Source organism: Peromyscus californicus, unplaced genomic scaffold (genome assembly GCF_007827085.1).
Source record: "Peromyscus californicus insignis strain IS unplaced genomic scaffold, ASM782708v3 Scaffold_11__1_contigs__length_118956290, whole genome shotgun sequence".
Classification (NCBI taxonomy): domain Eukaryota; kingdom Metazoa; phylum Chordata; class Mammalia; order Rodentia; family Cricetidae; genus Peromyscus; species Peromyscus californicus.
The window spans coordinates 72,895,496-72,967,584 of NW_026294402.1; the positions used below are offsets into that span (position 1 = coordinate 72,895,496).

Below are 72,089 nucleotides of genomic sequence, written 5' to 3' on the forward strand. Positions count from 1 at the left end.
TCACAGGAAGTAGGGCTTTGAGGTCTTACTAAAGAGCCACGTGTATTCACTTTATGTGGCCAGGCAGCCTGTGGTACTACCAAAGCACCAGCAAATCACGTCCATTCCCGAGAAGGCAGCCCACTTTCTCAGCTGACAGTTTAATTTCTGATCCTAATTAAACAAACAGTTAAGACTACTGTCGACTGGAGAAGTGTTGGTTACTACAGAAACAAGCGGGTTTCCAATCAGGTTGGTTAGAAAGTGAAGTCTGGAAAATCTTAAAAGAACTGACATCTTCAATAAGTGTAGAAAATTGATTAGATCTCTATTAGATTTGGGGCCAGGAAGAGAGAAGAGGCTCAGAGTTGGAAATGCAAGACAGATCTAAGAATGTAAGTTCAACTGGGCTGGTGGTCACAAAGCTGTATTCTGTTGTCATTTCATATATAGTGATAGTTACTTTCTGGTCATTGGTTTATTGTTATTATCGGTTCTGGCCTCCATTTAGGCCATTCAAAATGAAACTGGGGCTTAGGAGATAATTTAGTCAGAAAGGTGCCTGCTGCGTGTATGCACCTGATCCTGAGCACAGAGCCCCAGAACCCATGTAAAAGCCTGCAGAGTAGCACATGTCTGAATAAGAAGGTGGGATTGGGGCTGGTGGCTACCTGATATTCAGTGGTCAGCCACACCAGCCTAATTGATGCGCTGCAGGGTCAGTGAGAGGTATTGTTTCCTAGATAGATAGATAGATAGATAGATAGATAGATAGATAGATAGACAGATAGATAGATAGATAGATAGATAGATGAGAGAGAGAGAGAGAGAGAGAGAGAGAGAGAGAGAGAGAGAGAGAGAGAGAGAGAGAGAGAGAGAGAGAGAGAGAGAGAGAGAAGGAAGGGCCAGGGAAATGGCTAAACAGTAAAACCTAGTCACCATGCCTGAGTTCCATTTCCAGAACCCTCATAAAACGCCAGATGAAGAGGCATGATCTGTAATCTGAGCACTCCTATGGCAAGATGGGAGGTGGGCACAAGAGAATGTCAAGGATGCTGGGATGATCCTGTGAGCCATATAGCCTGGAGTGCACAGCAGCAGAAACACACACACACACACACACACACACACACACACACACACACACACACACGGAGAGGGAGGTTATAATTGTACTAAAATAATTTTTAACTAAAAAATGACACAAAAAGTAGACATCAAACCGCACAAAAGCCCAGTGGCTCACACCTGTAATCCCAGCACTTGGGAGACTGAGAAGGGAAAACCAGGAGTTCAAAGCCATTCTCAGTTACAGAGTAAGTCTGAAGCCAGTCTGAGCTATGTGGGACCTGTCTCAAAAAAACATGCACAAGGCCTGGAATGACAGCTCAGCTGTTAAAAGCACTTGCTGTTCTCGCGGAGGATCCAGGTTTGACTCCCAGCACCTACATGATGGCCCACAACCATCTGTAACTAGTTCCAAGAGAGCCAATAGGCACCCATGTGGTGCTCATACATGCTTGCAGGCAAACTATTCGTACTCCTAAAGAAAATAAATCTTAAAAGAAAAACAGACATGATTTACATGACTACCCCACTTAGAGCAATGTCCATATTTTCTCTCATTCACTCATGCTCTGCCCACTCATGAACGAACATCCCAAGGAGAGCTTCTATTGAGCACCCTTAGATTGGGTCAAAAGCACATGTTCTCACTTCAGGAGTCACAGATCTATCTTAGATCGGTGTTCAACACCTTAACATGAGCCGAGCACAAAACTGCCTTCTCTCCAGGGCCTGAGCTCCAGGCTTCGTGATGCAAACAGGTGTCTCCGTCTGTGAGGCCTATTTTCCAAGCCTAAAAGTTCTCACCAAGTGGCTATGGTGCTTCTTTGAGAAACAGCTTCCTTGTTCACCACAGGCTAGCATCTGTCACGGACTGGCTCTGGGAAAATGACTGGAGTATCAGTTGGCTTTGAAAGTCCAGGACCAGGCATAGAGACTCCCAGGAAGATGAGTGTGTCTGGTGATATTTTTCTGTACGCATATTTTGCTTCCCTGGTGAAGTTTCTTCCTCCATACTTAACTTTTGATAGCTCAGCAGTTAGTGGCCTGACTAGAATGACTTTCATGAGGTCTCTTTCAGCCAGTTCATGGGTGGCACAGAGCGCTGGTGATTTTCTTCTGTTCATTTTGCAGCCTGCTCCTTTGCTGAGTCTGTTTGCCTGTTCTGTTTTCATGGAGTCTTTGGGTTCACTATACAGAGGATCATATCATCTGAAACAGGATTTGGCACCCCCTTTCCTTATTTGCATGCTTAATTGATCATTGCTGTAGCCCAAGCTTCTAATGATAAATTTTAAAAGTGCAATGAGAGTGGATATTCTTGTTTTATTCCTGATGGCAAAGGAAATATCTTCAGTTTTTCTGACTGGCCATGGATTCACCATAGCCTTTGCTACATTAAAGTATGACTCTATATCCCTAATTTGTTGACATCTTTCATCAAAAAGGGATGCTGAACTATATTAAATACTTTTTGTGCATCTCTTGTGATGGGCATGATTTTACCCTTTGCCATATTAAATGTGATGTATTATATCCACCGATTTGCCTATGCTGATCCATCCTTACATACCTGAGATGAAATCATTATGACTGTCATGTTCTTTCTGATATGTGGTTGAATTTAGTTTGCTAGTATTTTGGTGAGAGTTTTTGTATTGATGTTCATCATCTGTATACATTTCATTTTTGTAGTATCCTGTCTGATTTTAATAATGGTGACGCTGATCCCATAGGGTGGGATTGCATGGACTACTTCCCTATACATATAGCTAAGGAGAATTGATGCTAGTTCTTTAAAAGTCTGCTAACATTCCTCTGGGAAATCATCAAGACTGACTTCAAATTCTTTGGAGACATTAGTATTATTATTGATTCAATCTCATTACTATTGTCTATTTTTATCCATCTGACTCTTTTCTTATTTGTATTATTCCATTATCCATAGTTATTTATGTATTCATGGCTTAACTCGGGTAGGTGTTATGTGTCTATAAATGTTTCAGTTTCTTCCAGATTTTCCCACTTGTTAGCAAATAAAGGTATTTTTCTTTGTTATTTGTTTTGTTTTTATGAGACAAGGTTTCACTATATAGCCTCACATATAGAGACTTCCACACAGATTCACTTGTTTCAGTCTGCTGAGTGCTGGGATTAAAGGTATACACCACCATGCTGAGCCCAGGCAATAGTTTTTTTCATAAGTGATTTTGACTTTTTGATAATTGCTGTGGGATGGTCTGTATGTCAAATGTGTTGCTGATTGGTCAATGAATAAATCACTGATTGGTCAGTGGCCAGGCAGGAAGTATAGGCGGGACTAACAGAGAGGAGAATTGAGAGAACAGGAAGCTGGGTGAGGAAGACACTGCCAGCCGCCATCAGGACAAGGAAGATGTAAAGTACTGGTAAGCCACAAGCCACGTGGCAAGGTATAGATTAATAGAAATGGATTAATTTAAGCTGTAAGAACAGTTAGCAAGAAGCCTGCCACGGCCATACAGTTTGTAACCAATATAAGTCTCTGTGTTTACTTGGTCGGGTCTGAGTGGCTGTGGGACTGGCAGGTGAGAGAGTTTGTCCTGACTGTGGGCCAGGCAGGAAAACATTAGCAACAAATGGCGTCCAACGTGGTGGCAAGAGTTTCCACCTAAAACCTGAGAAAAAAGATTCTAAAACAGAGCTAAAAACAGTTCCTAATTGTCTCTTTCAAGTTAGCGGCAGCCTGCCGGTTTGAGCTACTGGCGGGTTCCTGGCGTGCATGCTCGACCTGCAGTATGGTGGGAATGAGGCCTCTGCAAGTGGCACATTAAGCTGTGTGGTGGATTTAGCCTTTGCTAGTACAAAAAAAAAAAAAAGAGGTTTCTGGGCTACACGCTGCTTTGATAGAAACATAGACCCACTATTTCTGAGAGTTGATGGCTCCCAGAGCTGGCGGAAAACGTATCACCGCCATGTTGGGAAGCTGAAGTGGGTGAAGCCAGCAGCGCCAGCACCGTTTCAGGCTTAAAAGGCTATAGTTCAAAGCAATAGGCTCAAGCTAATATAAAAAAATAAGCCACGTAAAGATGGCTACCACACAGAGAATCTGGATTATGTTCTCTTTGATATTCGTAACTAAAGAAAAACATTTGATTACAAAAGCTGTTGAGTTATGCCAAAATGTATATTTTAAAGGTACCTTGACTTCAAAATTTGCATGTAAGGATATGTTGCTTTGGAAAGGAGGCTCTGCTTTTGTTTCCACAGAAAGCCAGAGGCTATGGATTTGTTCCAGATTAAGACACATCAGGTTTGACCAGCCAAGACCACCTGAAAGTTCTCCGATGACACCATGGCCCAGATGATCCAACATCCAGAACCATTTCAAGGCAACTGGCTCAGACGATACACCCTCATGGACTACTCCATAACCCTAAAATATTCTTTGTGTCCCCATAAGATACAGCGCCCCCCTCCAGCAGGAAGTAGTAAGAGAAACTACGCCCAAATTCCCAAATAAACCAAGCTGACTTTGGAGATGTGTAAAGGTTAAAACCTTCCTTTTTAAGAAAAGAAAAGGGGAAGTGCTGTGGGATGGTCTGTATGTCAAATGTGTTGCTGATTGGTCAATGAATAAATCACTGATTGGTCAGTGGCCAGGCAGGAAGTATAGGCGGGACTAACAGAGAGGAGAATTGAGAGAACAGGAAGCTGGGTGAGGGAGACACTGCCAGCCACCATCAGGACAAGGAAGATGTAAAGTACCGGTAAGCCACAAGCCACGTGGCAAGGTATAGATTAATAGAAATGGATTAATTTAAGCTGTAAGAACAGTTAGCAAGAAGCCTGCCACGGCCATACAGTTTGTCTCTGTGTTTACTTGGTCGGGTCTGAGTGGCTGTGGGACTGGCAGGTGAGAGAGTTTGTCCTGACTGTGGGCCAGGCCGGAAAACATTAGCAACAGATAATTGTCCTTTGTACTTCATTCTCTTGTGTTTCACAACTATTTTCATTTACTTAGGTCTCTTTTTTCCTTGCATAGTCTAGATAAAGACTTACAAAATCTGTCTAGGTTTTCAAAGAACCAACTCTGTTTCATTGGTTGGTTTGGTTTGTATTTTAGTTTATAAATAATTTATTTATGATTTTGTTTTTGTTGTTTTGTTCCTTACATCCATTTTTGGTTTGACTTATACTTGCTTTCCTAGTCTTTACTAGATCTCACTCATTATTTGATATCTTACCTTCTTTTTTTCCTTCTTTTTGAGATAGGGTATCACATAACCTGGTCTAACCGGAAACTTGCTATGTAATCAGGGATGAACGTGAACTTCTCATCCCATCCACCTGCCTCCACCTTCTGAGTTCTGGGATACACATATGCACCATTGTTTGCATTTTTATGTGGTGATTTCATCTTGAATCCGGGGTTCATACACAGCAAGTAAGCACACCACCTTCCTGAGCAACACCCCAGCCTTTATGCTTCCTTTGGACAGTTGCCAATCAAATCCAGATGTGGGTAGCTCCACCCTCCAGCTTCTTTTTCTGATTTTGGGTCCTTTCTGCTGTTTATATCCTTCTCAGTACCTCTTTTATAACACCCTCAGGACTGGTACATACACTTACATTTGTATGCCTACACTTTTATTCATTTAAAAAAGAACATTTTAACTTCCCTCACAACTTCTTCAGGGAGTGCTGCTGTTCACTCTCAACACACTTGTGAAATTTCTTTCCTTGTTGACTTCTAGTTCTAGCCCACTGTGACTCACAGAGATGCAGGAGGCAGTGTAAACGTTTGAAGCTTGCCGAGACTTGTTTTGTGGGCTGTGTGGGTTGTTCTAGAGAATATTTTGTTCGTTGATGAGAAGAGTGTAGAACATCCACCTGGTGGGTGGAAAGCACTCTAAACATTTGCTAAACCCACTTCATCTATGGTGTAGATCAGCTCTCATGTTTCTCTGCTGACTCAGTCTGTAAGAGTCATCCATTGATAAAAATTGGGTGTTGAAACTTCCCTTTTTTATTGGAGCCCCCCCCCCACCTCATAGAGCTAACAGTTTGCTTTATTAGGTTGGATACTCCAGCATGAAGTGCATGTAGATTTAGAATCCCACTTTCATCTTCCTGAAGTGATTCATTGGCCATCGTATGTTGACCTTCTGTATCTTCTGGTCATTTTACCTGTTTCAGTTTCTGTGGAATGTTTTCCTAGAGAATGATATTCTTTTGGAGGTGGGGTGGTTCTTGATTCTTTTTCATCTCTTATGCTCCTGTGCTGAGATTTGTGCATCTCGTGTCTGAGACCTCTGCCACTTTTGTGGAGGGGTCTTCTTACTGAGTGATGAGGATGAGACTTGGCTGTTAATTTGTTGTACAGTGCTGGTTTTGATTCTAACTGGACACCATGGCTTTTCTAGCTGTGACAAGTGACTTCGAGTATAGTGGAAGAGTTGAAAAGACCACTATCTCTCCATTCTTGAGTGTGGGGACACTCAGGATTCAGTTATAGGCAGCTGTGGGTGTGGGATGCTCACTGTTCATGTTCTGTTGCAGTGTGGATGGTGGGCCCTGTTAGACTGTGGGTTTCTTCAAGCAGTAGTGAGAAGCCTGATGTGTGTGCTAGTCAGTGGTGCTGAGCCGGGTGCCATTTGAGAAAGGGAATCAGGACTGTAGCATCCTCTCTGCAGCACTCACCTCTTGATAACACTACATACATAGTCAGCGTGTTGCCAGGGGTTCTTAGTCAGTGTTCTATTGCTATGAAGAGACACGATGGCCAGAGCAGCTCTTATAGAGGAAAGCTATAACTGGGGCTGGCTTACACTTCAGAGATTTAGTCCATTATCAGCGTGGTGGGGAGCATGGCAGCACACCAAGGCAGGCATGGTGCTGCTGGAGCTGAGAGTTCTACATCCAGATCCACAGGCAGCAGGAAGGGAGACTCTGAAACCTCAAAGCCCACCCCCGGTCACACACTTCCTCCAACAAGGCCACACCTCCCAATCCCTCTAAGTGGTACCACTCCCTGATGACTAAGCGTTCAAATATATGAGCCTATGGGGGCCGTTCTGATGCAAACCACCACACAGTGTTTCAGTGGCAGGGATTGTACAGGTGAGGCTGCCCTGGGAAACATGGTGTTCCTCTCTCGTTTTGGTGACCAGCATCCACCAGGAGTGACCACAGGCAGAGATAGGCCCATTTCCTCCTCTCTGGGCCCCCTTCTGTTTTGTATGCCCGAAGATGAAGAGATTGTAAAATCTCTGCCCCCTCTCCAATCTCTGGGGGCAGTGCAGTCACAAGAACTCCAGCATTATCTCCTGACCCTGTCAGCAATGGCTGCTTCAGTGTAGCACCAAAAGAAAGAGTTGTAGAGGCCACGTGGATGTCGGCCCTCGGTCCTGCTGCAGGTCTGCATATGGCTGGCCATGCCCTTGGTCTCAGAGGGCAAGTGCTGTGATCTCCTGGTTGGTGAGAGCAATGCCCCTGTGGTTTTCCTCCATGTTGTGATACCTGTCTCCTGTGTCTGGGCTTACATCACAGTTACTCTGCTGAGCCAAGTTGGGTCATGAGAACACTACTTGTGTTCCCCAAGCCAATGCAGTAAAGATGTCTGTGGAATCCCAGTAAGGGGAATATACAAGGGTTCCTGAACCCTAGCACACCCAGAATTCAGACTACAGTTCCCTTCTCAAGATAGCTACTGCCTGCAGTACCCTGAGGATTCCTTGGAAGATGACATAATTTTCTTTCCCTAAAGTAAGGTACTATGCAGATTTTTTAATCTTATCTCAGTGAACTAGAAGCCTGCTAGCATTGTGAAACTTTCAGCCAGGATTACTCACATCTACATTGATCGCATTTTCTCAGACCTTCTCTTTCATTACTACCTGCTGCAAAGAGGAAGGGACCTGGGTGGCAGTCCCTAGGGCATTCTGTTTCTCTTACTATGCTGATCTCAAGTCTCTCAATTTTAACTCTTCTATTTTCTTTCATGTTGATTCCCAGTGTTCTCTCATGGTCCCATATGCAGCTGTACGCCTGGTACTTTTGCTGGGTTCTGTGGAGAAGGAGGCGAGTATTGGACAACCACCTTGAATCCCTCCTACTTTAAAAACTCCAATGGTAGCTTATAAGCAACAACTCACCAAAACCTTCCCAGTCTACAGGTGACAGTCCACAGTGCAAGAAATGCTGTGGAATAATCCTTTTGTACACTGTGAAGATTTGTCCCTGTGATTGGTTTAATAAAGAAGCTGACTGGCCAAGAGCTGAGCAGGATAAAGTTAGGCAGGAGAGCCAGACTAGGAGAATGCTGGGAGGAAAAAGGGTGGAGTCATGCGTCACCAGCCAGATGGAGAGGGAGCAGGAGATGAACATGCCATGCTAAAAAGGTATTGCCATGTGGCAGAGTGCAAATAAGGAATATGGGTTCATTTAAAACATAAGAACTAGTTAGTAATAATCCTGAACTATTGGCCGAGTATTTATAATTAATATAAGCCTCAGTGTATTTATGTGAGAGTGGGTGCAGGACAGGAAAACTTCGCCTACAAAGAAATCTTTCCCAAACCATGGAAGACAAAAAAGTGGCACAGAGAGATTTTAGAGGGTCTAAGGGCTTGAGTGACATCAGTGATAGAGATGTGTCATTAAGGTCAAGGGTCAAACTTAATATGTTTCAGGAAATGTGAGTCAAGTTTTGCCTGATTCTTGGAAATCAGTGAGAGGCTTTCCATGAACCATACCTATATAGTAGGACAGGCCCATAGAACCGAGGAAACTGGCTCAAACCAGTTGCCAGGGCATGCACATTATGTACTTCCTTATGAGCCAACCTGGAGTCTGCCTGAGGGCCTAGCAACAGGTGCTGTCAGAGCTCCTGATCGTGCCCAGCCAATGAGGGATGACCACATAATGTCACCAGATCGAGACACAGCCTAGGTGCTGGGAGGAGGTATATAAGGCCTTCCCTGTTACTGAATAAATGAGTCTGTTGTTTCCCTTCACCTGACTCCCAAGATCTGTGTTGTTGACTCCATGCTTTCTCACTCCCTCCCCAGAGAGAGCCGTTAGTACCAAGAAACACATACCTATCTCCACCTACAAGGATTGAGACTATGCCTTGGTTAGCTTTAGCCTCTTTTGTTCAGGATAACCTAGTGCTTCCCAACAAAGTGGAGATGTAGTGATTACATCCTTCAGGAGACATCTAGCAATGTGTAGAGAAATTTTGGGTATCATAAATAAGAAAAGGAGCTTGGCACTGACATCTCATCAGCTCAGGAGAGCAATGCTATAAGAGATCCTTTGGCCGGGCGGTGGTGGTGCACGCCTTTAATCCCAGCACTCAGGAGGCAGAGCCAGGCGGATCTCTGTGAGTTCGAGGCCAGCCTGGGCTACCAAGTGAGTTCCAGGAGAGGCGCAAAGCTACACAGAGAAACCCTGTCTCGAAAAACCAAAAAAAAAAAAAAAAAAAAAAAAGAGATCCTTTGATGTTGTTTGTTTTTGCTCTTTTGAGGGGCCTGCCACCCAGCTCCCAAATAAATCACATGGAGACTTATTCTTACTTATAAAGTAAGAATAGTCCAGCCTTGGCTTCGCTTGTTTCTTGTCAGCTTTTCTTAACTTTAAATTAACCCATCTGTCTTTTGCTTCTGGGCTTTTACCTTTCTCTACTTCTGTATCCCTTTCTCTCATACTCTATTGCTGGTTGTGTAGCTGGGTGCCTGGCCCCAATGTCCTCCTCCTTCTCAGGCTACTCCTTCTTCTTTCTTCCTCCCAGATTTCTCCTTCTATTTATTCTCTCTCTACCTGCCAGCCCCGCCTATCCTTTCTCCTGCCTCACTATTGGCTGTTCAGTTCTTTATTAGACCATCAGGTGTTTTAGACAAGCACAGTAACACAGCTTCACAGAGTTAAACAAATGCAACATAAACAAAAGTAACACATCTTAAGATAATATTCCCCAACAATCCTTGGTGGATAACAGTACACCACAACAGAGTATCCAGCCCAAGTGTCAGCAGTGCTAAGGTTAGTGAACCCAAGATAGAATGAGTTCAAATCCTTGTGGCTAGTGAGTGAGGTAGCTCCCTTCAATCTCCCTTCAGTTATCCAAGTTCTAGAAGTCTCAGGCCAATGCTAACTCAGGTATCATGGGAGTTACTTTCAACTCTGAGGAGTCACTAACTGCAAAGGAATATTCTTTCTGTAAAATACATCTTATTCACTTTGTACAGTGTCTACTGTTTTTCCTGAAATGCCTGTACCTTTTGAGAAATGATTCCCTTGATCATATCTTTCCAGGACCAAACAAAGATTTCTAGGGACTTTTTCAGTTATCAGAAACAATGACAGATGTGGTAGTACATACCTTCAATCTCTTCACTCCAGAGACAGAGGCTGGAGGATCCTGAGTCCCTTCAGATCTGCCTGGGCTTCCTATAGTGAAACCCTGCCTCAAAGAGAAACAGAGAGAAGAGATACAGAGCTAACCTTAGGAAAGCATTTAGCTTTTCCTTCATATTCTCTTACGACTTCCATCTGTCAAAATAAATCAGTGGTCACTTACTGCTAGAGATACTTGGTTTAGTAATGGGGGAGAAGGAAGAGCACAAAGCTAAGGTTTAAAGGCAATTAGCAAACAGTAGGCTTTGAAATTAATTGCCATTGAAGCTGACAGGAATAAAAAACCCAATCTGGCATAAAAGAGGTCTTCCACCGATAATCTTCCTCAAAAATCCCACAGTGGTCCTCGTCAGCAGCATATCTGTCCTCTGCAATGACACTCCCCAAAAGACCAAACTTTACCAAATGATTCTCCAGTCCGCCCATTAGTGTGGCTGCATCTGTAGTCACTAAGTGTCAATTACACCTCCCCCTGCTCACTTTCCATATCCTGCTTCTCATTACCATGGAGATCACCATCTTTGTCCTCCTTCCTATCCCAAACCCTTCAGTACTGCTTGTTCCTGGTTTAAAAAGGAGAAAGAAAGAAAGAAAGAAAGAAAGAAAGAAAGAAAGAAAGAAAGAAAGAAAGAAAGAAAGAAAGAAAGAAAGAAAGAAAGAAAGAAGGAAGGAAGGAAGGAAGGAAGGAAGGAAGGAAGGAAGGAAGGAAAGAAGGAAGAAGAGAGAGAGAGAGAGAGAGAGAGAGAGAGAGACTGGCAAGGAGATAGATGCTAAGAGTATCTTCCTTAGAACGTGCTGGTGCCCTATACCATACATGGACAAGAACCAGACAATAAAAGAAATCAGGCTGGCAAATGTGTACAGTGGTTATCTTTGAGGTTTTTTGTTTTTAATAATTCCTCATTTCTTCTTAATGCCTTTCAATATTTTCTAAAAAGACTATATTAATTCTGCATCAAAAAGATGTTTTGAAATACATATTCCCCAAGGAAACAATACAGGAAAGAAACAAATGCAGAGACTGCATGTTTTCATATAAGTAGCTCATGCTAACCAATTGTGCCTCTGGATACATTGTACTTCCCTACGTATTTTCAAACTGAGACAAGCTCTGAAAACTTTACCTATTGCTAAGAGGTTCCAGGGTTCTACAGCCTGTGAGGCTTGTGAAGCTTTAGGACAGGATTGCCAACAACCAGCATTGATGAGATTTTCCTGGACTCTGTCTTCATTATCCACACCGAGGGGAGGAACTTGGGTGGCAGTCTCTGGGGTTGTGTTTCTTTTGCTTATGCTGACTCAGAAAAGTCTGTGAACGTCACAGATGCTTCCCAGACAGATGTGCCACTGTGAAATGGGGGTAGGGTGGGGTGGCCAAGGAATATTGGTTGTCTTAAGAAGAGTAGGAAGAGAGCTGTAGCATACCCGTCCAGGACAGCGTGCCCTCAAGTGTGCTAGCAACTGCCACACAGCATGGTAGTCCCATGGACAAGTGTCCTCATAGGCAGAGAGACACCCAAGAGAAGCTCCTGGCAGAGCCTTGCTCTTTCTTGAAGCAAAATCTCTTTTTTTTTTTCCAGTATAACAAGAGAACCTTTATTCACCATTCCCTCCCTCCCGGTTCCCATAGTTTGTACCCATCACTTCCTAGAAGCCCCAAGCCACTATGCTTATTTTTATTACATTTACGTATTTACTTCTCCATGTGCATGTATGTGGGGGGATGGCTGGGTGGGTATGCCCCACACGTTCACATTAAGGTCAGAAGACAGCTTGCGGAAGCTGGCTTTCTCCTTCCAGCCTGTAGAAGGAGACTCAAACTCAAGTCATCAGCCTTGGTGGCAAGTGCGTTACCTGCTGAACCATCTCACCCCCAAGTGCCCCCGACTTCCATTTAGATTCTTTTTATTACCCCTGTTACCTTCTCTTATCCTCTCATGCATCCCACTGAACATTTTCTTGCCAACCATTCCCCTCCAACTTTCCTGTCTTTCCTGGCAGCAGGGGCTAGGGGGGTGGCCCGCGGTGAGGAGTAGTGGGGAGGTAGAGGATGGTGGTGTGGGTGGGGGGTAGAGATGTGTGAGGGGAGTGGGAGGTGGCCCACAGCATTTCATTAGGGCTGTTTTCCAGGCAGAGGTGGAGAGTGTATGCTTGGACAAGGAAGCCTCCTAATCTTTACATTTTTTTCCTAACTCTTCTGGTTCTTCAGGACTAGTTTTTGTCACTTAGAAGGCTTGTTTTGAAACTGCCATCTGTGCTTCAACTGCTGATGTCTCTGTGTTAAATTGTGGCAGAGGTTAGGCAGGGCTAAGCAGGGGCGGGCTCTTTCTAGTCCTGAGCTCTGTCATTAAAGAAGAACACAGCTACACTGTTTCATACTCAAGTATTGTCAAGGGTAGAGTGCTCATAGATGTATAGAGCAGCTACAGCAAGGCTGTAATTTGGGAAGGGCTGTTACCTTCTAGTGACACTCAAGGCCTTTGCTCTGGACTTTTGGCTATTTGCAAGCTGCTGCTTTTTTCCTGCGGATGGAAATTTAATTTTCACTTTTATCTCCTGCTTTTTACGATCTTTTGTTATTGTATTGTATACTTTTTAAACAAGCCCTGGAGAGTTTTATTAAAAGCTTCCCTGGTTTACTTTCACTGGTCTATTCTGGCATGATTCTAGTAACATCAGAATCACCTGGGTCAGTGGTATGCAGATTTCTTCACACGCTGTGCCCAATTCAACATCATTGTCACTGGGGTGACGGACTCCGGTTTCGGCCAACATGGAATAGTGTTCTCTTTCCTATCTCCTCAAAGCTGGGCAGTTGTAGGTGAGAACAACCAAGTTGCTTTGCCCCGTCTGCTCATCTTCAGATCGGCTCTCATCCCACCAGCAAGGAGTAAATTTTCTGCTTGCCTCACACTCTTCACCAGCAGTCCTTTCCTTGAGGACAGCCGTTCTGACTGGAGTGAGAGAGTCCATCTCACGCAAAGAAGTTGTCATTGGCGTTTCCCTCCCTAATGGCTACAGATTTGGAATGCTTTTTTCAAGTATTTGTTGACTATTTTTACTTCTACTTTTGAGACTAGTCTGTTCAGTTCATTGACCCATTTGCTTTACTTTGTAATAAATATTTTATTTTTAAGATTTGTTTTTATTTACGCATCTGTGTAATGTATATGCTATATGTGTGAGGATACCCACGGAGGCTGGAAGACCGCAGAAGAACTCCTTGAAGGTGAAGTGACAGGTGACTGAGAGCTGCCTGATGTGGGTGCTGGGAACCCTGATTCAGGTCCTCTGCGAGAGCAGCAAGCCCTCCTAACCAGTGAGCCATCTCTCCAGCCCCTGGACCATTTATTTATTAGATGATTTGAGGTTTTAATATTTGATTTGTTTTGCATTCTTCCTATGTCCCAGATATTGGTCTTAAAGCACTCCATTGAAAAGGAGTAGAGAAAGTGGACACCCTCAGATTATTTCTGACTTTAGTGAAAATGCTTTGAGTTTTTCTCTATTTAGCATAATGTTGACTGTAGTTTGTCATATACGTTAAGACATGTTCTTTCTCTTCCTAGACTCCAGGATTTTTATCATAAAAAGATGTCTTTCCTGCATCTGTTGATAATGATCACGTGACTTATATCCTTGAGTCTATATATGTGTTTTATTACATTTCTCAATTTATATATGTTGAACCGTCCTTACATCTCCAGAATGAAGCTGACTTGATCATGATAAACAATTTTGTTTTTGTTTTTGTGTTCTTGAATTTGATTTGCAAGTATTTTGTTGAGGAGTTTTGTGTCTGTGCTCACCAGGTGTGTTGGCCTGTAACTTTCTTCTTTTGCCACCTGGTTGTTTTTTTGTTTTGTTTTTGTTTTTGTTTTTCGAGACAAGGTTTCTCGGTGTAGCTTTGCGCCTTTCCTGGAACTCACTCTGTAGCTTGTTTTGATGGTAATGCCTGCTTTGTAAAATAAGTTTGGAAGTATTCTGTCCTTTTCTGTCTTATGCACAAATATGAGAAAGGTCAGTGTTAACTCTTCTTTGAAGGCCTGGTAGAATTAAACTGAATCCACATGGACTCAAACTCATTTTGTTTCAATAGATCTGTTTAAATTCTTTATCTCATCCTGGCTTAACTTTAGTAGAACATGTGCACCTAGAAATTCATCTATTTCTTTCAGAAATCCCGACTTAGTGGGATATGCTTTAAGCTATATCCTTATGATTTTATGAATTTCGTTTTTATCTGCTTTGATATCTCTCTTTTAATGTCTAATTTTATTAATTTGGGTCTTCTCTCTTTCTTTGGTTAGTTTGGCTGAGGATTTATCAATTTTACTTATCTTTCCATGAACCAATTTGATTTCATTGGTTCTTTGTGGTTTTTTTTATTATTGTCTATTTATTTCTTATCATTTATAATTTATTGTTACTGTTTCTATTTCTTTTATTTCTGCCCCATCTTAATTATTTTTACGTCTGATGCTTCTGAGTTTGGCTTGTTTATGTTTTTCCAAGGCCCTAAAGTGCATCCATTTTATAATCTAGAAGGGCGTGTGATGACTCAACATATATAAAGACTTTCCATTGAGCTTTTTATTCGACTTACTGAAATTGTCGCTTCCAGCAACATTTCAGTTTGATTTTTCTCCATTATTTCTTTATTTTAAAACTCATTTGTTTATGCACAGTTACATGTGTGTAGGCATGCTTATGCCATCAAATGCATGGGGGAGGTCAGAGGGCAGCTTGCAGGAGCCAGTTTTCTCCTCCCACCATGTGGGTTCTGAGATCAAAGCAGGCCATCAGGCCTAGTGGCCAGGGTCTTTACCTGCTGAGTCATATCACCCGTCCTTCTTCGGCGCTCTATCTCGTCACTGAATTCCATTTTCATATTCTGTGGTAACTTCCCTGTTTCATTCAGATGTTTGTTTTCTCTTGGAATTCACTCAGGCATTTATCCATTTCTTTGAACATACTTATCATCATTCCTTTGAACTTTCTGTCCAGGATTCCATCTAAGTCACTCTCATTGGGTCATATACTCTGGGACTGGGAACTCTTCAAGGAGACATATTGTCATGGTTTTCGTGTCTTTTATGGTTTTGCTCTGGGGTTTGTACATCAAGAGTCAGATAGGTGTTGGATTTTTTTCTTAATTATTTAGGTCATCTTTCTTCTTTCATTCAGAAGCATCTGTAACCTTTGGGTGGGACTAAATTGTAATTGCATTGATGTGTCATTTTCCCCTGTATGACTTCTGTACGGGGCACCAGACTCTTTCCCAGCCATCCCCTGCAATAGCAGTGGCTATCTAAGGGTAGACCTGCTGTGAAAACGAAGTCATAGTCAACCATACAATAATCACTCCTTAGGTGCTAGTCATTTCAGGAGTAAAGGGACATGACAGCACTGTGTGTGGTAACAGCTATTAGGTAATATTAATTAGGTAATATTGTGGGTACAAGTTAGGCTTGGGGGAGAAGAGTGAAAGAAGAAAAAAGCCAGTAATTCTAGTAAGAAGTAGTATGGGATAGGGGAATGTAGAGGAAGGGAACATCAATAGGAGGGGGGCTGCAGGGAGAAAGACTCGGGAAGATGAGGGTGTTGGGGTAAAGATGTGCTATCGGGTCACATGGAGCAGTGCATCTCTCAGGAGGCTCAAGTCCAGGTACCCTACAAACCAAGGAAAGACTAGGAAAAGAGAAAGTGAAATGTTAAAAAGCAGGAGAAAGAAAAGGATGCAAGAAAGGTGGCAAGGTGGTCTGCTAAAACGAAATCGGGTAGTAAACTCGGGTGGTATAGATAGAGAGGAAGATAAAACCGGGTGGGGATCGAGATGTGAAAACTCTCCAGCTTGGTGGTTGGCTGTCCTCTGTACTCCCTTGTGTTCCTTCCTTGATGCTAGGAGGTCCTCTGAGATGGGTCTGGTCTCAGTTCTGAGTCCGCCTTTGGAGGATCAGTGTGCTATTGCAGCGCTTCATGGCTGGAGGCTGATGTGGTAACAGCTCTGGGAATACCTTCTGGGCTCGGGTTGCCAATGCAGCCCTGCCTCGGTGGCCATCACCAGTCCTACATGGTGCTTGGAGTCTGTGAAAGTTCTGGTGTAACTTTAGTTACATTATATTCTCAACCTCCTAAATGTGTTCAGATGTGCTTAGAAATTTCTTTCCTGCAGTCTTGGGGGGTTCTGCTTGTCAGGTTACAATGTCTGGTCCCATGCCACTCCATCTGTGTGGTTTACCCCAGATCTTGAGCTGCAGGGCTGCAGTGGTAGGTTTTGGAGCATGTGTTTGTTTGGGTGGTTATTGTTCTGCTTGTTTTAGTGTTGTTTTAAATGGTGTCTTGTTTCTGTGCTGTTGGTTGCCAGCGCTGAGCAGCCATTGTTCAGGTGAAAGGCTTTCCTGACTTTTCCTTTAAATGCAGCTACTGCCCTAGGGTGGACTCTCCTGGAGCCATTGAGTGATGATTGCTTTTCATAAGATAACTGTATTCCAGCCTTCTCTGGATGATTCCCTGGAGACTCTGGCCAATGCCTGGAAGGTTGTTCATCTTCTCTCCCATTACAACTGTGTGTGTGTGTGTGTGTGTGTGTGTGTGTGTGTGTGTGTGTATCATTGCAGTTTTGACATCTTCACTACCATATGTTGTATGGTGTCTCCTCTCTGGTCACACCAATAGAGGATCCTAACTGTCTCTTATGTTTGAATATCTAGTTCGTTCTCTAGATTTGGGGATTTTTCTGCTATAGCTTTATTGAGCAGGCTCTCTATGCATTAGCACTTATTCTTGCACTCTGTGCAGTCTTAGGTTTGGTACCTGATAAGCCCAGGGTTCTTGGGTGCTGCGGCCATGTTTCTTTCTTCCCCGATGATGTTTGTATGTAACACATCATTGACCTTGTCCTCCATATTCTTTCTACTGCTCGGCTGAGTCTGTTGCTGACGTTTGCCTCTGATTTATCAACAGTTTCCATCACTGACATCATTTTTTTTAAGTCTGTATTTCCTTGCTGAAATTTTCCCCACATGGCTGATGTTTTCATCTGTATCACAGGCTTCTTCATCTATTTTCCTGACTTTTCTCTCTGCGCTGCTCCCTGTCCCCTGTGGGTCCTGAATCTGAAACCTCTTTCAGGTCAGTGATCAGTTTCTACTAGAAAACTTGTGATGTCTTCTTGGAGTTTACCTATCCTCAGCCACATACTGAGTTTGAGGCCTACCTGGGCAGCAACTCTGTCTTAGAAAAATAAATTAAAGAAAGAAGGAAAATATAAAAATCATAAGACAAGGGGAAAACTTTTCTCGGCAGTGTCCACATGGATGGGATTTGGCCCAAGCCTGGGAGAAACTATCATTTCTAGTTTTTTTTTTTTTTTTTTTTTTTGGTTTTTTTTTTTGGTTTTTCGAGACAGGGTTTCTCTGTGTAGCTTTGCGCCTTTCCTGGAACTCACTTGGTAGTCCAGGCTGGCCTCGAACTCACAGAGATCCGCCTGGCTCTGCCTCCCGAGTGCTGGGATTAAAGGCGTGCGCCACCACCGCCCGGCTAGTTTTTTTTTTTATAAAACATGTCATCTCAGAAACAGGGGCACCAAAGAAGCTATAAAAAGATTTGTCTTCCCATGTCTGAAGCCTGGATTGGTCCACACCAGTCATCAAGGAATCAGACTGACATCAGAAACAGTATGAGAAAAGCAGAAATTGGCATGGGGACTTGGGTGAAAATGGAGCTAGCCAATCCTGACGGCTCAGTTATGCATGTTCCCAAGGCCCCTGGAGTCACAGCAGTGAGAAAGATACCGAGGCTCCTACAAGGCGCCTTCACAGGAACACCGAGGAAGTGAGCGGGGCTTCATGGCACTGACTGTACTCTCGTATGCTAGAAAAAGAATAATAGTGGGAACAAAGAAAAAGAAGCCTCCATTCCAAGGCTACATCTGATGAAGGGTTGACTGTAGTGCATTTTCTTAATTAGTGATTGATGGGGAAGGGCCCAGTCCTTGCAGAAGGAGTCCCTGGACTGGTGGTCCTGGGTGCCATAAGAAAGCAGTTTGAGCAATGAGGAGCAAGCCAGTGAACAGCACTCCTCCATGGCCTCTGCATCATCAGCTCCTGCCTCCAGGTTCCTACCCTGATTTCCCTCAGTGATGGAGTGTGACCTGAGAGTTGGAAGGTAAAATAATCCTCCCCAAGAAGCTTTAGTCGTGTTTTTTGTTTTTGTTTTTAAATCACAGCAATGGAGACTCTAAGTCAGAAGCTTTGATGCTGATGAAATTTCCTCAGGACTGTTCTTTAGTCTGACAAACACATGCTCTGGTCAACACCACGAAGTGATATTAAAAACCTGGGATAAGAGTGACACCTAGTGGCAAAAACACACTTTACTATATTTGTTAGCAAAAAGCCCAGGAGACTTTTATGATTTCTTAGTGGTTATTTTCACAAGACACTGGAATCAAGGTTTTAAAGGAACTGGCTAGGTGTACACGCCTTTAATCCCACCAGAGGCAGGAGGATCTCTGTGAGTTCCAGGCCAGCCAGACTACATAGTGAGACCCTGTGACAGCATTCCTGTTGAGCTGCAATTGGCCCAGGCCCGATGGATACATCCACACACTTCCCCACCCAAGGCTCAGGGAACACTGGGGAAGAGGGGGCAGAAGAATTGCAGGAGTCAGAGGAACAGGGAGTTTGCTATGAGACTGTCTCCTAATAATGTCAGAAGCTGCACTCATGAAGTCTCACCAACACAACTGCCTAAATGTCCGCTGGACAACGATGACAACCATAGACATGCTCACATGGATGACAGGAAGCCCAGGAAACGTCAAGTCCACACAAAGAACTACAGGTGACTAAGAAATGCTGAGCCCAGGAGAAAAGTCTTCCCCAGGGAAGAGCACTCCAATTGATTATTCAACACCAAGCAGTCAGCCCTAAAAACACGCACAGGAGTAACATTAGACAGTCAGAGCAGGCAGGCTGTGCTTATGGATGAGAGGGAGAGGGTGGGAGAGAAAAGAAATGTATATAACAACAACTAATTTAAAAAAGAGGCCATGAATTTGAAAGAGAGCAAGAAGGGGTCTATGGGGGGCTTTGAAGGGGGAAAAGGGAAGGAAAAATGAAGTAATTATAATCTCAAAATATAAAAAAAATCTCAGCACTCGGGAGGCAGAGGCAGGTGGATCTTTGTGAGTTCGAGGCCAGCCTGGTGTACGTGAGTTCCAAGACAGCCAGAGCTACATGATGAGACAGTGTCTCAAAAATAATAATAATAAAAAAATTTAAAAATAGCATATTTCCTCACTACCTCATGAGGATGGTTAGCCAATTAACAATGTCTAAGGTTACTTTTAGCTTTGACATCTCACGTATCATCTGAAATTTAAAAATCAGTCATATGTGTCATGTCTAAAACACCTGTCTTCCCATATGTGGCTCCTGTTGCTACCGACAGCTGTATGGATGCCCAGGGACAGGTCAGCTACCTGAGTCCATGTTAGGTACTGAGGGCCATGATGCGGCCAGGACCATGCAGATCTAAGTGGCCTGCACTGCTACCCAATGCCATAGTGATATCCAGGCCAGAGCTGCAGCTGAGGGCCATGTCTGGGACCATGGCCCTTCTGCAGCCAGGATCTGTGTTGATGTCTGAGGCTCCTGTTACCATCAAAGGCCATGAAGACGCCTGAGATCTGGGGCCATGCTGGTGTCTGAGGGCCACACTGCCACTGGAGCCATGCAGATCTGAGTGGCCTGCACTGCCACGTGGGCAATGGTGACATCGAGACCCAGCTGTTGCAGAGGACCATGTCTGGGTCCATGGTCCTACTGTGACTGGGGTCTCTGCTGAAGTCCAAGTCCCATATTACCACCAAAGGTTGCACAGAACCCGGGGTTAGGGCCGCAACCTGAGGTCTTGGTGTTGTTTGGAGGCCATGCTGCTACCAGAACCATCCCAATCTGAGTGACCAGCACTTCCACCCAGAGCCAGGATGTCATCTGGGCCCAAGCTGCTGCCAAGGGTCATGTCTGGGTCCATGGTCCAGCTGCAGTCTGTGTTGATGTCTATGGCCTGTATTACCTCAGGGGGCCATAGGAACCATGGGTGATGAAACTAGAGGTCCATCCTGAGCCAGGCCCACCCTTCGCTGACCCAGAGAAAGCTGGCCCTGCCTCTCGTTGGACACTGCAGCAAGAGAGCTGACCCCTGCTCTTGGGAGGTGGCAGAACTGACCCTGATGACATGGGTGTAGGAGAACTGGCTCTGCCACCTCACCTCGGGGTGACCCCGGTGGCCTAGACTGACCAGCTCAGCTACCACCCAGGCCCTTGTGTTGTCCCACCCTAACATCTACTCCATCTAGGACCTGCTGGAGCTCTTGAAGGGACTGGTGCTTTGGGACAAACCAGCAGGACCTCCATGACTCTGGGTGGCTGTGGGACATCCCAGAGGAGTTCCGATGAGGATCCAGTGATGATGGTGTACCAGAAACCAGAGGTGTTGAACCAGACCAGTGACTCATTGCAATGGACATTTGCCAGTAAAGCTTATGACACACCACAGCTCCCAATGCCACCAGGACGAATGAAGAGGTGTGGGAAAGATGGAGAAGCGAAGAGGGTTTATTTTGTTCTGTTCTTGTTTTTGTTTGCTTGCTTGCTTTTTTTTAAATTTTGTTTTAGGGGGCATTGCAGGGGTATGGGGAGAATGTGGGGGGACAAGGAGGTGAGTGGAATTGGGGGGGGGTGCATGATGTGAAATTCCCAAAGAATCAATTATTTAACAATATCAATTATTTTTTTTAAAAAATCTTCCAAAGTTTTCTTCCCTTTTTATAACCTGCTGTTCCTGTTTCATTCATGCATCTTATTTCTCCTCTCTGACCATATTTGCCCCTTCATTTTCCCAGTACAGGATTTATGTGACGCTCAAATGTTCATTTATGAAGAAGGACCCTAGAGTCAGTTGGTTGAGCTTGTTGAGTTCCAGGCCTGAGGGAGAGTGAGTGACTGCCACTTACACATTTGTAAGTCTCGTAGTTGAGATTAGAGTCCCCAAGGTCTGGGGTTAAATGTGACTGGGCAGTGACTCTGAGGCCCTGCTGGCTATCCCAGGACTGTTCATTAAATACTCTCACATTTTTAAAGGCCATCCGCGTATATCTCCTTGAAAGACACATTTATTGATGATCTTTATTGAACAGTTTCAAACAAATCCAGAACAGGTTTCACATTTGAGTCTGATGCGAAGACACTATGTCATGCGGGAATAAATACTATCCAGTGTGCTCCCTGACATACGTGAAGATGAGGATGTTCAGGCACAAGGCAGCATACGTGACAGATCTGCTCAGAAACCTGCTTGAATACATGATTTAAACCCCACTTTTAGGTTTATTACAACATAAATGTACTTAACAACTTCTAATTTCAAAACAAATTACCCCAGGAATCAACTACCCCTTTAAATAAAAAAAATAATTTATACTCTTCTTAAAGGAATTCCAACAACTTAAAATAAGTTCCAACTCCATGTATGTACATATAACTTAGGTACTCTGGCACTCTGCTTCTGCTCATGCAGCAGCGACATGCTGGCGGGGCTCTACAGGGGCCTTTCAGAGAACGCAGTGTAGCTCCTGACTCTGGCAAAGAACAAGGGGGTGTACATCTTGTCGATCTCAAAAGCGCTGACTGCAGTCTCTCCAGTTGATCTAGAAACAAATACAAAACCGCCGAATGAGGAAATCCCAATTTATCTGAAATCCCTGCATGCTTGTACAGGGTGAGTTTAAAGTCTAAACAATGGAGGCACATTGTAAAACATTTAAAAACTTCCTCCAGAAACCATTTTTATTGGCTGCACAACATTATAACACCTGCTTGTATCACAACTTACTAAATAATTATTCTTTTGGAAAGTTAGATTGTTTCTGATATTTGGCAATAAAAGTAAAGTGTATTATGACCCTCTACATATTCCTAAGAGAACTTCCAAGTCAAAGGCTACAGACAAATCTGCAGCCCTTGTTAAACTGTTTCAAAAGAAATCCTATTATCACAACAGAATGACTTAGTATTTGATCAACGGCAAAATCCTAAGTGTGCGCATGCTGAGGGGCCACTAATTATGTTGCCACAGCCATATTATACACCCCGAAGAGAAATCAACCTAGGCAGAAAATCAAGTGATCTTTGACTATTACAAGATTGTGGTCACAAGCAGTTACAAAGCACTTCCCTCCTGAAGAGGGATTCTCACTTCCTACCGGGGCAAGTATAAACTGTGGCAACCACTTCCTGGCTTCCTTCTACTTATGGGGTTTACTTTGAAAGGTAGGAAACCATCTGCATCAGATCACAGACTGAATCGAGAGGGGAAAGATTGGAATGTGAGGGACACTCTGCCCATCTTGGTGGGCGGAGCCTCCAAATGAGCACCGAAGTCATTCACAAGGTGGCAATGGGATGGAGAACATTGACCTTGCATGGTCAAGACTGCAGAGCACATTAATGGAAGCCTATCTCAAAACTTCTCTCTCAGAATTCTGGATTCAACCTGCATGGAGAGCCCCAGAATACCAATCTTCTTTCAAGCCAGCCACCATTAACTCTGGCAGTCATATGACCTGGTATTTCACTTCTCTGCTGTCTTCTAAAGTTTTTCTTATTTAATAGTCTTAATTAGTCTTAAATAGTCTTAATTAATTACCTAATCAGACTAAACCCGATCTCACAGAATTAAGAGTTTTAAACAGGAATCATCTACCTAAGCCATTTGGCTCTGGGTTACACTGAGCACCATTTTAAAAACACACATAATTTTCTAAGTATAATTTTTAAAATCATTCACTATCTGTAGAAAATACCCTTTTGAAAAGTGCTTAGTGTGTGTCCATGAATAAGCATCTCATTCACAGCCTGCAAAGACCTGAGTTCTGCTGATGGAATGTCCCCTCCTTACTGAGTGGGCGTGAGTACTCATGCTTGGTCCTTTAGACTCTCACTTCTGAAGTGGTAATACTGACTGGATAGGAGAGACAGGGCTCCTCTTCCTCACTCATGGTCAACTTTTTACATTTGAGCCTCTTTTTGGTTTGTGTGTTTGCTTTTCTGGTTCATTACAGTTTTACACTGTGGTTTTTACTTTGTAACAAGATACTGAAGAATTCCAAACATATCAAGCTTCTCAAGCTGGATATAAAGTATACTTTATGCTAGTCTTGACATTCTTCTTTTTATTTTATTTTAAAATTTTCTCTTATGTGTATGGTTATTTTGCCTGCATATGTTGTATACCACATGTGAGTCTTGTGCCTGCGGAGGACAGAAGAAGGCATCAGATCCCCTGGGAATGAAATTACAGACAGTTGTAAACTGCCATATGGGTGCTGAGGATTGAACCTGGGTCCTCTGGAAAATCAGCAGTGGCCTTAACTGCTGAGCCATCTCTCCACCCCTAATCTCAGCATTCTGTACTGCATTCACCTACTTGTAAGTGATGTGACAAGAGTGATGGATCCAGATGAGTTTGTTGAACCTCTGGTGGCCACTGGAACACAGCTGCAACCCCACATGAAAACTGTGATCTGCTTCTTGTACAGGAACACGACGAAAATATCTGTATTTATAGTCAAGTGGTTTCTGTAACAGAAAAGACTCGTGAGCTATGATAACCGTGTATACGAATATGATGTAAGAGTCACACTACAAGTAACTTGACAGTTACACACTGCAGACTGTATGAGTATCACATGCACATCTGGAAAAAGCAGTAAGTAAAACACCAGGTTTGCTCCCCACCACCACAGTAACTCATGTGTTAAACATATGGCTGAAGAAATGAGGATCCAGGGAGATTAAACAAGTTACCCAGCAGTTTCAGAAATAAAACTTTTATCTCCAAACTAATAGTTTCTTCTATTAGGAAATATTTCCTTTAAAATACTTTTTTAAGGACTGGAGAGATGGCTTGGCAGTTAGGTGCACTGGCTCCTCTTGCAGAAGATCTGGGTTCAATTCCCAGCACCCACCCACACAGCAGCTCACAACTGTCCACAGCTCCAGTCCCAGGGGATTCAACGCCTCTTCTAGCCTCTGCAGCTACCAGGCACACACATGGTGCACGGACAGGCATGCAGTCAAAGTATCCATACACATACAATAAAATTAAAAAAATAAAACAACTTCTTTAAAAGAAGAAAGTGATAAGTTGGTGAAGGCTGCCAAAGAAAGCATGGAGAGAGGCAATGGTGGCGTACGCCTTTAATCCAGTACTGGGCAGAGACAAGCAGATCTCGGGAGTTTGAGGACTGCTTGATCTACACAGTGAGTTCCAGGCCAGTCACGGTTACATGCTCATCTGACAACAATAAAACAGTCCACAGGTAAACAGATGTGATGAATTTGATTCTAATAACACTTTTGTAAATTGTGAACACTGTGACTGGTTTCATTGTAAAAGGACACTGACATGCCACACGGGAAATCCTAAATACTTTTATTAGAAAAAAACCTAATGTTGACTCGAGGAAGTGCACAGTCACAGTCAAAGTAATTATCTCTGTTCCTCAGCCTGTTGCACCACAACATTCCAGGAACCTATCAAAGGAGGCAGGGGAGCCAGGGGTGGTGGTCACAAGATGGTGGCCTCACAGCTATACCCTGCACTGTCTCACTGTATGACAGCAGGAAGAGAGAAGGACCCCACAAGAGTGACCACTCAGATAGACGACAGACAAGTACTTGCTTCAGCTGCCTCATAAGGGAGGTGACGGGTGTGCAGTGCACTATGCCTCCTAACCAGGGGGGACAAAGGAATTTAGAGAGAGTTGTGAAAACATTAGGGCTTCAACCTGCCGAGAATTCAGATCGCTGCAGACTGTGACACATATTAATAATCACAGCTCTGCACAAAAGAATTCAGACCGCTGCAGACTGTGACACATATTAATAATCACCGCTCTGCACAAAAGCAGAAGTGGGCAGCTTTAAAAAAAAAATGCTCTCTCTAGTCTCCTGGCAAGAGTGGTCTGTGCAGGCAGCACAGGAAGCCGAACGGCCTGGTTAAGACACGAGACGGTCAGATGCAGGGATCCTGGCCCCACATTCCTATGCATAAGAATCCTAGAACAGTTTTCTGGAAAGACCAACACACTGTTCCAGAGAAAACAGCAGAAAACCCCAGTTCTTCTGGTAGATCTGTTAGAGGTCAGCACAGATCTTACACCAGAGTATCTCTGTTTTCTTTCTAGCTGAGAACATATGGACGGATGGGCTGTAGAACAGGAACACCCCCAGTTCCACGGTGCATACTCACGTCTTCTTTTTTCTTAGTTATTACAGCAAATACTTTGGTCTGATTGTCTGCATCTTGTGACAAGCGATAATGACCCAGCAGAATTGCATCCGTTCTAAGAAATAATAAATGTACCTTAAATCAACCAGTTATACTTACTGGAGTAATCTAGAAAACTGACTTACACCACCACTTACTCAGTAACCTGCAAAGGGTTACTAGGATGAGAATGAACTTTTCCTCCAAAGCCCCAAAGCTATTACACAGGCTGCCCACGGAAAGGCTTCTGGAGACCGCCTCCCCCAAGCGCTGTGCCTGCTTTTCAAGTCACGCATTATTAAGCCAGAGGAGTACTGCCTTAGGTTAAATCTGAAAATATGGACTGGCTAGAAAGCTATGTAAAAACACTACCTGGTGCTCCTAGTTCTTAAACGGGGAACAATGGACTGAGGCTCCTCAGGGGTTGTCAACATCATCACATGGCCATCAGGAAAGAATCTTATGTACCTACATAAGAGAAAAAACACCAAACACCAAACACCACACACACACAATATAAAATATGCCCTTAGTTTGCAGGACCTACACTTGGTCATAGCTGTGAAACCCAGACTGAAATACCATCAGCAAAGCACCTCTGGGACAGGAGAGCACACAGGACAAGTCAGTCTACAGGAGAACGAAGGCATTCTACGAACTTCCCTGGGGCTCTGCTGACCTTTTCGTTTTACTCACTGAACAAACATTAAACTTGGCTCTTCTCTTAAAGTCCCTTGTTTTCCTAAGGTGCTAATTAATGCCTGACAAAGTGAGACCCAATAATTAATATACAATGACCAGCACTATTCTACTTATTCTCAGCAGCAGTCACATGTGGTAAACACTAAGGCTGGGACAAGCCTTACATGTTATAATCGTAACAGACAAAAAGGGCTCTGGACTGTAACTAGGGGCTGGAGGGATTATAACATTTATATTAATCTTTTGGTTTTAGAATGCAGTTCCTGTCATAATACTGGATAAAAATACTGAGGATCATTTTGTGGATAAATCATAAGCAACAGAAAACAGACTGAATAACTACAGAGCTAATACTTGAGAGAGTTCTCCACTCACTCATTTTATATCAGCTGTACCTGTAGTATTCCACTTGGTGCCAAGCTCTATAGAAACCATCCAGAGACTGCTCTCCCTGGCGGATATATGTGGTTTTACTGATGTACACACCTAGAAAAAAGAAACAGTTGTTTTAAAAGTACATACATACATACAAAAAAAAAAAGTACATGCATACAATTTAAGTCAGAAACATATAACATAGTGTTGTTTCCTTTAATTATGCTTATGCACTTAGGTCCATTACAGAAAATAAAAACTTTTATCAAAATTAGTACTACATATCATGATTTCTCCTGAGTTCTTGAATCCAACTTACCATCAAAGCGAACACGAGGCCGTTCTAAAAACATCTCTCTCCAGGATGAGTATGGGACAAGTTTCATACAGCCTCTGCCCCACACTTTCAAGCAAGCCAGACGCCATATTTCAGGGTCTCTAGGTAAGAAAGTACATCGCCAGTAAGTGTAAAAGCTAAGTCCTTAGAAGCAGTGAATATTCTGACTACCATGTATTTCTTTTGAATTCGACAACTCTTTGTTGGGCACCTTCAAGATGCCGTCTCAAGGGGTAGGCAGAGACTGACAGATGGGGTGGAGACCTTTTGTTGACTGGTCAGAGGAACATTCAGGTCAAGTGCTCAGTGTAAAATTCAACCACAGAAGTAGTTAGATAGGAGTGACACTGTTCAAGAAACTGACCCTCTGGACAGGGTGACCACAGGGACAGGAAGACTGTCCTTGCCGGTGGTCTGTGCAAGTTTTGGGTTGAAGTGTGAATGATGGGCTCAGCAAAGAGCCAGCAGGAGCACAGGCTGCAGAGGTGAGCAAGCTGAGCAAGGCAGAGGAGGAAGCCTCTAGCAGGAGAGTGCCGATTCCCAAGAGATGCATGCCACTAGAAACTCTGAGCATGACTATGCTTTCTAAGGACAGCTCTGAGAGAAATGGAAGAAAGAAGGGTGACAGCATCTGAGACAGCACCAACAAAGCAGTCGGTGCATTCAAGACAACAGAGGATGACAAAGGGACAGAAAGCTGATTTAAAGAAATAACAGAAACTTCCCAGACCTGGAAAAAGACAAACACCCAGGAATCAAGAAGAACAAAGGACCTTAATCAAATACAACCAAAATATGACAAAGAGAAGTCCCAATGTGCCTAGCAACAGTCTTCCAACAGGAACGTCTACTAAAGGTCAGAGGCCTGGGGTGATCCATTTGAAACCCTGAAGGAAAAATGACTGCTAAGCAGAGATGAAGGACCCACGAGAGCTGAAGAGAACCCCTGTCAGGACTGCCACAGAGAATCCAACAGCAACACAGCAACGGGAGACTGCATTCCACTGCTGGCTGAGGGAGAGCTCTGCAAACAGCAAGCAAGTGGCAAGCGCTCTGAACAGAAGGGTAACGTGGAGGGTGAAAGAACTGCAGTTTCAGGGCCGGCTGCTGGGGACAGGTTCTCAGGGCCAGCTGCTGGGGACAGGTTGTCCTTGCGCTGCCAGGAAAGGGCAAGTGGCTCAGTGCTGGCAGCAGCAGCTCAAGAGCAGGCTGGCAGCTCTACCTGAGGGACAGGGAGTTTCTGACACCACAGGCATTGGGGTGAGGCTGGGAAGGGAACCCAAGGGCTTGCTGAACTATCTACAGGGGATTTCATCACACTTCCAGGAGCTGGCTGGTCTAGGAGTGCCCACTCTGCTCCATAAGGAGGCTCACATTCCCTAACGGCAGAATCCAAGCTGCTCCAACAGCAGCCAATGTTGGATATAATTCAGCCTTAGGGGCTAGCAGAACCTCTTCTGGTGCCGGCAGAAGCCTTGGGCTTGTGGCCTCATGGCCACTCAGCATATTCAGATCACCAGGTGGCATTGCCACAAGCTGGAGTCCCACCTGCATTTCCCTGGGGAATCTGGGAAGGTGTCCCCTTTGGCTCGCTCTCTTGGCACTGCAGCTGCTGATACGGGCCCAGCTTTACCCGTGTCTGTCCACCAGAAGGTGGGAAGGTCCTTGCCACTTCAAGCAGCTCTACAAATACTACCAGAGTTCCACCACCTGGTGCCATCCACACTCTGCGGGAATGGGCAAGGTTTCTTCTCCAGCCTGTTACCTTGAGACTAGCTAGCTATGAGCGCCAAAACCCAGCATCATTCACCACCACTGTCTCTCAGAACCTGGGAAGAAACCTGATACACTTCCACCCTAGGTTTCCCAAAGGCCTGTGTGTTTACAGCTCAGATTACAGGGCTAGTGGGAGGGGACAGAAGACTGTGTTAGGAGGCAGAAGCTATTGTTGTATTCCAGGGCACTACAGCATGCCCTGGAAAGGATTAACAGGAGGCTGGTTTCTTCCTATCCTTTCTTCCCAGCTACCATCAGGTCAACAGCAGCCTGTGCCAATATTCCAAACCGTTATGTTCTGCCTTGCTGCAGGCCCTGAGGCAACTGAGCCAAAAAGAGAGCAAAGGCTAAAACCTCTGACACCATCACCCGAATACAACTTTTAAGTTGTTTTCCTCACCTATTTTGTCCGTGACAGAACACCACCACAGGTCCATCTATGCCCATAGCTCTAGAAATCCAGCTCTTGGCACCTCAAATCTGTCACACGCACATGCCTCCCCAGAGAAGACTAGGAAAGGCCTCCTCCCCAGTCCACAGCCTTAGTACTGCAGCTGCTGGTGCCGGAAGCACTGCAGTACTCAGTACCCAGCCTATCTTACTCATGTCCTGCAGTCCAAGACTCTGACTACCGACGCTTGCCCCACACGACCTAGGGACATTTTATCCACACCCTGCAGACAACAGATACCAAAACCACATGTCCCTGAACCATGGACACTCAACCCACAGGCTCTAGTATAGCCACGACACCCAGGATCCCCAAGAGTGTGGACACTAGCATCACAAACCCAACTCTTACCTACACATGCCCCACAAGGCCTGTGTACATGGGACCGCAGTTGCTGGTACCAGAAGATCACCTGTACTTGTCATTTGAGACCAGGTTCCCACAGCTCCTGAAAAGCGGCTGCCAGAGGTCCCAGTCCCCGAGCCACCCACAACTGTCCATGACAGAGAAGATGCCCTTTGCATCCTCTAACTTCTGGTGTGACTGATGCCACAGACACCACCGTCAATTTGGTTTTTATCACATGGGAGCTAGGCAAGGTGACATTCTACCACATGACTCCCAAAACTGGCCACTGGCACCGAAGTCCAGGCATTTCCCCCATTTATCCGAAGAGTTGTGACAAGGTCTTTTTCAAATCCTATGGTTCAGGGACTATAGCTGTGGGCATCACAGTCCTTGGTATTACTTGTGCTTGTCATGAAGGACCTAAGGACAGTCCTCTTGACATCTCATACAATCAAGACTATGGTAGATGCTACCATAAATCCCAATGGAGCTTGAAGACACAAGAGTCTCTGGAAGTCTGTGTCCATTGTAAAGTTATATAATTCCTGTATGAATCACTGTAGTCTAGACTATTCAGGCACTCAGGGACATTACTAACATCAACTAGAGCCAAAGAAATCAATCACAGAGATGTTATACATTTAAGCTCCCTTCTAACCAGAGCCAAAGCCCATAGCTGACTCTGTATCTCATCTAAATGAGGGGAAAAATGTTTCCAAGAAGTACTGGAAATGAAAACAAAAGGAGATGAAATTACTTCAAAATAAGGTTTCTTTCTGGGTCAAGGAGAAGCCTCAGCAGGAATTAGCACTTGCTGCCAAAACTGAGGACCTGAGTTTGGTCCCCAGGACCCAGATGGTGGGGGAGAATGCTGATTCTGTGAGTTGTCTCTGGTTTGCACATGCATGGCAAATGCATGCCCACATACATGTACACACGAAACTCATAATTAAATATAATAATTTAAAAGGCTTCTTTTTGCACAGCAAAGTAAACATCTAACAACATGCAGAGATAACCAACAGAATGGGAGAATCTGCACCTGACAGAGTTGACATTTATAAGTCATTTATAAGAAACTCTAAATACTCAATAGCAAAAAAACCCCACCAATAACCTAATTAAAACATGAGCAATGAATCTAAACAGACATTTCTCAAAAAATAGGTATTTTGAGGATGAACAGGTACATGAAAAAAATGTTCTGTACCACTGATCCGCAGGGAAAGGCAAACACAACATTGGTACCACATACTCCACTAAGAATAGTTCTAAGAACAAAAATTAGTACAGCCATGCAGGTTCCTCAAAAGATGAAGACAGGGCTGCCACATGATGCAGCAATCCCAGTAATGGGTGGGCATGCAAAGGAAGTGAAATCAGTGTGCTAGAGACATCTGCTCCCCACTTCACTGCAGCACTATTCACAACAGACAACAACTAGAAAGGAGGATGGACTTTAAAAACTAGCGAATACACACACTGCATTTAGACATAAAAAGAATAAAATCCTGCAAGTTGTATCAACTTGGGTGGAACCACAGATGATAAGTTATGTGAAATGCCAGTGACAACTGCCACCTATCTCACTCGTTATGCAGGATCTATAAAAGGTGAGAGTGCAATGCCATCTATCTGCTTACATCACCGGGAAGAGGAGTGAAAGGGGGGTGGCGGGGAGGGGTTAATCAACGACACTAAGTCGCATTAGGGCAAGAAGCGCCAGTGCTGTGACACAGGAGTGGCATAAATGTTAGTATGCTGTGTAGTTTGAAAAAGTACACGAATTCTGAATTGCTACCATGAAGAAAGAAATAGGCCAGATATGGCAGCATACATCTGTAATCCTAGCACTCCAGAGGCTGAAGCACAGGGATTCTGGATTAGAAGACAACCTGAGCTATATAGTGAGTTCAAGGCCATCCTGAGCTATGAAGCAAGACCTAGTCTCAATAACAAGTGCTAAGATGTAGTTTTATAAAGAGTACTTGCTGTGGGATGTTCTGTGTGGCAAATGTGTTGCTCTGATTGGTTAGTAAATAAAACACTGATTGGCCAGTAGTCAGGCAGGAGGAAGTATAGGCGGGACAAGGAGGAGAAGAATTCTGGGAAGTGGAAGGCTGAGTCAGAGACACTGCCAGCCGCCGCGATGACAAACAGCATGTGAAGATGCCGGTAAGCCACGAGCCACGTGGCAAGGTATAGATTTATAGAAATGGATTAATTTAAGATATAAGGACAGTTAGCAAGAAGCCTGGTACGGCCATACAGTTTGTAAGCAATACAAGTCTCTGTGTTTACTTGGTTGGGTCTGAGCAGCTGTGGGACTGGCAGGTGAGAGAGATTTGTCCTGACTGTGGGCCAGACAGGAAAACTCTAGCTACAAGTACTTGCCTAGTACAAAAAACGGAAGTAAATATGCTTAATGTGATTATAATTATGCAATATACATATATCATACATTATATAGTACCATTAAAACAGAAATGTTTTACCTTTTTATGCATTAGCTAAAAAAATAAATTAAGGTGCATGCTTATAGAACCAGGACTGGGAGGCTGAGTCAGGAGGACTGCTTTGCATTTGAGGCCTCCTGGGCTACACGGTCAGTACCAGGCTAGACAGGGCTACCTTGCCTCAAAAGCCAAAACAAATCAACAAACTCTTAGAAACAAACAGAAACGCCACAGTCCTGTTCTCATTGGAACTGCCCTTCAGACACGAGGAAGATAAAGCTGTTTCCAGAGGAACCAGCTGCCCCAAGGTTATCACCATCATACCTCTGACAGGAAATACTAGAAGGAGTTTTCTAAGATGAAGGAAAACAGTACTGATAAATAACACAAATACCTCAAGTTTAAATAAAAATGTAAACTACCAACATCAAGAATTTAAATATAGGGGCTAAGAGTACTGGCTGCTTGTGCAGAGGATCTGGATTCAGTTCCCAGCACACACATGGCAGCTCACAAGCATCTGTAACTCCAGTTCTAGGGGATCCAATGCCCTCTTCTGGCCTCTTCAGGCATTAGGCACATATATGGTGCAGACATGCATGTAGGCAAAACATTCATACACATGAAATAATTCTCTCTCTCTTTTTTTAAAGAATTCAAATATAGGAGGGGTAGAATCAAAGTCTGAAGGGGTGTTTGTGTTTGTGTGTGTGTGTGTGTGTGTGTATGTGTGTGTAAATTGTTATCAGCTTCAAATAACTTATTAAGATGATTTTTGTAGCTTTCATGGTAAATGTAAATACAAACCTGTAATAGATACACTGAAAATAAAAAGCAGGAAAAAAAAAAACATGCTACTAGGCAAAATCACCTCACCACAAAAGAAGATAGGAGAGGGGGAGGGGGCCTCCAGAGTAACTAGAAAACAATGACAACAATAAATTCTCCCATATGGATAGTTACCTTGAATACAAGAGGATCAACTTTCCAACTAAAAGACAGATGCCTGGACAGAGGACTGACTCTGGCAAACTGCCCTCTGACTTCTATTCTACGGACACCCACAACATACAAACACACAAACAAATGATATGATAAAAATTATTTTAAAAACTCATGTTAAACTATCACTTGACTCTTGTTAGATTCTGAAATAAGGAAAAAATGGCAAAAGGTAGCAACTGTGGGGAGAAAGGGACTCTAACTATTGGTAAGAATGTACACTAGTACAGCCATTACCGAAAATGATACAGAGGCTCAAAATATTAAAAATATAACCGTATGATCTAGCAACCCTACTACTAGGTACCTTTAAAAAAAAAAGATTTTGCCGGGCGGTGGTGGCGCACGCCTTTAATCCCAGCACTCGGGAGGCAGAGGCCGGTGGATCTCTGTGAGTTCGAGGCCAGCCTGGGCTACCAAGTGAGTTCCAGGAAAGGCGCAAAGCTACACAGAGAAACCCTGTCTCGAAAAACCAAAAAAAAAAAAAAAAAAGATTTTAAGCCGGGCGGTGGTGGCGCACGCCTTTAATCCCAGCACTCGGGAGGCAGAGCCAGGCGGATCTCTGTGAGTTCAAGGCCAGCCTGGACTACCAAGTGAGTTCCAGGAAAGGCGCAAAACTACACAGAGAGACCCTGTCTCGAAAAACCAAAAAAAAAAAAAAAAAAAAAAGATTTTGAAGCATTTATTTGTGTATGCATGTGAGAGAGAGAGACAGAGAGAGACTGTGAGTGTGTGTGTGTGCCAGGTGTGTGTGTGCGTGCAGGTGTTGTGTACCAGGTGTGTGTTGGTGCCCTCAGAAGCCTGGAGGCTTCTGATCTCTCAGAAGGGCATCAGATCTCAGAGCTGAAGCTACAGGTGGTTGTGAACTACATCCCACATTGCAAATATATTTTAAAACATCACACTGTAAACAATAAATACACACAATTTTTTTTTCTGTCAGTTAAAAAAAATTCCCTCTGGTAGTTTACAATGAAAATATTGTATGGGTCCAGGAACAGAAGCAGGCCATGTAGAATGTCACTCAATTATTGAGACCAGGTGAAAAGTGGCTATATCTAAATGGTGGCAGAAGTAGAGAAATGGCTAATTGGAAATACATTTTAAAGACAGCACCAACAGGATCTTTTACAGTGGAAATAAGAGAGGCTAAGGAGATGATGGCTCAGTGGTTAAGTGTGTGTCATTCAATTATGAGGTCCGGGTGGACATGGCTGCATACACATACCTGACACAGTCATCCCTACAGAGGAGCCCCCAGCAATCTCTAGTCAAACTAGCCAAATCAGCAAGTTCTATGTTCTAGACTGACCCTGTCTCAATATGCAAGATTGAAAATGATGGAAGAAGACTCCTTATTCAACTTCAGGCCTGTGATTACATGGGCACATGTGTGGCTAAAAAAACATGCAAACACATATACATGTACACCATATAAATGCAACAAATTAAATAAAAGCTGTATTAAAAACAGACATTTTTATATTGATACAGCTCAAAATATTTTTAAATCCCACTAGATAAAAGGCAGCATCTTCAACAAGTGGTGCTGGTCAAACTGGATGGCTACATGTAGAAGAACGAAGCTACAGTCTTATCTCTCAACCTGCACAAAACTCAACTCCAAATGGACCAAGAACCTCAATCAGGTAAGATCTGACTGAGGAGAAAGTGCAGAACACACTTCAACTAGTAACACAGGAAGGACTTTCTGAACATGACTGGGACAGTACAAGCAGTAAGACCAACAATTGTTAATGTCTGGAGAGATGGCCCAGTGATTAAGAGCACTGGCTGCTCTTCCTGAGGATCCACGCTCAATTCTCAGCACCTGCATGGCAGCTCACAACTTTCTGTAACTCCAGTTCCAGGAGATCCAATAACCTTACACAGACATGAATGCAGGCAAAACACCAATGCACATAAAATAAAAAATAAATAAATCTTTAAAAATGTTTTTTTTTAAAAAGAGCAACAATTGATAATTGACTTAATGAAACTAAAAAGCTTCTGTACAACAAAGGGCACCATCACATGAGTAAAGAGGCTCCCATTGAATGGGAAAATCTTCACCAGCTACACACACATCTGACAAGAAGGGCACCATCATGTGAGTAAAAAGGCCTTTACAGAATGGGAAAATCTTACCAGCTACACATCTGACAAGAGGATTAGTATCTAGAACACACAAACAACTCAACTCAAAAGACTAGACATCAAGAAGACAACTAACCAATTAAAAATCTGGGTAAGAGACTAAACAGAGTTCTCAAAAGAAATACAAATAGCTGGGTCCTCTGAAGAGCCGTAGTGTTCTTAACCACTAGGCCATTTCTCCAGCCCTAGATTTTCTTCTTTTAACAATTACTCATTTTATGATGATATATTAAGTTCCATTCCAGAAATTCTGCTTTATTTACCAAACTGCCATGTGTTTCCACCTATAATTAATGGAGTAATACTGATAGGCTCACCAATTTCAAAGGGCTGGCAGCAGTCCACCAACCTTTCAGTGGTTACTTATGAAACAGACTAACACACAGAATTACTACAAACCTAGGTTTTGAATAATTCAAACAGTTTATGCAAAATATTAGATTCCAAATAGAATTAGGCTATTTTAAAATAATACATTTGAATTTTAAGGACTAAAGTTATAAAAAATTCTAGATGCTAAGGACTGGGCACACATTTTCATATAGAAATCTATGGAGGATCAGATGCAATGATTACTCTTTATGCTATAACATTTTTAAAGTATACAACTGCTTATTTAAGGGGTCAAAACAAAATTCCAGGAAAGTTCAATTTAAATCATTAACATCTAATGGGTTTAGCGTTACTATCAAACACTGTCAATCTATTTACTTCCATATCAACTGAACTGTCATGGGAACTGTGGAAGGAGTCAACGTGACTGTGTCTGTTTCACAGTATGCTATACTCTGGGAATCTAGCACATTCTAACCTTTAAATGCTGTTATTTGAGAAAAATCACATTAAGTACAGCTTTGCAAAGTTTCTGTTTAAGCTTTTACTCAGAACATCAAGCTTTTTCTTTTTCCTTTTCTTTTCTTTTTTTTTTTTTTAGACAAAACTGACAAAAGGCTATCATCTTTTTCTTCACTGTCTGAGTCATTTCTAAAAATAAGTACCTGGCACAGATATAGAATCCTCTGCACACCAGTGACAACTGCTCTAACGATCTGAGGTCCAAGTCACTTGATACCACCCATCGGAAGATGTACATCAGGACCTCCATAGGCAGGACTGCAACAGAAAATCATCCTTCAGTGATTTCCCTTATGGTCTTAGTGCATTTATGCATTCTGAGAAACCTGTACATCACAGCCTCATGCTGCTCAGACACAGGCTGAGCATACTTTAACTATCCAGCAGTGAACAATGGCTCCTACACCAATACATGGGCTTCCTTATTTTTCAGCACAGATTTGGTGCTACCTAAAGTACCATTTTCCCCTGTAAAATTATTTTATCACTGAGATATATTAAAATAGATGTAGCCGGGCGGTGGTGGCGCACGCCTTTAATCCCAGCACTCGGGAGGCAGAGCCAGGCGGATCTCTGTGAGTTCGAGGCCAGCCTGGGCTACAGAGTGAGTTCCAAGAGTGGCGCAAAGCTACACAGAGAAACCCTGTCTCGAAAAACCAAAAAAAAAAAAAAAAAAAAAAAAAAGATGTAAAAAAAGATTCATATAGTTAACTGTAGAATATTCCTTTATACTGTGTGAGTATATATCACTGTGATTGGTTTAATAAAAAAGCTAAATGGCCAGTAGCTAGGCAGGATTTTTGGGGCAGAGAGAATGCTGGGAAGAAGGATGGAGTTTGAGGAGACGCCATGAGATGCAGAGCGAGCAGGATGGAATGTACATAGATGAGGTAAACAAGCCTTGGGGCAGCACACAGATTAATAGAAATAGGTTAAGTTATAAGAGCTAGCTAAAAAACAAGCATAAGCTATTGGCCGAGCATTTATAATTAATATTAAGTTTCTGTGTGGTTATTTGAGGGCAGCTTGTGGGACAGAGCTGATTGGCGGTCCCAATGAAAAACTGCCTACAAATGGTGCCCACCATCAGGCAATGTAGATCCACATAAAACCTGAGAAAGCTTTTAAAAAAAAAGCTTCTAGGGCTGGAGAAATGGTTTATTGGTTAAGAGCACTGGCTGCTCTTCCAAAGGTCCTTCAATTCCCAGCAACAACATGGTGGCTCACAACCATCTATAATGAGATCTGGTGCCCTCTTCTGGCAAGCAGAACATTTACATAATAAATAAGTAAATCTTAAAAAAAAAAAAAAAAAAGGTTCTAAACACACAAAAACGGAGTCAAACTTGGCTTCCTGGTAACCACCTTCTCTTGGAAAGGCTCAGTGCTAGCAACAAACAGAGGCATGGCTCCTTTAAGATGCGGCTTCCTGGCTCCTTGGTAGCAGCAAACACAAGTGTGGCTCTTTTAAAGGCCCTGCTACTGATCACTTAAATGGGGCTCATGAGCAGCAGGCAGCAGGCAGCAGGCAGCACGCTACTTGGTGGCAGCGTGGACCTAAAAACTTTCCAGAGTTGGGGTGGTAAAAGTGGCTCCCCTGTACCTCCACCATGAGGCTAAGCTCTCAGGGACCTGAGGCGGGAGGAGCCAGCCACCAACATGCCATGAGCTAAGTTACACAGTGGTTTAAGTTTTGCTCAAGCAGACCAAAAAGATTACAGATACACAGTAAAGACAGATCCAGACAAAAGAAACTTCTAAACGGGTTACAGTGTGTTTAAAAATATATATAAGCTTGGGAGAGAAAGGAAAAAGGATATATACGGTCATAGAATTTAAAAAAAGTTTAAAAATAATAAAGTCCTTAAAAAAGGAGTAAAGATATATATGCCACATATAGATGGGAAATACAGAGAGAGTCTGGATCCTGTATGTTATTGTGTTGTCTTTGAATTTTTTGACTGTTGATAAAGGGGTGATAGCTGCTAAGAGACATTGGATTATAAAAGCTGCTAGATTAAACCAACCTTTATATTTTAAAAATATCTTAACTTCAAAATGGAAATCAAAAGGTGTGTTGCTTTAGGGGAGAGGTTATGCTTTTATTTCCACAGGAAATGAGAGGCTGTGGATTCATTCCAGGTTGATACGGATCAGGTTTGATTAGGGAAGACACCCTGAAAATCCTGGCTACAGACATAAAAAAATAAACCTAGAAAAACTACAAAACATGTAACATATTTTACCCGCTCAAACATAAAACAAACAAACAAAAAATCATCTTTGGCTAACTTGTGTACAACACAAAGTCTATAATTAATACAGACATGTATGTTATCTTTAAAAGTTCATGTATTTTCAGAGCAAGGAAACCAAACACCAATAAAAACGAATGACCCAGGTGATCCAGCACCTCAAAATGCCTTTGTTTCAGTTTCCTCAGAGTTCTGCATCCAAAACAGCTTCAAGGCTGCTGGCTAAGACAGTTCAGCCTCACTAACTACTTCAGCCAAAACTTAACAATTATCCTGATTTTCTCAAGGTTCCCCCAAAGACGCCAGTGCCTCAGACAACAAGGAACAGTCTACAAAAAACAACACCCACATTCCCAAAAGATGGGTTATGGATATTTGTAATTGTTTAGGGGGGTTGGTTATAAGTTGTTATTCGTTATAGTTAGGGGAAAAAAAACTAAACAAAGGAGTTAAATTCTAAGATCTCTTTCTAAATGAAAAAGGGGGATGTGATATAGAAAAGGGAAGATTATTAAATCTACTTTAATCCAAAAAACAACTATTAATCTCAAAATATTTTACATTGGTATGGATTTTGGTTTCTTGATACAAATTTAAAGTTAATTTTGTTATACTGTATGTATGTTTCTACTCTTGTTTGGGGTATTATGTTTATGCAGCTCATTTAAGAAATACAGATTAGTACTTAGTCATCTATAATAACCAAACTTGTAGTCATGTTAGGTATGTTTTCAAGGTTAAACAGATATATTTAGATAGATAGGTGATCTTCAAACACTTCAAAGACCTACAGTATATGACATTTAATATGTTTAATAACCTAAGGCTTTTCATGACAGTGAGATATATCTGCTCCTGACAGGGCCAATTTACTTCAAAAGAAGTATGGAGTTTGCTTTCTTTATGGAAAAAGCTTGCCATTTGGGCAAAAAACTGGCCTTGCCTCAACTGCTGATAGTTTACTGTCCAAACTGGACCCACAGGATGTGAAAGAAAGCGACTATCAAACTGCCAATATAAGGTAAGACAGTCCTTCAAAATTCCCTGCTTCTCAGAAAAGTATGTCAGACAGAGTAGGGCTATAAGTCAAAGATGGATGCCCCAATGCTACAAAAGAACTCTGGGTGACTGTCCTGGCAGCCAGATGTCCCTGTCATTAGGTAACATTACACTCTTCTGGGGTCTTTGATGGTGTTAAAGACTAAATAATTAGACTTAAAGTTTTCCTTAGTTATGATAAAAGGTAAGTTAGGTATGAAACTTTAGACTCACAAAGACAAGATAAATAATAGAATATTTTCTCTAAATTTGCCAAATACAAATTGAGTGGATGTTGTAACTAATTCTTACTTGATAACTGTTTTTGTTATATTATAATTTTAGTATGTTAAAATCAAAACATTTCTTTTTTATTTAGACAAAATAAAAAGAACAGTGGAATATTCCTTTAGACTGTGTGAATATACGTCACTGCGATTGGTTTAATAAAAAGCTAAACAACTAGTAGCTAGGCAGGATTTTTGGAGCAGATAAAAAGCTGGGAAGAAGGGCGGAGTCTGAGGAGACACCATGAGAGCAAACAGGATGGGAAGTTCATAGATGAGGTAAACGAGCCTCAGGGCAGCACACAGATTAATAGAAATGGGTTAATTTAAGTTGTAAAAGCTAGCTAAAAACAAGCCTAAGCTATTGGCTGAGCATTTATAATTAATATTAAGTCTCTCTGTGGTTATTTGGGAGCAGCTGGTCAGTCTGTTATCTGGGACAGAGCTGATCAGCAGAAAAACTCTGCCTACGGTTAACACTAAAGCTATTTTCATTTAAGAAAATTTTAAACAGTTATATGAAAATGTAACTTCTGAAAACTTTGCCTTATCATGACCACTGTACACTCTGCCTGATGTGCTTATTGACACCTTGTTCCTCCAGTTTCCAAAGGGCTTCAATGAAAAAAGTATGTCATCCCAAATTCCTGCATCACCAGTTCTGTTCTTTCAGATTCTGAAAAGCACAGATTTACATCTACAGCTATTTCTATTATAATTAGATCACCCATCACATCTGGAACTAGGGCACTAACTATCTGACTTTACACCAAGGTTCAAGTGTTTCTGAGTGAAAACAACCAAGAAGCCACCCACCTGATATATGAGTCTGACTGGTCTCAAGCTCAGGCTGACACAGTTTGAGCACAGACTCCTGAAATGTGAGCTGCTGCTGGAAGTATGACAAGAGATCTGCCACCTTGCTGTCATCCTCATTGTCTTCAATGCTGAAAAGAAGAGGGAGTGAGTCACTGAATGCCTCAGGCCATAAGAGCACACAGGTTAAAACCTGTTTCTTCATAGCACCTTCAAAACGGCTTTAGAAACTCACCTAAAAAACAAACTTTCTTACTACTTTTAAAAGATGTGCTAATGTGTGTCCTGCCTTGTTACAAAGCACCATACCAGTTGTTCAAACAAAAATGTTCTGGTAATTATTCAAAGAGTTAGGATTTTTAGGTTCAGGCATTGAGATTTAATTAGTTTAATTGTAGAGATATTATGAGTTAGTGAAAAAAATTAAGCAATTTGAAATTTTTGTGTAAGTTCTTTAGTGAATTTTTTTGTGTGGGGGTATTGGTCTGTACGTCTGTGCACCATGCAGAGCCCCCAGAAGTCAGAAAAGGGATCAGATCCCCTGGAACTGGTGTCAGTTGTAAGCTGCCATGTGGATGCTGGGAATTGAACCCAGGCCATCTAAAAGAACAGTCGGTGCTCTTAACCACTGAGCCACATCTCCAGCCCCTATTTAGTGATCCAATCCCTTCTGACTATATGAAAAAAAAAATGCAGATGCCATTTGAGTTGCTAAGTTTTCTAAAGAAATTGCCTTAATCTGTCACACTACCTTAAAGAGTAAAATATCAAATCTGAACAAGTCTTAGAATCCACAAATCATCTACCAATATTTACAGATGTATAGCTGCAAGGTTGTTTTAGTTTTCCATTTTGAGGAAGTTAACCTTAAAGATGATCAGAATTACACAAAGACTTGCAGGAGGATGGAGTTAGGAAAACAGGAAGGGCATTTCATAATACAGAAAGCAGATATGGTTGGCCCTAGATAAACTCAATGAGCCATCTAATAAAACTTCAACACAGACGTGTTGAAACCCTACGTCAAAAAATCAAATCAAACAAAACAAAACAAAACCAAAAAACTTCAACGGGGGTGGAATTGTTCCCAAAACAGAATCCTTAGAACTTCACAGATCTGGTAACACAAACTCGATGGATCTAGCAATACAAATTTGACTGAATCCTTACACAGCGCCCATAACATCTGGGTTTTTATAAACAAACACATTTTTTTGAGTGTTTTCGTTTGTTTGTTTGTTTGTTTTTCTTTTTTGAGACAAGAATTTCTCTGTGTAACCATCCTGGCTGTCCAGGAACTCGCTCTGTAGGCCAGGCTGGCCTCAAACTCAGAGATCCACCTGTCTTTGCCCCACAAGTGCTGGGATTAAAGGTGTGTGTACCATCACCTGGCTGCGTTTTTTTCTTAAAGCACCTAGCACATAGCTATAAAACTGACTAAGATCCATGTCTAGGTAACTCCATCCAAATTCAAAGATGATTTAGGAAAAGCCCAAATGATTCGTTTGAGTATGAACTACTTCATACTGTTAACTCTAATTTGGTGAACAGTATTATGAGCTGAAAAATTTAAACAGGCAATTAATACTGACTTCATTGGATGTTTATAATATGATTTATCCAACTCTTAAATGTTGATTTTTTTCTGTGTTAAGAAACACTGGTTCTGGAAGTAGGAAAAGGACCAGCAAGAAAGGAGAAAGAACAAAGCTGAATTATACCACACGCACACACCCCAAGATGAAGCACATCATTTTGTATGCTAACTTAATTAGAAACATTGGTGATAAGCATATATACTGAAAAATGTAATTGTATTATTTCAAGACAGAGCAAATAATAAAGTAGCAAATAATTCCTTAGCAAAACTCTATGTGATGGGCCAGGTGGTGGTGACACAAACCTTTAATCCCAGCACTCAGGAGGCAAAGGCAAGTGGATCTCTGTGAGTTCCAGGACAGCCAGGGCTACATGGTAAGACCCTGTTACAAAAAGCCAAAAAACAAAACAAAACAAAACTCTATGTATTGGTTCCCCATCCCTTAATGAGACAGGGACTCGTGGCTCTGGCTATCCCTCAGTTCACTATACATTCAAGGATGGTGCTAAACAGATTTCCTTCCTCGGCCTCCCAAGTGCTGTGATCATGGGTAGGTGCCATCACACCCATTTGACACGGTGCTGGGGGTGGGGAAGCACTACTAACTGAGCTACATTCCTAGCCCTGTAATGCCCATTTGACCCTGACATTTCCTCTGGGCACAAACACCTCTGTTTTTAATGCCATCAAGCTGGGCTTTGGAGGGACGTTAGATCAAAACAATTTTGTAACTGTCTTGAAAAAAAGCATTGCTTTGAAATATACTCTCAATCTTTTTTCCGTTTAAACCATCAATGCTTCACTGATGGAAGTGCTGCCAGGTACAATGAAACATGACTTCTCTCAATGCTTATACCTTGCACCTATGCTTTTAGGCAACGCTATTTGACAGGTTTAATAATACTCATCTATATACATTAAGAGAATGAGATCACTATAGTTCAGCATTTTCCTAATGAGATGCCTTTTTTTGAAATGTCAAAAAGATTAAAACACAGCTTATATAATGAAGTTCTATACATTTACCATCAACTTCAATCATTAATTAATATATTTATCAACTAGTCTAACCACATTTTAGTACTTTCCACTTTAAACAGATTTCTGAAGGTTGAAATATCTTCAATTCATTCTTTTCAATAATCATCTATTTAATTTTAAGAACTTTCATCACCTTATGTTTGTTACATCTACTTAAAATGTAAATCTTGCCAGGCGATGGTGGCGCATGCCTTTAATCCCAGCACTCAGGAGGCAGAGCCAGGCGGATCTCTGTGAGTTCGAGGCCAGCCTGGGCTACCAAGTGAGTTCCAGGAAGGGCGCAAAGCTACACAGAGAAACCCTGTCTCGAAAAACCAAAAAAAAAAAAAAATGTAAATCTTAAAATTTCTCTAATTAAATAAGTCTACTTATAAACATGGACACACTAAACACAACAGTAACAGAATCAGCATCACCTTCTTAGCAGGTTCAGAGTTAGAATGGCAAAAAGTGCTTAATTTATAAACTTTACGCATTACTGTCTGTCAAATTATATACGCACTAGCTGTTTCCAACGCCATCACCATCTGGAGACCGGGTATAAGTAATCTTGAACTCAATATCAGGTACAAGCTGCATAGCCCTACGGTAGAACTTGATGGCTAAAAGAAGAGATAAAGCTGAATTAGCTATGGCCACACATTTCTGTCAGTTACTCTAACTTTTTTATAACAGCGGAATACTTCAAACATACAAACAGTAGCACACTGAAGAAACATATCTCCAAACGATGCTGCTCAGGTTCCAATCCTCTCAAGGTTAACAGGTTAGGGGACTATCTTCTCATCCTTCCCATGTTTTTCCCACCCTCTTTGACTCATTAGACATGATTCTATGTGGGTGTTTCTTTATGAGACTCCATTTGTTAATGCAATTGTTATAGCTCAGAATCATTACTTCTGGATGAACTTTTCCTGTGTCACAAAGTTGAAGAAAATGAAATGCTGGATATAATCAAGAGATTTGCAATTCATCCTTCCAATCCAATTTCCTTTACCCCAGTGTGCCCTTACTCAGCTAAATAAACTTTAAATATTATTACTTTTATTTAAAATATTTTATTTCCACTTTTTAGAGCTTATACATATATTTACAACATTTCCTCCTTCCCTTTCCTTCCTCCAAACCCTCACATATACCCCTCCTTGTTCTGTTTCAAATTCATGGCCTCTTTCTTTTAATTAATTGTTAACATATATATAGATATGTGCATGTAGATACATATATATTCCTACATATAACCTGCTCAGGCTGTATGTTACCTGTGTGTATGTTTTCAGGGTTGACTCCTTGGTGTTGGTGTACTCCAATCTGGGGATAACTTTTCTTCCATTCTCAGAATACCTTAGTTTCCTGTAGTTTTTTTGTGTAGGGTTGAGGCCTCCTGGGCTTTCCCCCAATTTATTTTTTATTTCTATATATGTGTAGGTGCCCAAGAGGACAGAAGAGGGTGTCAGATCCCGTGGCACTGGAGTTACAGGAAGTTGTGAGCACTGCTGAGCATCTCTCTAGACTCATAAAACTTGTTATTTTTGTTGTTCTTTTTTTTTCCTTTGGGACAGGGTCTTGTTTCCCTGGTTGGCCCCGTATACTCAGTATATAGCTGATATTGGCCTCAAACTTGTGGCAACCCTCCTGCCTCAGCCCTCCAAGCACTGAGATTATGGTATGCACTACTAGGCCCAGCTTAAATCCTGCTCTTCACAACTCTTGTGGGTAAGCAGTTTATAGCTGTGGCACCCCTCATCTCTCCCCCTGGAATCTGGAACCCAAGAAGCTGATTAGCTCTTTTCCTTTGGGATGAAGTTCATTCAATTTGCTATATTCTGTAACGTTTCCACACTCTTGAGTCTAGTACTATATATTAAGTACAGGGTGAAGCCTCACAAACTAATGCAGACTACATAAGGAACTTGACCAGTTAGATACTCAAAATATGGATAAAAATATCAGTAGAAGAAATTTCCAAATAAATACAGTAACTTCAAATGATGTTATTTTCCATGTGTTTTCAAAGAACTTAATCTTAAACATTTTTTCATGCCCCAATTACTATCATTAACACCAAAAAAAACTTAATATGGAAAGGACCACTCTGCTTATGTATACATTACCTACCCAGGTCCTTGCTGGAGACAGAACCTAGGTCATGCATGACACACAGCTACCACTGAGCTACCTCTCCATTTTACTAATGTATTTCTGTAGGGTTTGTAGAGACAAAAGTTGTAGCACCTGCCTTCGGTAAAATGTAAAGTCAAGCTTAGAAAGACCACCTATGTGTTCTTTGATTTCATCCTTTGTATTTCATGAATCCAAAATATTTTCACACATGAAAAGAACACAGTATTTTTATTTTATTAATGAATAACTAACACAAAACTAGATATAGAAAATTTATTTTACTCATCCTACAAATATGATAATATTGCCCTGCAATGTATTTTGGAAACAAATTATATACAATTCATTTATTTTAACTAATTATTTTTATGAAAAGGGGTCTTTACTATGTAACTCTGGCTGGCCTGGAACTCTTTATGTAGACCAGGTTGGCCTCAAAACTTCAAGGATCTTCCAGCCACAGGAATGACTGCTGTACCTAGTCTAATTTTTGTTTTTAACTTAAAAAAAATAATTTCAAGTAGAAGGAGGAGAATGTTCTATACCCAATAAATTCCAGTACAAGAAAACACTGATCACTAATGAGCTACAATTCAGAAGTAGGGCTTTACCTTCATAGAGAGCTCCGTTTTGTTCTTCTTCTACTGCCTTCAGGAAGAGTTCTCGAGCCTGTGAAACAAAAAGGTTAAAAAAGAATATTTTTTTTTTGAAAATCTGTATGGTAAGTAGACAAACCTACGGTATGGTGCCACAAGACCTCAATCCCAGCACTTGAGAGGCAGAGGCAGCAGGATCATCCTTATGTGAGGTCAAACTGGGTTTCATGAAACCCTATACAAAAATAAATAAGTAAATAGAAAGTACATTTATAGTAGAAAGACAGCATTTTCAAATGATGCTGTAAAAACTATACATACATCCAAAGCAAAACAATGGATTTTGACCTAAGCCTCACAGCTTACATAAAAATAACTCAAAATGGATTATGAACTCAAAAGCAAAATACAAAACTATTGAAAAAAAAACTTCAGGGAAATGAAAAATATCTTGGGGTCATAGGTGGCTCTTCTGTGTGAACGACACAAAAACTATGAATCATAAAAGGAAAGGCTAACACACTGCCTCGTAAAGACTCCCACTCTGAGGAGCACCCTGCTAGGATGTGATGACATGAAGATGACAGCCCCCATGTAAGAGGACAGTGACAGGGTCAAGCAAGCAGCTAGCATGCAGAGCATGTCCAGTGTGTACAGCTACAAACTGTCCAGATAAGGTAATGACATAACATGACAACATGTTCAGTTTAAAATGTAACAAAACACCTAATTACAGCTCCCAAAGAGCCAGGAGCCCAGACGCCAAGTGAGATGTGTTAAGACATAGGCAGCTGAGGCAGGGAGATTACGGTAAGTTCTAGGCCACTCTGGTCTACATAGTGAGTTCCAGGCCACCTGGACTACAGAATAAGAACCTGTCTTAAGACAAACACAAAAAACCAACCAAACAAAGATCCTTTGAAAAGACAAGAGTATTTGGAAATTTCCACCTCTGCCTTTCTGGGTTTCTGCTGTAAATTCCAGACATCCATTTTTTAAGAGACTAGGTAAATCTTAAGAGGCAATAAATTAACAAAAACATTACATGAAAATGGTAAGTGACAGAAAAAAGGCTGTACTAGTTACTGTGATAAAATGCCATGACCAAGGCAACTTACAAAAGAAAAGCTTTATTTGGGCTCATGGTTCTGGAGGTTTGGGGTCCACGGGGTAGGGAGTAGGGGGTGGGGATGGGGGATGGAGTGAAGGCATGCTGCAAGAACAGGAAGCTGAGGGCTCACATCTAACAGCAAGCATGAAGCAGAGTGCAAACTTGAAATGGCTGAGTCTTTAAACTCTCAAAGCTCCCTCCAGTGACATGCTTTCTCCAACATCTCCCCAAACAGTGTCACTAGGAACCAAGCACTCAAACGCCCAAGGCTATGAGGGACATTTCTCATGACATCACAACAAAGCCTATAGTAATAACACCACCCCAGACAGTTAGAAGTTGTAAAGAATAGGTAAGTAGGAATACTGGTTAAAATTTTTTCCATATCAGAAAAACATTATTTTCCTTTACAAACACATCTCTATCAACAGAGTTGACTAATGATGAATCATGCCAGTGAAAAATCTCTATGTGCTGCAAAAAAGAGTGAATTTGTTAGAGCATTTCAGCACTTAACTTTTCTTCCTTTGCCAGCTCCTGCCTTCCTTTGGTGTCTGCAGCTGCTTTCAGTATGGAGCCTCTTCCTGCCCTGCAAGGCCGAGTGTCTAGATTACTGGAACCCACACCTGGGGCAAGTTCAAACATCCACTGAGCTCTGAACATCTGGAGCTGTGCCTGTAACAAAAGGGTATTTGAGGACCCATCAAGATCAGGCAGTGAAATTCTGGAGTGACTTAGCACTATGTCCAGAACCGACTTCAATGTACATTCTTGTCATTCTAAGGCCAGAAAACAGTCACTCTCTCTCTTTTTAACCAAATACCTGACAAATGTACTTTAAAAATTCATTTTCTGCTTAAAACTTTAAAGAGTAAATATCAGTTGAAAGTAAGTCTGTCTATACAATAAAAAGCCTAAAAATACTGGAGAATTAAATTTTAATTAGAATTGAAAATATAAGCCCTGAATTAGGGGCTGAATTTATATGGTGCTGAACAACTGTGAATAATGCACAGCTAGTAGATATTACAAAGCTACTAAAAACGTCTATGTCAGCCCAAAGTCCTCCTCTTTCAGTAAACATTCTATACTCCAAAAAGGAAATCCTTCTAAACACAGATCATTTAAATATAAAACACAGAAAAAGTCAAGCCTTTATGTGGTAGACTGCCTTTAAGGAAGAAATTGTTACTCCAACTTCTAAAAACAGCCAAGTTATCATCCCATCTGGGTACTGCCTCAGCAGGGTCATACTGCCTTTGGGTTCCCCCCGTAATAACCTGGCTCCTGGTGAGGGCAATCTATCCTCAGAACCCCACAGGACCAGCTCAGGCAGTCCACTAAGACTGCACTACAGCCAGGCTTCTTCCTCTTCTGTCTCCCTCTCCCAGCCTCCCTGGCAAGGCTCTGACTCTTAGGTGTCCTGAAGAACAATCTCTATTCTGCTTTCCCCCTGAGAGCTCACACCAGTACACTTCTTCTCCAGAAGAGGGCCACTTCTAACAGAATCGTGTCAATTATTTCTGGCTAACTTTTTGAAAAGGTGTCGTATAGATGTTCTAAAAATGTTCTGTACAGGGCTTTGGTTCCCACACTCTTCTAACATGTTACAGTCATACCTGACCTGCAGAATCTTTAGCTGCATTCATTATTTACTAAATGAAATGTACCAAATAAACAAGTATTATAATACCTAGAAGTTCAATAATCAGTTTAATTACAGTAATTTTGAGTTTAATACACAAGATTTATCTCATCCTTGTAAATGGCTATAGTGTATGTCAGATTATGGTAGCACCATTCCTTAGAACAAGTAATGGATATTTAGGTCATGTGAAACGGTACCATATATGTTGTAATGCTATGACAGGAATCTTTGAACCAGTATATTTACTCATTTTCCCTGTTATTTCCTTAGATTTAATTTCCTGGAGAATTGTTGCACCAAAAGGAAATGCATACTTTTAATTTTGATACACATTGCTTGTGTACCCTCCAGAAAAATAATGGCCGTTTATAATCTCAAGTGGAATGTGTGTTTTCACAGTCCAGACAGAATTGGACAGTATTCCATAAACCAGTTAAATTATTAATGAGGCTTATTATGTCTTCAAATATTTAACAGCCATTCATATTTTTCCATTAACTGTCCCATTCACCTTGCTGTCTTTTGTTCCTCTGATTTATGCACATAATCTATACACTGAGGATTCTAAACCTTTGTCCACAAGGCAAGCAGTTGTTCTAGTGATTTCTTTCAACTTTACCATGCCTTTCGTTATGCACAGACTTTAAACTCTTACGTGATCAACCTTGTTATTTAAGGTTATGAGCTTTGAGGCATGCTTATGTATTATTGTGAATACTTTAAACCTACATTCTGGGGAGCAAAGCAATAGTTCAGTGGGTAAAAGCACTTGCTGCTAAGCCTAATGACCCGAGTTCTATCCCTGAGACCCACGTGGTGGAAGGAAAGAAATGACTCCCACAAAGTATCCTCTGACCTCCACATGGGCACACACATGTACACACAAATAAATAAAAGTAATAAAAAAATTATAAAACTACATATTGAACTCCAAAGCTGTGGTTATTGATATCTATTTTTACAGAAAAGGTATGGTTTAAGTATGCTATAAAGAATATGAAAGTCCAAGCCAGGCAGATACTGGTAGTACATGCCTTTAATCAATCCCAGAACTTGGGGGGCAGAAGCAGATCTCTGAGTTAGAAGTCATCCTGGTCTATAGAGAAAGTTCCAGGATAGCCAAGGCTACATACAAAAAACAAACAAACACACAGAGACTGTGAAAGTCCAGCTAAAGTCCACGCAAAGAGCTGACAAATGCTCCCCACGGGACCAGCAGTCAAGAGAACTGAAGACACACACATACCTGCAGGTCTCTCTCAGCAGGACTCTCCTTTTCATCATCACCCACTCTGACATCATCAGAATGACAATCTTCCTCCGCTTCTGCCTGAGGAGAACAAACCAGAACAACGTTGGAAACTGGCAAACACAAGTTTCCCTTTGTGATCTACTCAAATGTTAACTAATTGTTAACAACTGTTAACTAGTACCACACCTTTGAGTTTGTGGAACCCACTTTGAATATCAAGGCTGTACACTGCACTTAGGACCCTGCTGTTTATTTCCAAAGGAAAATGAGTCTGAAAAGCATATTCTCTACTCTAAGCCACAGGAGTGTTAGTATCACCATGAATCTTAAAATTTTGTTCCCAAAAGTGTAATATCAATTCCACTCATCCAAAAGTCATTCTGAGCTGGGCAGTGGTGGTGCACACCTTTAATCCCAGCACTCAGGAGGCAGAGGCAGACGGAAAGGATCTCTGAGTTCGAGGTCAGCTGGTCTACATAGTGAGTTCCAGGACTGCCAGGGCTACACAGAGAAACCCTGTCTTGAAACAAACAAACAAGTTATTTTGAATCTAGAATTTGCTATCAGTAAATGTTTCTTTGGCCTCTTATTTTCTATAAATTGTGCCTGGATCTAGGAGAGGAAATAGAATAAAGTCTGGTAAGTCAGCACGGCTCTCTGAAGACCACCTCACAGGTAATGCGTTTTCCAGCAGGAACCCAAGTGTCCTGAAATGCAGCCATAAGTCCTATCACCAGTGTTCCAAATACAATTATTTCAGCCTAACTAAAAGCAAAAACTTTCCAAAACAATTCTGTGTTCATAAAGCTCAGTACGTTATAGAGGCTGTGACGTTTCGTGCCAACGAAATACAACTGCTTCTCTCTAGATGATCTATTTTGGTAAGTTTAAATGATACCAATGAAAGAAAATTTGTCCTTTAACTCTTGTAATACTGTAGAATCAAATCCACTAGGCTTCAGATTTGGAGTTGGAGAAGGCTCAGCAGTTAAAAGCATTCTGCACTTCCAGATGACCCAGGTTCCGTTCCCAGCACCCACAGGGTGACATACATTCAGGGGATCGAACTTCAGAGGGCATGGTATCTCAGCCAGGCATGGTATCACACGCCTTTAATCTCCAGACTCAGGAGAAAGAGGCAGGCAGGTCTCTTTGAGTTCAAGGTCAGCCTAGGGACATACTGAGTTCCAGGCCAGTGAAAGAGTGAGACCTTGTCTTTAAAAGGAAGGAAAGAGGGAGGGAGGGAGGGAGGGAGGGAGGGAGGGAGGGAGGGAGGGAGAGAAAAGCAGGCAGGCGGAGAAGCCCTTCTCTTTTTCCTTTTTTTAGTGCTGAGGAATTGAGTCCAGAGCCTTGCACATGGTAAACAAGTACTCTACCAGTGAGCCACTGAGCTGTATCCCAACCAAACCAACCTCTTCTATTTTATCTCTATTAGAAACCCAATCTTTCACATTGGAATGGCTTCAAGTAGAATAAAGGTGGACTGAATTATAGTATGTAGCTTTGAGCTTAATAAATGTTTCCGTTTACTATTTCCATTGTATCCTTTTAGTTTCAGTAAATTAAATGACTAAAATGAATCCTACTTCCCCGGAAAATGAAGTATTGCCTCAGTCCAGTCTGTTAGCTAGTAACTTATCAGCAAGGGGAACTTGCTCACCACTCGACGACGACGTGAGCAGCCCTACACAGAAATGTGGTAATGTGGGAAGGACCCTGAAGGTTAGCTAGGGAGAATACCAAAACCAGTGTTCTTGTCTAGTATCTACACACACATGCAGAGGGGTGTATGCACAGTTTCATACACACATGCCACCCCCGAAAAAGAAGAAAAGCCAAAAAAAGCAATTCCATGTAGTCCCAAAGACAGCAACTTTTATAACAGCAAATTTTAACTGTAAGTTATTTCCAGGAGAGCAAAGGTTTTATTACCACAGATCTTTGAACAGAGCAACCAGACACACTTGCACCACACACAGTATAACATAAACAAGCTCTGCTCACACCTTATCTCGGGCAACCAGACTCAAAGCAGGGGCCAGTAACACTTGACTAGCCGGTACAGGGTGAAATGCTTGGTGCTCTGTAAAGGTTACATCAGTAAAGGCATAAACAAAAGAAGCATTTGTTCTAAGTTTGGACCTTGGGTTTGGATAAAAGGGCTCAGACAGCTGTCCCCCAAAAGGTCCATGTGTAAAAGGCATGGTCCTTAGGTTGGCACTCCAGGTCGTTGAAAGAACCTGTAGGATCTGGCCTAGTGGGAGTGCTTGCATCATAGGGGGGCAAATCCTTGAAACAGACTGTGGGACCTCTTTCTTTTCTGTGTCCTGGCTCATGAAGTAGACAGTTTCCTCGTTTATGTGTTCCTGCCAGGATGTGCTGCTTCATCAGAAGCTCAAAGCAATGGAACCACTTGGATCCCAGAATTGATCCTCTAGAACCTTTATAAATGAATTCTTTATAAATGATCTCAGGTATTCTGTTGTAATAAGAAACAGATATACTAGGAAATACATCAGGGACTCTGAAAGGCATGGATCCCACAGAGAAGCGTATTTCTCTTTTTTAAGCGTCGATTTATCACTGCAAACCCTAAGCATAGCTAATAAGAAAGGGCCCGAGTCCAGTAGAATATCCTTTTAGTAGGACAGCCTTCTAGCTATTGCCTGGCAGTCAGACTAAGCTACTTGATCTGAAGAGCTTCTCCTGCTCATACCAGGGTGCTGCTTGCTCTCTGGACCTGGACTACCGTTTTCCTCACTTAGCTGCTCTGACTTGTCTTCAAGATTCAGGTAAAGGTTCATCTTGGCAGCTTTTCCCAATTCTCTTTTTGTTACCTTAATTCTGTATTGAAATGATTTGTTTCCTTCAGTGGAATGAGTATACTGAAGGCAGAGAACACATCTTGGTCACCTTTGCTACCTTTAGGATCAAACACATTCCATGATGCTTGGTAAAACACCAACCTAGTGAGTTTTTGTTCCTTGAAGCCAGGTCTCATTCTGTACAGCCTAGGCTGGCCTTGACTTGGCAGTGGTTTTCCTGCCTAGGACTCCTGAATGCTAGGAAGAATGGAAGTGTGAGACATAAGATATAAGTAATCACACTATGATCTCTTCCTTTCTTTGGAGGGACTGTGAAACTGCAGAGATGGCTCAGCAGTTGAAGACTTGATATTCTTCCAGGGGACCTGAGTTTGGTTACCAACACCCATGTCCAAGCAGCACACAGCATCTCCAAGGGATTGGAACCCTCTTCTGGCCTCTGTGGGCACCTGCACATACATGGCATCCTGTCTTAGGTAGGGTTACTATTGCTATGATGAAATGCCATGACCAAAAGCAACTTGCAGAGGAAATGGTTTATTTGGCTTACACTTCCACATCACTGTTTATTATTGAAGGAAATCAGGACAGGAATTCAAACAGGGCAGGAACCTAGAGGCAGGAGCTGATACAGAGGCTGAGGAGGGGTGCTGCTTACTGGCTTATTTCTCAGGTCTTACTCAGTCTGCTTTCTTATAGAACCCAGGACCACCAGTCAAGGGATGGCACCACCCACAACAGGGGATCTTATGAAAGCATTTTCTCAATTGGGGCTCCCTCCTCTCAGGTAACTCTAGCCTGTGTCAAGTTGACATCAAACTATCCAGCACACATACACTCATCCTCATTCACACACACAAATTTAAAAACAATTTAATTTAAGAAGAGAGAGAGATCTATAAAGAAAATTGGTTATTTCTGGGTCATCTTTTCAGATATGACATTCCATGATTAAAAGTTTATCATAGATCACACTTTATAGGTTTGGTAACACTGAAGATCTGGCACTGTACCAAAATCCACACCATGCCACGCTAGTAACAGGCTCAAAAAAAAAAAAATTAGTTGAATACAGAATGCCTATCTCAAAGATAAGAAATGGGAAACCTGTAATAAGACAGGCTTTTCCCCTGAGTTTCTGTATTATAACAGAATCCACTGTTAACCTGATTTTTGATAGTATGATGTGGGATTTTACTACATTTGGTCAATTCCAGTGCCACTTGAAATAAATAGGCGTTTAAGAAATTTTCACTTTTTTCATAACTGAAAATTACTCAAGCATCATTGTATATTTGAGTAAGTTTCCTCACAGATGGCATTAATTAAATACGAAGGTTAAGGGCTTAATCTTGGTCAGAGAACTACTTTTGAAAGTTTAGAAGAATAATCAATTAGTGAGTTTTCTGTGCGCCAGGTTAGCTGCACAAAATAAATCGTTTCAGCCAATTCATTTAAGGAACGACAACCACTTGAGTGTTCTAGTCAGTCTGGTATCTCTCATTCTTAATTCATTCAGCCTTAGCCGGAGATTAGTTTCTTGGTCATTGCAGAGACGAGATATTCCATGCAACAGTCCCGTTGAGACCTGAGCTGTGAGACATGGGGCTTAGCGCAGTCTCTCCACCTGCACACAGAGAAGTGGCTTAGGCCCCGGCTACCACGACATTAGACCCGGAGCCCTCCAAGTCTGCCAGGACTGTCGGCCAATATCATCACACCCGGGCACTGAGGCCACGGGGGCGTGCGTCCTGAACTCGGGGCTCCCGAAGACGCAGAGACCGTCTGTGGGCCCGGCTGCCAGAACAGGAGCAATCAACAAGTGTCCCCGCTGGCCAGGGCCACCTCCCTCGGGCAGAGGCCAGGAGCGCTCGCCTCAGACCCCACTCCCTGCTCGCACAGCCTGGAGCCGCCGGAGCGGGCCTTTCCTCCCCGGCCCGACGGCCCGGCCCTCGCTGCCCGCCCCCCTCCCGCGGTTACCATGCTGGCGGCCGGCCGGCCGGCCCCGTCGAGGGGCTCCCCGCGCCCGGCTCCCGGAGGAGGGGTGGCGGCTGCCCGGTGTCTACTCCTGCCCGTCTGCTGCAGCGGGGCTTAGCAGAGTTCTCGGTCGGAGAAGCGCACCAGGCAGCGGCAGTAACTGCGGGCCCGGCGTACGGCAGCCATCTTCGCGGGACAGGGGGCCGGGGGCAGGCGCGCTGCGGCGGCCGGGGACTCGAGCTGCGGAGGGGTCGCCGGTCGCCAGCGGAGGCCGAGCACCGAGCGAGGACCGGAGCGTCGGCCCAACAGCAAGAGAGCTGGACGCAGCGGCGGAGCTGCCTGCTCGGCTGCGGAAACTGCGCCGCCGCGACGCGCATGCGCACGGCCGCCGCCGCCGCCGCCGCCGCCGCTGCCGCCGCGGTCGCCTGCTTGGCTCGCAGCCGCCCGGCGCGGGCAAGGGTGATGGGCCTACTGGGTGCAGCCCTCCGCGTGGCCAGGCTGCCCAGCCTCCTTCAACCCGCTTGTCTGGGTCTGAGGACACCCAGGCAGGAGGAAGCAGACGTTAGCTCAAAATGTTTGGACCTGAGTTTGGAGTGGAGCCCCTGAGTCGATCCTAATTGGACGCTAGGGGACCGTAGGTTAGGCGCCCTGGGCACTGGGTGCCCTGTCAGAATGGGAAGAGTAATAACCCAACAGTCATTGCACCCCACAGACTCTGGACCGAGGAAAACATACGCTCATGTGTGCGGCCGGAGAATGGTAACAGCCAACGCAAGGCACGTCGAACTACAGATCCCACAATACAACGGGGAAAGAACGTGCTTCTCCTAGGCCTGAAACCCGACTCCTGCCGGGGACGACGCAACGAGGCACGCTGGGATTTGTAGTCGGCTGGTCCACGTTGAGCCGGAACTTAACACCCACCCACCCCCAACCCTGTGCCACTTCTTAAAGCCCAAACATCCGATTCCACGTCAATAGAAGGCACTCGGATTGCACGTTTTAGAACTTTTTCACCTATAGGCATATGCTAGCAAAACTTACGGGCTTCGTAGCCTTTGACAGACATTTAGACAACATTTATTGAGTTTCTGTAAGTGTCAGGACCTAACCACCAGGACGCTACATTCACCCGACTTCACAGAATTTAAATTTTTATTGTGCTACTTTATTCTGGAGCTCATAAATGAAGCACGTCTTCGGCAAAGAAATGGAGGTAAAAGGGAAGGGTGCAACTTGATTACAGTAAGAAATTGCAAATCCTTTGTATGTTGCTTATTGATTTAGTTTGTCATCCACCGAGTCCAGTTAATGTTGCCTGCTGGAAAATTGCCTGGTCTTGTTGGTTTGATTTTGTAGAAATAATCATAATTGCAGTGAGTTAATGAATACAACTATCATGTCGTGTCCAGAAAACAGCATTTCAGAGCACTCCCCGCCATCCGCATTCTCTCCACCCCATCTTCTTAGATGTTGCGGGAGCTGGCGGCCGGGGAGTGGATATAGATGTCCCATTTAGGGCTGAGGACTGTTGCTTATTCTCGCCGGGTTTTTTGGTTTTTGGTTTTTGGAGACAGGATTTCTCTGTGGTGTATTGCTGGCCATCCTGGAACTCGCTCTGTAGGCCAGGCTGGCCTCGAACTCAGAGATCCGCCTGCCTCTGCCTCCAGAGTGGGCATTAAAGGCATGCATTGGGATTAAAGGCATGTGCCACCGTTTTATAATTAATGGAATCCACCTCTAGATGGAGACTGTCCTTAAGAATTAATCTAGTAGAATAGGGACTTGGCTAGGGGACCTCCCCTAGGAAGATGGGTTCATATTGTGATTTTCCTTCCCAGAATTCCAACCACCAATGCATTGTCTAGAAGCCAGTATGAAGTATTCACCTGGGTCTGTCTGTTCAGGTCTGCCTGAAGACTTTTTTTTTTCTTTCTGCCTTTTTTTTTTTTAAGATTCTAGCCAGAGCCTAAGTTATGCTTTTAAACTCCCTAACTAAAAGCTTCCTTGCTCCTTCTCCAAAGTTTCCCTTCCTGTCATGTGGCTCCAGGTGCCATGCCTGCTGGTCTGCTCTGTTCTCTTCCTCCTGGCATTTCATGGTTTACAGCTCGCCAGCCTTAGAGTTTTCCTTGTTCTTGAGTTTCTGCTTGTGTCCATTTTTAAATTCTTTTATTAATGAGACTAAGAACCCCAGGAAGGGACCTCAAATCCTCAGTATCATATGATGGCTCTGCTGGGACTACCCAAGATTTCTTTCCTGCCTTTTTTAATTTTTAACTTTTTTTTTTAATCAGGATTTCTTTGTGTAACAGCCCTGGCTATTTTGGAACTCACTCTGTAGACCAGGCTGGCTTCAAACTCACAGAGATTCGCCTGCCTCTGCCTTCCAAGTGCTGGGATTAAAGGCATGTGCCACCACACACAGCTAATTCCTCATTTAAAAAGACTTACTTTTATTTGTGTTTATGTGTATGTACACCTGTATAAGTTTATGTGCACCACATGTGTGAGAGGACCCAAGAAAACCAGAGGGTTTGGATCTCCTGGAACTGGAGTTACAGGTGACTGGTGAGCCATCTCACATAGATTCTGGGAACCTAAATTCAGGCCTCCACAAGAGCAGTATGTGCTTTTATTTATTTTGTTGTTGTTGTTGTTGTTTGTTTGTTTTTCGAGACAGGGTTTCTCTGTGTAGCTTTGGTGCCTGTCCTGGATCTCTCTCTGTAGACCAGACTGGCCTCGAACTCACAGAGATCCACCTGCCTGTGCCTCCTGAGTGCTGGGATTAAAGGCTTGCATTACCACCGCCCGCAGTAAGTGCTTTTTTTTTTTTTTCTTGGTTTTTCAAGACTGGGTTTCTCTGTGTAGCTTTGCGCCTTTTCCTGGAACTCACTTTGGAGACCAGGCTGGCCTTGAACTCACAGAGATCCACCTGCTTCTGCCTTCCGAGTGCTGGGATTAAAGGTGAGCGCCACCACCGCCTGGTTCGCAGTAAGTGCTTTTAATGGCCAAACCATCTCTCCAGCTCCCTGCTTCTTAATTCTTTAATCCTCCACCCCTGGACAGCATCACTTTGACCAGTGATGAGTCTCTGAATTAACTGCTGTCCACTGCAGAAGACTTCTCTGACTAAGTAAGGTTGAGAGCAGCGCTAATCTCTGGGTGTAAACAAATACTTAAAAGGCAGTTTAACAACGTGTCCATCTAGTAAAACAAGTCATGGGTTTCCTCCATAGGACCTATAACCTCCTGAGCCATGGACTTTTGACAAGGTTTACTGTCTCAGACATGAATTCTTTCTTGTGGAGCAGGTCTCAGAGCCAATCAGAAAGCAGTTGATTTTACCTATCACCTCCATGCCACTGTTACACCAGTAGACACGTCTTGCCTAAATCCTGTGTTTTAGAACAGCCCTTTTCTATGGATGTTTTTATTTGTACACTAAGTTAACTACCTATAAAAAAAAACTACCTTTATATTCAGTGGAGGCCAAAAATTCAATAGTTTTCTTTGTTTTAAAAGTAGGCTCTAAAATGTAGGTCTTCCGAGAAAATGTTTTCTTCCAGTTATCCCTTTAAAATCAGGTTTTAAATGAAAAAAAAATACTTTATAATTGTAGCTGGAGTTTTCCTGTCCTGACCACCTGGTCCCAGATAAACACACAGAGGCTTCTATATTAATTATGAATGCTTGTCCAATAGCTTAGGCTTATTACTAACTAGCTCTTACATTTAAATTAACCCATTTTTACTAATCTATGTGTTGCCACGTGGCTCATGGCTTTACCTGTCCTGTAGCATGTCTTGTTTCCTGAGCGGCTGGCTCATGTCTCTGTGACTCTGCCCTTCGTTTCCCCAGCATTTCAGTGTGGCTTTCCCGCCTAGCTTTATTCTGCCTTGCTATCGGCCAGTCAGCTTTTTTATTAACCAGTGAGAGTAATACATATTCCCAGCCTGCAGAAGGATTATTCCACAGCATATAACAGATGTGATTGGAATTATAAAGATCAGTTTTTCAAATGAAGAATGATTTGAAATAGTTTCAGAACTAGTCAATTTCATGGCAAGTGTTGAATGTTCAAGGTAGGCTGGCCAATTAACACAGATGTTTTCTACTCTTCTAACAAGTTAACGAAATAGTAAAGCTTAATAAAATAAATATTTGTGAAGAGAAATTGCGTACCTGCTTTATTGAAATGCTGTTTGCTTCACAGTGAGAGTTCCTGTTTCATTAAAGCACAATTAGAACTCACAGCAGTTGATTCATATTTCAGTTGGACTCCATTGTATCCAGTAGCCCTCATCACTGGTTTTTATTATCGCAACATGTATTTACAGGGTTATAATTTCCCAAGGGCCAGAGCTACTAATCCAAGCTACTTAGTAACCAATGGACCTCTACCAAAAGTGGACCAAGATAGTTTCCCTATTTACAAGGTAGACTGGCTTGGACCATTAAATTAGACTAAACGTAATCATTTTAGTTACTTTAAAGATTGTCTTTTATGAGCACCGTGTGACTAATTAGGCTCCTTGTCTTGTGTTCACTGATGATGATTTGTGATTCTCACTTGCCATATGGGTTGGCTATCATAGAGTTAAGCAGAGAGGTAGATAAATGTTGACAGAAGCCTAAGGGAACTTGACTATCATCTTGTAGGTTTCAACAGAAGCAAAAGGAGGAAGTGATTGGAGCTTTGGTAAATTTGGGGTTGGGTGGGGAGAGACTGCCTTCAGTCTTTGGGATTCAGAAGTAAGTAATGAAAGGAAAGTGATATGGTGGTGAGCTGAGGATTATTTTATTTTATTTTTGAGACAAGCTCTCATGTATTCCACAGTGGCTTTGTACTCTTCACCTTTCCGCTTCCACCATCTCAGTGTCAAGGCCAAGCCTGAACAGGGAGAGTTAAACTCACAAAAAGACCAACAGTGTAAAAGGGTTACTGATGTATTGGTCAAAGCAAGTGTGGAGATGGTGTGGGTCTCCAGACTCGAAGCAACTACCCCAGGAACTTGTGGTGTGAGGCCCAGCAATTTGTTTTTACTAACTTCTAGGGGTACCCCTGTGGAACAGTGGAGTCCAGGGGTCGAGAGGTAGTTTGGATTTTTTCAAAATGCTTCAGAGCCGTCCCTTAAGATGATTTAAGCGGACGTCTACAATTTTATTGTTTGTTTGTTTGGTTGGTTGGTTGGTTGGTTTTTTGAGACAGGGTTTCTTTACACAGTCCTGGCTGTCCTGGAACTCACTATGTAGAACAAACTGACCCAGAATTCACATAGACCTGCCTGCCTCTGCCTCTTGAGTGCTGGGGTTAAAGGTGTACAGCACCACGTCCACTTTACAATATAGTTTATGACGTGAGTTTGTTCCGGTGGTTCTCAATCTTCCTAATGCTGCGACCCTTTAGTGCAGTTCCTTCTGTGGAAAAATTATTTTGGTTGCTACTTCATAACTATAATTTTGCTACTGTTATGAATTGTAATGTAAATATTTGTGTTTTCCGATGGTCTTAGGCGACCACTTGTGAAAGGGTCGTTAGACGCCCTCCCTCCCCAAGGAGTAGGTACCCTCCGGTTGAGAACCGCCGGAAATAGTGTTAGATTTCCTACAGCTGCGCGGAAAGGAGATTGTAGATTGCATCGGATGGTTTCCCACATGGAAAGGTATCCATTCAGTCTTTCAAACTTAAGTTGCAACAACGCTGAAAGCATTTTTCTACTGTGGTTAGCTTCAGACACCAAAATTTGTTGTTTTGAGACATTGTGGGTCTACAATTCAATCGCACTGATTTACATTCAAGCAGGAAAACGTTTCAGCAGGGCTCCCCTTCTTTGGGTGTTCTGGATCAGCCAGCCTGGCAGGTGGCGGGTCTGGTGGGGCCCGGGAGCTCAGCGCTGCCCTCTGCCGAGCGTCAGGGAGATGACCGCGGTGCAGGGCCGCGCGGGGCCAGCGAGGGGAGCTGCAGGGCAGCTTTTCCAGGGAAAGCGGCCGGTCGTCCCCACTAGAAGCCGCTCTGCCTTTTGTTTGTTTTGCTACTGGAGGCCGCGGAGCGGCGAGTGCCTGCTGGATGCCACGCGCTGCCGGGCGTGGACTTGCGGGGCTCGCCCGCTCGGATCCCACTACCCTTGCCTGCCGGGCCCGCTCGAGTGCACGCGCCGCCGGGCTGCGATCGCCGCCAGTAAGTGGGGCTGGGGCCGGAGGGCTGCGCCGCCGCGACCTGTCGCTGGGTGTGGGGTGGTACCGGCTGACCCGAGCGAACTCACAGCCCGGAAGGCTAGGGACTGCGGCTTTCTCGGTAGACCCCGCGGTCCTGTGGGTCTCACCCCTTTGCCGAGAAAACTCCCGACCCCAGGGCTCTTGATGGGTGTGTTTACCTTTCAGTCTGAAGAAGCGGAGCATCCTAGCCGACTTGAAACCTCTGGCGGGTCCGGGGGATCCGGATGGGGATGCGGGTGGGTCCGGTGCTGACGACTTGGGCTTACCATTTGCCTAACTAGGCCCTTGGCAGCCCCACAGGGGTCTGAGCAAGAATACTCAACACTTAACTCGCAACCATTTTCCTCCAGATTTCCTTCTACTCTGGTTTCTTTCTTACCACTCCGACCAGATGTTTGGAGGAAGATACTGAAAGATTTTCTTTTTTTTTTTTTTTTTCAGAACGACCATTTGTTTTGTGGTGTTAACCTTTTAAAAGTTTGACGCTAGCATTTATGTCTTGTCCAAGAGGTAAAAATTAATGTGTCTTTCTGCAGAGGCGTGTATTCATCTCCACTTACTACTTACTAAAGAGTAGCTTTCGCTAAGGCTGAGGACATTCTACCTTGTATGTTGCACACCTGACCGGATTTCTGAGCTATTGACAGTTTTTGTTTTATAATTTTGACCCCAGCACTCTCTGTAGTAAGAGGAGTTTAATAGTTAGCAGTTTTCACCCGTTTCCTGGTGAGTTGGGGCTTCAGGGTGTGTCCCAATAATGAATGGTGCCCTTGCATCATATAAAATTGAAAAGAGCTTTCAATTAGTGTAGTCAGCATACACATTATTTGAAATATCTGTGTCTTGACTCTATGCATAACTGTGACAGGGGTTAATGTATGCATAAGTGTGCACATCTGAAATAGTTTCTGAACAAAGCACTGTAATTCAGTAGATTCTTTAAGTCCTTCCCAGGGACCTAGGACTGTGGAACACTGGGAAGTCAGAGTAGAACTGAGGACAGTGCTGGGAATTTGGGGGTTTTCCATATAGAGTTTCTCTGTGTTGTTCTGGCTGTCCTGGAACTCAGAGATCCACCTGGCTCTGCCTCCCTAGTGCTGGCATTAAAGGCATGCACCACCAGCACCCGGGCTGTGCCGGGAGTTTTTTTATAATGACATCCTGGGTCAGCCCCTGCCTGTAAGGTGCAACCTTACAGTGGCCCCGAACACTTCCTGCTTTTTCCTTTCTACTTTGCCTTTCCCTTTCTTCAGAGTCACCCTGGTAAGTGGGTGGGAAGAAGGGCAGCCTCAGCTGTCCATGAGACCAACCAGTTTCTGATCATGGAGGAGTGTGCTGTAGGGTCCATGGAGCCTGCCTGAGTAGGCAGACTCCTGCCAAGGGAACTGAGCGTTTATACTAGTCACAAAGAAATCACTTTTCTTACCTAAGTTTCTTCCCTATATGCCATGGTAATTGTTAGCAGGATGAGGAGTTGGCCGTTTGGAGTTTTACTTGCTGACTGTTGAACGCCAGCAAAGCCTTTTCATGATTTCACTGTTCTATTCCCCTTCCCCGTAGCTTTTTAAGGTCCCTAATAAAGCTGAGGATTGTTTCGATTTCCAAGCACTTGGATATCTTTAACCATCATCCCTTCATCCTTTGTATCCGTGAGTCATCAAGACCTTTGAAATGTGTTTCCTACAGATCCTTCCCTCTACATCTAATCTAGTCCTTGCCCTTCCCTTCCTGTAGCTTGTAGCACTGACACCACCTTGTAGCTATCGTTCCGTGCCTGTTAGTAAGCCCTCATCAAATGTTTGCCCAGGGAGCGAATGAATGAGAAGCTTCCTTTCCTGTTCTCCTCCTCATTCTGTTACCCTTGGCCATCCAAGTTTTTCACGTGATCACTTTGTTATATTTCTCCAGGCCAAGCGGCCTTTAGTTGTCTCTGTCATTTATCTCAATTCTACACTAGTCCATCTGGTTTTTCAAGACCTTTCCTAAGGGGCCTCATCCTTCATATCTAATTTCTTTGTGCTTAATGTTTTACAGTGGGGGCCAGACTCCATTACCCAAGTGTCACCATCGTATTACTCTCTTTAGAACCTCTCTCTATCCACACTCTCCTGTGCAAATAGTACCCATCCCTGGGGGATGATATTGTTTTATGTGTTTGTAAATATGCTCGTGTGTGTATGTGTGCAGGTGCATGTATATATAGATGTGTATGTCCAGAGGTCAACATTGGCTGGCTGTTGTGGGATGTTCTTCTGTATCTGTGAGTATGTGTTGCTCTTATTGGTTGATGAATAAAGCTGCTTTGGCCTATGGCAAGGCAGGATAGAGCCAGGCAGGAAATCCAAGCAGAGATACAGAAGAAGAAGGGCAGAGTCTGGGAGACACCATCCAGCTGCCCAAGGAACAATACGTCAGCAAGCCGGTAGTGTCACAACCACATGGCAATACTTAGATTAATAGAAATGAGTTAATTTAAATGTAAGAACTAGCTAATAATAAGCCTGAGCCATTGACTAACATTTATGATTAATATTAAGCCTCTGAACGGTTACTTGGAACCAGCGGGCAGGAGAGAAACTTCGGGTTACAGCTGTCTTCCTCAGTCACTATCTTGTGTCTAGAAGCAGAGGATCTCACTGGTCTGGTTAGATTACAAGCATGCACCTCTGTGCCTGGTTTTGGCTTGTGTGGGGGTGCTGGGGATTGAACATGGGTCTTCATGCTTGCACAGCCAATACTTTATCAACTCCCAAGTCCTGTGGGTTCTATCTATTTTAATTACTCACTTCTCCTTTGTTCATTAGCCTGTCATAAGATGTCTCTCTAATTGGTCTAGGTATTTTAAGTCTCTTAGACCTAGAGCCTTATTTTATGCATGGCAATATGTCTGTGGTTCCAGAGTCAGGCAAAATTACGGTCGGGCTCGACTCTCCTTTTCAGTCACATGGCTATGTTGGATTCTTCCAGGATCACTCTCCTCCTCGAGCCAGTTGTAGTGTGAAGATGGTCTCCAGTGCCTGCTCAGGAGTGGCCGACCAAGTTCTGCCTGTCCCTTCACAGTGACGGGCAGAGTCCTAAACAGGTGGCATACCTCTGGTAGATTTGTAGTAGACATTTCATAGCTGAGCCTAGAGGAGGGCCAGGCTAACCATGCGGTGGATCTTACACTTACTAAAAATGCTGCTGGAGCTTACATTATTCCTGGCTACAGTTCTGCTTCTGGGATCTGTTGCTATTTTTCCTTCTGAAGCTTGCCAGGAACATTTCTGCCTTTAAAAAAAAAAAAAAAAAAAAATCAGCAACCTCTTCTACTTCATTTTGTGGGATCTTGTCAATTTAAAGATGTATTTATCTGCTTGTGGAAGATATATGATTATATATCTTTATCTATATTTATTTGTTTGTTTTGATGTTTGAGACAGAGGTTGTGGTGGTTTGAACAAAAATGGCCCCATAGTCTCCTAGGGACTGGCACCATCAGGAGGTGTGGTCTTGTTGGAAGAAGTGTGTCACTGGGGGTGGGCTGTGAGGTCTCAGAAGCCCAAGCCAGGCTCAGTGTTGCTCTCTCTTCCCGCTGCCTGCCAGTCTGCATGGGGAACTCTCAGCAACCTCTCCAGCACCATGTCTACCCACGTGCTGTCATGCTGCCCACCATGACGTCAGTAGACTAAATCTATGAACTGTAAGCCAGCCCCAGTTAACTGTTTTCCTTTGTAAGAGTTGCTGTGGTCATGGTGTCTCTTCACAGCAATAGAAACTCTAACTAAGACGCAGGCTTGCTCTGCAGCCCAGGGGGCCAGGTGAGCCGTCAGCCTCCCAAGTGTGGGGACTGAAAGTGTGAGCCATCACCCTGGCTTTGACTGTGTGTATTTATGCAGGACTACTTACCCAGTGGCTTCTGGACAGAATTCTGGGAATGGTGACCATGGCAGTTTCATCTCTGTTGCTGTGACAGAACACATTGACCAAAAGCAACTTAGGGGAGGAGGGTTTGTTTTACCTTATGGGTTGCAGTCCATCATTGAGGGGAGTCAGGCAGGAACCACGGAGGAACACTGCTTGCTGACTGGCTCACACACAGCTCATGCTCACCTAGCTTTCTAATGCAGCCCAGGACCACCTGCTGAGGGTATGGTGCCACCCACAGGGGGCTGTCCACACCCACCCCCCACCCCCCCGTATCAACAATCAAGACAATCCCCCATAGACCAATCTAGGCAATCCTTCAGTTGAGGCTCCCTTCTCAGGTGACTCTTAGGCTGTGTCAAGGTGATGGTGAAAACTAACAAGGACAGTGACCTTTCTGTATAAGCTGATGTGTAGGTTGGGAAACAGTATCTCACTTAATTGTTCATTCTTCATTAACATTCTTTGAAGGCCATGTCATTTTTTTACAATTGAATTTTATTTATGTTCTTATTTATTTATTTTTGTGGTAGGGTCTCATTGTGTAGCCCTGGAACTTGCTATGTAGCCAGACTAGCTTTGAACTCAGAGATCTACCTGCTTCTGCCTCCTAAGTACTGAAATTAAAGGCATGCACCACCCCACCTGGCTCCATGGCATTTTTTTTTTAAAGACAGGATCTTTGTAGTTCAGGCTTGTCTCAAACTCAAGACAGTCCTGCCTTAGCCTCCTGAGTGCTGGCATTTCAGGTGTAAGACACCACACCTGGCCTGGGTGTGACATCCAGAAAAGGGCCTGGGACTAGTGTATCAGACTCTGTCTGCGGACTTGAGAGTTGATAGATGGCGTGGTTGACTAAGAGAGTGTGCGGAGGTGTGTGCTAGATGAGTTAGACACATTATTCTGAGATCAGTGTAACCATGACCTGACTTAGGTTAGTGTTTACCTTTGGACTACAGCTCTAGCTTCCTTATGAAAATACACATGTTCTTGCCAGGTACGGTGGCTCACATCTGTAATTGCAACACTCAGGAAGCTGAGGTCTGTAAATTGCTATGTTTGAGAACAACCTAGATTACATAGTGTTCTAGGCCAGCCTGGGCTATAGAGTGAGATCCTATCTCTAACAAAACCCCCAACAACTTATTTTGTAAAAAGATTTATTATAAGTAGTTTTTTTTTTTAATGTAACGTTTATAGGCATAGCATAACGCAAGGTAAAGTACTGCTAATATGGCAGCTGTAGAGCCCACAGTAAAATATAGTATTCACAAGCAGGAAAGATGGCTCAGCAGTTAGGAGCACTGGTCCCTTGAGCAGAGGACCTAGGTTCGATTCCCAGCACCCACATGGTAGTTCACAGTTATCCATAATTAAGTTCTAGGGGATCTAATACACTCTTCTGACCTTCGTGGGTGCCAGGCACGCACATAGTATACGTACATACATGCAGGTGAAACATTTATCCATATGAAGTAAATAAATCTAAAACTTAAAAAAATAATAAAAATGTAATTCTCCAGAACTAAGATGAAGGATTATAATATCCAATTACTTACTTGACTGTACCATCTCTAACTAAACAACAAAAATCTGATGTGCTTCAAAATGTGAAACTTTTTTTAAATGATTTATTTATTTTTATTTTGTGTACATTGGTGTTTTGCTGCATGTCTGTCTGTGTGATGGTGTCCAATCCCCTGCAACTGGAGTTACAGACAGTTGTGAACTACCATATGGGTACTGGGAATTGAACCCAGGTCCTCCAGAAGAGCAGCAGCTCTCTCTCCAGCCCCCAAATGTGAAATTTTAAGCTCTGATGTAACACCCACAATTGGACTTTTTTGATGTTCACACCTGATTCTGTAATAATTGTAGTTGAAATGCAGACATAATAAAAATACTCTATGAAATTACGAAACTACCCTCTTAACTGTGCCTGTGAGCTTAAGTCTATGTTTAAAGTATATACAAATATCGTGTATACAAATATTCCAAAATAGCATGCTTCTTCATAGACTTGTAGTTCACAAAAAATGATAGTTAATTCTTTTGTCTTCTTGGATTTTCTTTCTTTAAAAGTAAGTTTATTAGAGAATGATTTCAGATGGAAACTGAAGGAAAGGAAAACAAGATCTTTCAAGATCTTTCTACATGGTTTTCAAAATTACTGCACAGATTTTAGAAGGACCCATACTTTTGTGCCTGAGTCCTAATATGGTTGACCCATTTTGCCAAAAAGGGGACTGTGAGGAATGGCGATGGGAGTAACTTATTGAGACAGGGAAATCACCTACAATCAGAATGACACTTTACGCATCTATAAAGTGCTCGTCAACACACCTTTTTGATGGCTATTCTGTGTCCCAGCTGGCCTATAGATTCTAGAAGCTAGGAATGCAATTATAATTATGCTAAAACCTCTGTCCTCTTGGAGGCAGAGTCTGGGGTAACTATACCTTTATAAATGTGGCCTTGTAAAATGATTTCTATGGAGAGTGTTTCCATTTACATAGGGGCTTCCTGTTTGAGGTGTTAGGAAACTATGACCTGGGACCAGGTCCTGGCCTCTGCCTGTTTTTGTGAATAGCGTTGTAGTGGACTCCAGCCATGCCATTTGTTTCTGTGATGCCTGTGACTGCTTCCTGCCTACAGTGGCAGAGATGTGTAAGCCCTTGGAACCTCAAGTATTGCTGGTTCTTCACAGAAAAAGTTTACTGATCCCTGCTCTATTTTTTTTTCATATTAAGCTGCCATTTCATCCTTAATGCATTTTAGTGAAGCAGCGTAAACTGAGTTATAGCCATTCATAAGTTAAACATGTTGTAATTCCAACTTGACAAGATTTAGACTCACCATGGGAACACATCACCCTGAATGTGGGTCGTACCATCCCAAGGCTGGAGTCCACGCTAGATAAAAATGAGAAAAGGTCCTGAGCATTGGTGAATATTCATCTCTTCCTGCTTCCTACTGAGGATGCAATGTGACCAGCTGCTTCCTTCCACCGTGACTTTCCCGCCATGATAGCTGCACCTTCAAACTGAGTCTAAAGGAACTCTCCCTTCACAGTTTCTGGGGCATAGAAGAAGGAAGGCAGATGATTGATTTCCTCCTGTCACACAGTCAGTGCAATGGCTACAGACGTCTTTAATGCACTCCTTTGTTAGGGTACAGGCAAAGCAAGTTCTCCGGAGGGAAGTGTCTCTCAGTGTCAAAGCTGCAATTCCTAACAGGACAAAGTCGTTGTCCAAGAGTCAAAATGCGCAGAAGATTTATTTGTTTAAGTGTGTACAGGTGGAGGAATTAGGTCCTGGGGGGAGAAATACAAAAGACATGTACTGTTTTTAGGCAGCTTTATAAAAGAAATTCACAGTATTAAGTTACTCTCATAAAGTTCTTCACATTTGAACTAAGATCCAGAAAGTCATTAGAAACTTGTAAGGTCAAGTGCATTTCGGGAGGCCCATGTGAAGGGTCATTAGGGGCTTGCACACAAGCAGACTTACTATGGGCCAGTGAAAGCTACAGGAAGGACCTCCAAGGCCGAGGGCTGGGGAGCTCTTCCTGAGGGGCTGGAAAGTGTGAGTGGCTTTGGAGATCACAGCTAGAAATCCCCAGTTTGCCCATAAGTTTATCTTTGTATATAATTGTGAAACTGCATCCTTGACCATCAAGGCTCCAAAATAAAGAATGGCCTATAGTTGCGCTGGTGCAGGCCTGTTTTCCAGGCTGTGAGTGAGCATAGTCCCTGATAGGAGTGCCTGGTCCTGAACAGAGAGGGAAGGGAACTGGGGCAGGGAACAGGAAGGTTTTTACCAATGTCACCTCGCTAGGAAAATGGTAACGTTTATTTCAAACATTTGCCAGAATGCTTTGAAAGAAAGCCGTTCCCTGTTTAGATAGAGCATTACCCAAATACAAAAGGCTCCCCAAACAGCATGGAGGGGCCTCCCTGTGGCTGGAGGCCTAAGAGGCCTGCAGCTCCAGCAGCTCTGTGCTGTTCACCCTTCTTCTGCTTTAGAACTTCAAAATGCTTCCAGAGAGCTCAAACGATTCACTGGTCTTTGTTTTGGCCATGAAGAAAGAGACACACTGTGAGTTTTCTGTACCCAAGGAGGTACCGAAAATAAATAGTGCAGTCTAAACTTCAAATTTGGGCCAGCCTTCGAGAACCTGCTGTGTGCCGAAGTGTGCATTGTGAAGGCACAGAGAACAGAGAGAGGTGTGGGCTGCATCCCTGCAGAGGACTGTCCCCTGGGTCACTCACCATGGGGCAGAGGCTGGAACAGATGTAGACAGACTGCTATGACATCGTGAGCAAGGATCTTTAGCTGTGTCTGTTGGTGGGACAGGACAGGAGGTCTAAAATGGATGTGTGAGCTGACCTAGGAAAGAGGAGGCAATTCTTAACTTGGAGGTTTCCTGGTCAACTTGCTTTTGTCAGATACATTGTAACAAAGGCAGAAGTAACCGATGCAGTCCCCATCCGTATTGTGCAACAATGTGGATACACAAATTTGGAGGCCCTCACAACTGCAGAAAAAGGTAATAGTTGGCTTCTTTTTTTTTTTTTTTACCAAATTGTAAGGAACTCTACAGTGTGAAGCTGCCTTTAGGCTGCTTTTAGGCTGAAATCCCAGTGAATCATGGGTAAATGTGGAGAGGAGTAGGGAAACTTGAATCGGAAGTTGAGTTTCATACAGTTAAAGATACTAAGTAGTTTTGTGGTTACTTTTGGTTGTTTTAAAACAGGGTCTTAATGTATCTCAGGCTGGTTTCAAACTCAGGTGGCCAAGGGTGACCTTGAACTTCAGTGCTTCCTGCCACCACTTTAGGAGTGCCAGGATTACAGGCATTCACCACCACGCTCAGTTTATGCAGTACTGGGGATTGAACCCACCATACAGGGATCTTAAAGGCCCAAGAGAAATTGCATATAAGAATACTCCAGGGTGAAGAAGGGACACTTCTGTTTTGGCCAGCTAGTTCTCCAGGCATCTCTGAGTAATAGCAGAGTAAGTTCTAGACATTTCTTGTTGTATCTTTATATTGTATTTATGCCATGTGTTTTTTCAAAATGGAAACACGTGGTAGAGGGAAGCTCAAAGGGAACCTCAGGCAAGTAGACAATCACCTCTTCTACATTTCTCTGACTCTAGCCTGTTCAGTCCTTATGACTGCTGTGTCTTAGGAATAAAACGGCTCATGTGCTGAAGGCCTGGTTCCCAGCTAGTGGATACAGTCATTGAGAACTGGTTGGATCCCGAGGGTTCTGACCTACCCAGTGGATTCATGATTTGACAACGTCATTGGATGGTGATGGGAACCTTCAGAAGTCAGTCCTAGTTGGAGGAAGTAGATCACTGAGCACATGTCCTCTAGGGTCCCCCGGTGTCTCTTTCTACTTTCTGTTGGCCATGATCACAGCTTTGCTCTAATGGGCGTGTCCACCCTCTGGCTCAAAGGATACATGGCAGAGGATAATTATGAATACATCCAACATAAATCATAAACTTAAAACATTAAGAGATATTTTTGTGGGTTTGTTTGGGTGGTGCTTTTGTTTTGTTTTGTTTGTTTTTGTAACTTGAGTGTGTGTTTCCTAAGTGTGAGCTTTGGAGACAACGTCATTTCACAGTGTTAAAGGTTGGTCCTGCCTGGTAGCACATCCCTTTGTTACAGTGTTCTGCTTTTCTACAGTCCAAAACCAGCAAAGCCAACCAACTGTGGTTGAAACTTTGGAAACAATGAACCAAAATCTATCATTTCTCCTTTTAAGTTGTTTGTGCCAAGTATTTTTAGACGGTGATGAAAAACTGACCCAATAATGGTGCTGATGATGAAAGTCAGTTTATTACCATCCTGTCAATGGAGCCTTCTCCTGCTATCTGGAGTGCTTTTAGCTGTTCTTGATAAAGTAGTGTGCCCAGCACCAAGGACATTTAATTAGGTCATCTAGCAAGAACTCAAAGGCAGATATGTTTAGGGAGTAGACAGCAGCCCTGTTAATGGCAAACAGGACTGAGCTCATGTCTTTTCTGTGCACCCTTAACAGATGTTCTAACCTTTGCCATTGAGATCTCACAGTATAGCACAGCTTTATACAACCACACTCAAGACAAAAACTCAGGCCGCTTCTCTGTCACCGATCTTATTCCTACGTACAGCCCTCCTCTGCCCTCACCCACTCACTTCCCTTTTGATAGCATGTGCTGGGGCTGTTGTCCCATCTCGAAACAGTTTTTAGTAGGCTTAAATTAATGCTTAGGACTAGAGCAGGTGGCTTCTAGACCTGCATCTGCTAATCTGGGATAAAATCAAGGTCCTATAAGCTAAGGAAGATGAGTCATGTTGCTGTTGAGTGGGCCAGTGATGGCATCTGCCAGAGCACCCTTTCTTTTTCTTTGCATTGTCTATCAGTCACCCTGTTGTGTCCCAGAAGAACTGAGCATCCAGTCCCTATTTGTGTAGTGGGTAGCCATTCCAGCTTTGATCTGGAAGTTCCAACCCCCATTGAGGCCACAAAAGTAATATCTGAACAATCCTGATCTCAGACATTTAACCTGAATATGCTTAGAATTGGTTTTTGCTTGGCTTCCCGCCTGGTGCTAATTTGAATAACACCACTTTATTCTTTCAGTATGGAAAATAATTAAGCATGGAGAAGGAAATGACTACCTGTGGTGAATGGTTCTGTTCTCAGGATCCATACATAATGCAACTAACCTTTTCTCTAATATGGTTTTTGCATACTTGAGAACATTTTATGGCTCCCCAACCTCCTTTGCCTCCAGCATTCTGTGCTCTCATTGAGGACCCTCACTGTGTTCTTTAATGTGTCTCTGTAAAGTTTGGCATCTAGACGTGAACAGCAGTTCAGCTTGGTTTGAGCCCAGCATTGCCACGCTGCACAACCCAGTAGACACCATTCCTGTTGGGTTTTATGTGAATGAAATGCTATGAAATCTCGAAGTATGTCAACTTGGTCTGAGTATTATGTTTCTAAATTAGGTTCCACTAATGTACTGTCTTGAGGGGGAAAGTGGAACTTTTAGGGCTATTTGCAGTTGCCTAGTGAACATGTCCAAAGGTTGTTTGGTTTTTAGGGGTGGTTTTGTTGATTTTTGTTAGTGTGTTTGATAGTTAGTTTGCA

General features: G+C 43.1%; 1 protein-coding gene across 1 annotated transcript; it reads right to left on the reverse strand.

The window, feature by feature from the left end:
• Positions 1-21,607: 21,607 nt before the first annotated feature.
• Fbxo9 (F-box protein 9) lies at positions 21,608-55,139 on the reverse strand. Its single transcript, XM_052714968.1, has 13 exons — positions 54,815-55,139; positions 50,004-50,087; positions 47,626-47,784; positions 46,014-46,071; positions 43,781-43,880; positions 40,638-40,768; positions 36,385-36,499; positions 27,179-27,297; positions 26,880-26,970; positions 26,155-26,250; positions 25,765-25,858; positions 23,938-24,089; positions 21,608-22,159 (listed from the first exon to the last, which is right to left on the reverse strand). Exons 1-13 carry the CDS (start codon positions 54,815-54,817, stop codon positions 22,051-22,053), a joined length of 1,311 nt encoding a protein of 436 aa, XP_052570928.1. The 5' UTR covers positions 54,818-55,139; the 3' UTR covers positions 21,608-22,050.
• Between the last annotated feature and the right edge of the window lie 16,950 nt (positions 55,140-72,089).

Excerpts from the sequence above, each read along its gene's own strand:
- Fbxo9 (XM_052714968.1), bottom strand. Across the intron at positions 40,769-43,780 it reads GATGGCGTTGGAAACAGCTA|CATTGAAGACAATGAGGATG; the intron begins GTGCGTATATAA and ends TCTTCTTTTCAG. Across the intron at positions 36,500-40,637 it reads CAGTCAGACTCATATATCAG|TCCTGCCTATGGAGGTCCTG; the intron begins GTGGGTGGCTTC and ends TTTCTGTTGCAG.